At 46.7% G+C, this 64,532-nt stretch overlaps 9 protein-coding genes across 9 annotated transcripts; 4 read left to right on the top strand and 5 right to left on the bottom strand.

Moving 5' to 3' along the window:
* Positions 1-6,589: 6,589 nt before the first annotated feature.
* On the top strand, positions 6,590-8,033 carry PtA15_3A796 (uncharacterized protein; the record flags this gene model as incomplete). The annotated part of the gene is made up of 3 exons (XM_053167799.1): positions 6,590-6,644; positions 6,673-6,833; positions 7,815-8,033. The coding sequence occupies 3 exons, from the start codon at positions 6,590-6,592 to the stop codon at positions 8,031-8,033; spliced, it is 435 nt and encodes a 144-aa protein (XP_053018981.1).
* A 10,461-nt stretch (positions 8,034-18,494) lies between these two features.
* Positions 18,495-19,533, bottom strand: PtA15_3A795 (uncharacterized protein; the record flags this gene model as incomplete). Its single annotated transcript, XM_053167798.1, has 5 exons — positions 18,495-18,671; positions 18,736-18,849; positions 18,920-19,082; positions 19,212-19,447; positions 19,522-19,533. The coding sequence occupies 5 exons, from the start codon at positions 19,531-19,533 to the stop codon at positions 18,495-18,497; spliced, it is 702 nt and encodes a 233-aa protein (XP_053018980.1).
* Positions 19,534-21,158: 1,625 nt separating this feature from the next.
* PtA15_3A794 (uncharacterized protein) lies at positions 21,159-22,829 on the bottom strand (the record flags this gene model as incomplete). Its single annotated transcript, XM_053167797.1, has 1 exon — positions 21,159-22,829. The coding sequence occupies one exon, from the start codon at positions 22,827-22,829 to the stop codon at positions 21,159-21,161; it is 1,671 nt and encodes a 556-aa protein (XP_053018979.1).
* A 4,132-nt stretch (positions 22,830-26,961) lies between these two features.
* On the bottom strand, positions 26,962-28,953 carry PtA15_3A793 (uncharacterized protein; the record flags this gene model as incomplete). Its single annotated transcript, XM_053167796.1, has 3 exons — positions 26,962-27,603; positions 27,712-28,461; positions 28,531-28,953. 3 exons carry the CDS (start codon positions 28,951-28,953, stop codon positions 26,962-26,964), a joined length of 1,815 nt encoding a protein of 604 aa, XP_053018978.1.
* A 233-nt stretch (positions 28,954-29,186) lies between these two features.
* On the top strand, positions 29,187-30,294 carry PtA15_3A792 (uncharacterized protein; the record flags this gene model as incomplete). Its single annotated transcript, XM_053167795.1, has 5 exons — positions 29,187-29,471; positions 29,554-29,675; positions 29,761-29,785; positions 29,901-30,002; positions 30,169-30,294. The coding sequence occupies 5 exons, from the start codon at positions 29,187-29,189 to the stop codon at positions 30,292-30,294; spliced, it is 660 nt and encodes a 219-aa protein (XP_053018977.1).
* Positions 30,295-31,968: 1,674 nt separating this feature from the next.
* PtA15_3A791 (uncharacterized protein) lies at positions 31,969-33,429 on the top strand (the record flags this gene model as incomplete). The annotated part of the gene is made up of 1 exon (XM_053167794.1): positions 31,969-33,429. The coding sequence occupies one exon, from the start codon at positions 31,969-31,971 to the stop codon at positions 33,427-33,429; it is 1,461 nt and encodes a 486-aa protein (XP_053018976.1).
* A 7,422-nt stretch (positions 33,430-40,851) lies between these two features.
* Positions 40,852-42,707, bottom strand: PtA15_3A790 (uncharacterized protein; the record flags this gene model as incomplete). Its single annotated transcript, XM_053167793.1, has 3 exons — positions 40,852-41,173; positions 41,302-41,981; positions 42,072-42,707. The coding sequence occupies 3 exons, from the start codon at positions 42,705-42,707 to the stop codon at positions 40,852-40,854; spliced, it is 1,638 nt and encodes a 545-aa protein (XP_053018975.1).
* A 4,778-nt stretch (positions 42,708-47,485) lies between these two features.
* Positions 47,486-59,586, bottom strand: PtA15_3A789 (uncharacterized protein; the record flags this gene model as incomplete). The annotated part of the gene is made up of 37 exons (XM_053167791.1): positions 47,486-47,549; positions 47,620-47,936; positions 48,019-48,163; positions 48,231-48,304; positions 48,373-48,515; positions 48,593-48,671; positions 48,753-49,080; positions 49,139-49,282; positions 49,351-49,486; positions 49,549-50,029; positions 50,091-50,321; positions 50,400-50,595; positions 50,663-50,862; positions 50,943-51,050; positions 51,112-51,215; positions 51,279-51,362; positions 51,438-51,499; positions 51,570-51,887; positions 51,963-52,119; positions 52,187-52,258; positions 52,326-52,611; positions 52,672-52,980; positions 53,039-53,100; positions 53,168-53,204; positions 53,265-53,381; positions 53,444-54,640; positions 54,733-55,608; positions 55,692-55,745; positions 55,806-56,174; positions 56,244-56,747; positions 56,811-57,024; positions 57,093-58,018; positions 58,101-59,048; positions 59,116-59,131; positions 59,220-59,312; positions 59,395-59,483; positions 59,560-59,586. 37 exons carry the CDS (start codon positions 59,584-59,586, stop codon positions 47,486-47,488), a joined length of 9,567 nt encoding a protein of 3,188 aa, XP_053018974.1.
* Positions 59,587-60,548: 962 nt separating this feature from the next.
* PtA15_3A788 (uncharacterized protein) lies at positions 60,549-63,420 on the top strand (the record flags this gene model as incomplete). Its single annotated transcript, XM_053167790.1, has 8 exons — positions 60,549-60,897; positions 60,973-61,031; positions 61,094-61,151; positions 61,235-61,263; positions 61,339-61,570; positions 61,669-62,285; positions 62,371-62,911; positions 62,987-63,420. The coding sequence occupies 8 exons, from the start codon at positions 60,549-60,551 to the stop codon at positions 63,418-63,420; spliced, it is 2,319 nt and encodes a 772-aa protein (XP_053018973.1).
* Positions 63,421-64,532: the final 1,112 nt, after the last annotated feature.

Raw genomic sequence — 64,532 nt, 5'->3', positions numbered from 1 at the left:
CCAGTCCAGCGTCTCATTATCATAGTCCGACACCGGGCCCTTGATTCCTCCATCGTTGATAAAGATACCGGCGTGATCTGGGATCTCATCCTGGAGGATCCAAACCATTTGAGCTTGGTACACTGCGACCGAGTTGGTCGCGCCTTGAGGAAGTCGGGTGAGTTGGAATCGCCCCAGAGGAGTGTCGAACGTAGTGAGGGGCCAAGAAATAGGATGAAGGGCGCGCTTGTCATAGCCGCCCATGATGTCGCCGAGGCCGTAGCAGGCGCGGCCAGAGAAAGACTCTACAAATTCCTCCGTGGCTGGGGGCACGCCGGCGTCTCGGATAGTGACCTTATTCAGGGGTTGTAGATCGTGAACAATCCGCAGTTTGCCGTTGCTTTTGAGCACGCAAAACACCGGGCTTGTATAACTTGACGTCGACTGCTCGTAGAGTCCGTTGCGTACGCGCTTGCAAATAATCTTCACATATTCTTCCATCTTAGCCGCAGGAATAGGAATCTTGCGCTTCCGCCAAGGCTCGTGCTCTATCACGGGAATGATGTAGGGGAGCCCGTAGGTTTCCTTGAGCAACCCGCGCTGAGACTCGTTGAATGCTATCGACTGGCTGCGCTCCGCGAGGACGTTCTTGATCAGATCCAATTCTGCAGGATATAGCCACCCAGACGGCCCGAAGTTGACAACTTGTAGGCTCTCCTCTGTTACTCGCCCGCGTGGGATGAAGGGACCTGCCAGGGATCGTGAGAGGCCGCAATAAGGATCGCGCGACAACGGGGGACGCTGCAAGGGCGGGTTGAGACTCTGAGGCATAGGTTGATTAACCGGCTTGATCTTCCGCGCAACCGGTTTGTACTTTGCCGCAAACGAAAGAAAGGAGCCTTCTCGCCAGGAATCGGCCAGCGCCTTCTGAGTGCCAAGACTAAGCCCATGCTCGAGCAGGCGCCACGTCCTATGCTCTGATCCATCCTCGAACGCCGCTTTCTCTGAGAAAGAAAAACCAAACAAAGGGTTGCGGCTCACGTATGTGGCTAGAGTAGGGTTTTCGAGACGTGCAGAGAAACCCTCGGAGGTGCAACTATGGGAGGAACTTACTTTTGGTCCTCCTGACCCCCGCGCTACACCAAAATACACAAGTCCTCCTTCCGCCGCCATTCGATAAGTCTCTAGTTTCACCTCATCGCGGAGCATCTTTAGTTTTCCCTTGTTGCGGAGGCTCGGGAGTTTATGCTCATCGCGGAGTACAACTAGATTACCCTCATTGCGGAGGACGTCGGGAGACGTATCTAGTTTATTCTCATCTCGGAGACGGAGATGCGTATCTAGTTTATTCTCGTCGCGGAGACGGAGGTAGCCGTTTGAAGAACTCAAGGAAAAACTGGAAGAGGAACCAGAAGGTTGCGAGTGGCTCACGAGAGTGGCTGAAGTAGGGTTTTCGAAGATAACGGCAGCATCATGCCCGGAGGTGCAACTATGGAGAGAACTTACTTCTACGTCTCCATGCCTCCGTGGGGTACCTATTTCCTCCGCAAAACCCCTGGCCTTCATACTCAGGGGCTTCAGTCGCCGATAATCCTGGCCTTCGACTTGAAACGGAAGCAGTTGAAAGTGAAAAGAAGAGACTTGAGAGGCTATTTGTACACTATCTCTTGAAGAATCCCAAGCGCCTTGAGAGTCGAAATTTGGATTAACACAAATGTTTTTGGGGTTTACCGGGATTTTCAGGTGTTTTTTGATTTTATTGATTTTATCGAGCGTCGAGGAAAACAAGAATTGAGAAGAAGCTGAAAGAGCGCAACCGTGAGACTCTGAAAATGAAGTTGATCCTGCGGCCAGGCTGCGAGACTCTAAATTAAGCCCGTCGCTTTCCAGATCAACTTGTCCTACAAAAAATGACGACCTTCTATGGGGTCCTCGCGAGCCTTACCCTTACGGGTAAGAACCGCCTTGCGCCCATTTCCCGGAAAGTTGCGCTCCCAACGCCCGGAATCCACTGAGCAGAGTGAAAGCTCGATTCTTCGGCCTGCCGCGTCCGGAATAAGAATCTTCTCACCCGTCTGGCCGGAGAAATCCAACGTGACGTCGAAGTCCATCAGAAACGGCCTGCCCAAAATGATAGGCCCATCCATCCGAGTGATCCAAAAATGACACGTTCCCACTATGGACTTGCCGATCCGGATAGGAACGTCCTCCGCAACGCCAACAAGCTCGCAAGCCTGGTTGCCAATACCGTAGACCGCGGAACTGAAGTTGACTCGGGGGCTAAGATGAAGCTTTGTCGCCTGCACGTCCGAGATCAGATTCAGTTGAGACCCCGAGTCCACCAGGGGAGCGACGTTGCCCTCATTTTCGCCGAGAAGACAGGGGAGATAGCCCAACGGGCACGAGTAGAGTCGATTCTCCTCTTCCGAGGGCGACGACTCCTCCATCAGCGTTCCTGATGACACCTTGAGCTCTCCTGCGCCTACCTCCACGCGCCTTCGAGAGACCCACTTCTTCATCCCATCAGCGACAGCCGGAGAGATAGCGAACAGCTCCGCCACCGTCAGCGTGGGAACAGGGAGATCTCCAATCTTCTTAAGCACTCCGTCGACGGCGTTGGGGTGATCCTTTGTGATCCCTCGCTCGAAGCGGACTCTGGGGTTACCGGCCTCCGCTTTGTCCGCTGGAGTCGAGGGTGCGGAGTCCGCCATGACTGGGTCCTGTGGGGAAGAAGCCGGGCTCCGCTCGAAAAGCTCTGGCTCCTCATTCATCTCGTCCGGCTCTGATCCGGGGCTCTGGGAACGAGGCTTCCGAGCAGGCCTCTTCGCTGCCGATGGAGGAACGGCCGGTGCCTTGTAGGGATTGAGGCCCTCGTGTTTCTTGCGCGCTGGGTCCGACTGGTAGGTTCCTGAGAAAGACTGAGAAGAAAGCGCTGGCGGGTACCAAGGGTCCAAGGCGCCGCAAGTCGTCCGGAACTCGGTCTCTACTACGTTTGTCTTCGGCTGATAGGATGCGACCACGTGGCGAATCGGACGGGAAGAGTCGAACGGAATCAAGGCTCCGTTGGGGAGAAAGAAGTTTGTGCCCTTCTGCTCAACCAACTTGTCGTCCTTATCCTTCTTCAGCTCAAAACAACGAGCAGTTCCATGACCCTCGCGATGACAGTAGTAGCAAACCAAAGGACCGCGCGATCCGGAAGGGGTTGTGGGCCTCGGAGGGCCCGTCGAAAGCTCCTGTTTTAGCCGCTGCTCGAAAGACTGAAGCATCCTTGACAGGTCATCCACTGTAGCTGGCGCCGTTGGTTGGATGGGCGCTTCTTTAGGCCGCCTGTCTGCCTCCATCTTGAGCATGGTCTCGTTGGCCGCCTTGAAAGGACTTGGGACTGGAACCGCGGAGCGCGAATCTTCGAACGTTAAGGCCGTCTGAGTGACAATCACCTCAGTGACGGCAGCCTTGAGGACCTCGAAAGAAGGGAGCCGATAACGCTTGTCGAGGGTCACGATCATTGACTTCTCCTTGATGAGTTGGCTGCGAATCCTTTCCTGGAAGCCAGCCGAAAAAGCCTGGTAGTACTTCTTACGAAGCTCCTCCTCAGAGTCGATATGCTTCTTCGACACGAGGTATGATTGAATCGGCTCCCAGGACTTCCGAAAAGCCTGATACTCTGAGACGGAAGACACGCCGCCCTTGGCCACCCACGTTTCCACGAGCGCGTCCAGATCCCGCTCTGTGAAAAGGGCTGTATCCACCTCGCCCCAATACGCGATCATTGATTCCTTTAACTTGGGCCATTCGGGCGGTTTGAATCCGTCCAGCGTCTTGACGATTGAGAAAATTTCGCCAGCTTGAACGAAGCAGCCCAACTGCCGAGCCATGTCGTACTCAGACGCGCCGTCCAACTGAGCCGCCAGCTCATAGAAATCGAGAAACTCCTCGACATCGGTCCCATCGAAACACAGGTTTTTATTCTGTGGCTTGATCTTAACCATCATCCGATGGGCTGGTCCAGCAATTGGGTCGGCCATCTCGAACAAAATGTAAAGTGCGTCCAGGGCCTAGGAAAGGAGGTGGTTTGCGGCTCACGTATGTGGCGGACGTAATGCTTTGACGATAATAGTAGATACCCTCGGAGGTGCAACTATGGGAGGAACTTACTTTTGCCTCCTGTAGCCTCCACGAATAAAAAACGGTAGGTTCCTTCTTCCACGGTGGGGCGCCCAAAATCGGAAGAACTAGTGATTGGGGGATGAGAGAAACAAAGGAAGAGAATTCCGGGGGAGGAACCGGCAGAAAAAGTTGATAGGGATAGGGAATTCAAAAGAAAAGAGGGAGCGCCTCAAAACCGCCGGTCGTCTCGAAATCCCTAGAAGACGAGACTGTAAATCTTGAGGTCGCTGGTTCGATCCCGGCTCGGGGGACCAAATGTGGAACTCCGACCGGTGCTGGGCCGTCGGCAGTTGCTGGAAGGGAATGTTGCGCTGGTGCGCTGCCTTCACGGTGATCCGGGTGATGTGTGAGTCTGGGGAATCGAGGATAGCGGAAATGGAAGGGGATTTTGATTTGAGACGACGGGAGGTAGATTAATCCCGTCGGCGGTGGTTTGTTCGTTGGGAATCTGGGAAGAGAGCCGGCGAACTGGACCGGGGACCGTGATCTTAGAGGAAAAGAATCTGGAAGAGGATCGGCGCGGGGCTGAGAGGAGAAACTCAGAAGCTCCGCGAGTATATCGGTGAACAAAGGATCAATAAACTTTAGATTCCAGTTGATGAGATGATCTGACAAGGAAAATTTTGGTTCAGACGAAATCCCATGCCGCTCCAAAGCCTGAGTTCGAACTGAACTTAAACCTTGGAGTTGGTGACATGCTACGGACAGGTCATCATACACCGCGCGCATACGCGCGCAACAAAACAGAAAGAGAGGAAAAAAAAAGAAACAAAACAACAAAACAAAACAAACTGAGAAAAACAGGAACACGACCAACCCTCCACATAACCAAGCCTCTCCAACGCGCGCATATAGAAACAAAGAAAAGAATCAAAGAAAAATAGGAACAGAAAACAGGAAAAAAAAAGGACACAACAGCCAAAACAAACCAGCAGAGAGCAAAGAAGGGAACATGTGGGGTTCTTGATCCTGAAATGCCTTGAGGACTCATTGATCTTGACGACACGCGTGGGGTCTTGAAGTCTTGGTGAGCTTGAAGTCCCGCCGGATATCCTGCGCGCCTGCGGCGCCACGAGTATGGTCACCACAGCGTGTGTCCAATCACTGGTGTTGGGGAAGAGTTGAGTGTGTACCGGACCCAATGACCGGTGTTGACCAGCCATCAGATGGAGTTATGCATTCCAGGTGATGACTGGTATTGACCGGTCATCAGAAGGGGTGCCGTAAAATTTTGCTGGTCCCTGTTGGATGACCAGCAAACTTTTACCATTTCTGGTGGTAATTTTATGGCCCAAATTGTGCACCAGCAAGGAAGATTTTATGGGGTCACCAGGAGCCAAAAATCCAATCGTGAACCCCCCTATTGGATTGGTTGCACCTTTGATTATCATCATTATCCTAAAAAGCCTTTATAAATAAAACCCTTATTTAAATCCCTTCAAGAGTTTTGTTGAAAGTGAAGCTCACAATAATGGATGATTTACTAATGAAGGTAGGAATTGGAAATCATACTATCCAAGTATATTAAAGCCTCAGTTTTGTGGAAAAAAAATTCAAGGGTTTCCCCTACAAATGACCAAAATACAAAAAAAAAATCAAAGTTTTCCCCTTTTACAAAATAAAAAAAGAACTAGAATACAAAATCATAAAACTAGCCCACACCCTGCCACCTAACATCAGCAAGCTGATGAATCATGGCCCACCACCCATCCCTGTCTAGCAGGTTTAAAAAGTGGTGAGAGGAAGACCCCCAGCCCGTAAGCACAGGGGGTTCCACGAGTATCCCCCGCCGGACTGCGCAAATGCAACAGCGGACGGGGGTGAGGCGAACCCAGGCTGGAATTACAGCTTGAGGGCCGCCTGGGGAAATATGGATGCCAGTGTCCTCCTATTTATAGGAAATGGTCTGGTAAAGCTCCATCCCACCCATCACAACGGACTCACCACTCATCTTCAAACTGTTGCTTTGCCAATGCCGCCACGCAGTACAACCCACCCAGCTCCCTACCCACCGTTACACCTTGTTGCACCCTGGCCTTGACTCCAGGTGGACCAATTCCAACCCAACAGAAAGCGGCCCTCCAAGCAATCCTAGCCATGACAGAGACCAGCGTGTCCAAGCAGATGATCAAGTGGGCCATCGGCATCCCGCTCAATTTCATCGTCGTCGTCGAGGGCCACCTCCAGGCGCCCGTCGAGGACGTCAAGACCTGCTCGCAGTCCAAGCTCGAGGTCAAGCTCGAGCAGATCTTCCTGCTCGCCGAGACCCCCGGTAAGCTGTCCTTCCTGCTCAAAGACGCCAGCCGGCCCGTTGACCTGCTCCCCAAGGAGGGCAAACAGTTTGTGACCGTCGGCACCGATACCCGCTTGGATAACAGAGTCCTTGACCTCTGAGTAAGTTATAAGCCAAAAAAAAAAAAAAAACACGACTGAGCTGACCAAGATGGTCCCTGCCCCAGACACTGGTCAACCAAGCGATCTTCAGGGTGCAATCGCGCGTATGCAACCTGTTCTGCCGCTTCCTAGACAACAAGGGGTTCATCGAGATCCACACGCCCAAGATCCAGGGCGCGGCGACGGAGTCCGGCACAAGAGTCTTCAAGCTGGGCTACTTCGAGCAGACTGCCTTCCTGGCCCAGTCGCTCCAGCTGGCCAAGCAGATGGCCATCGCCGCCGACTTCGAGCGCGTCTACAAGATTGGCCCCGTCTTTTGGGCTGAGAACTCGACCACCTATTGTTGTGAGACTCCAAAAGCGGTTTGCACCTCTTATGGCTGAATTTAGAGAAGTATGTGTGGGGAAACCCCTGCTTCTCTGAAAGACAAAGACTGACAACACCCCCAGCTAGGCTGGAAGCAAGAAGACAGTGGTCTAGTGTAGTTGAATACTTTTCTCACAAGTGGCTCACAATGGACTGTGTATTTCAAAATATAAAGCTAGTATTTTATTATGTGGCGGAGAGTGTGAGGGTGATAATTTATTTGAATCTCGTGGGGGAAATGATCTCCTTGATTGGATGGGGGGAAAAGGGAGAGAGAGCCCCTCCTTATATAGGAAAATGTGAGGCATTTGTGCTGGTGGTCTATGTACATGAGGGGTTTTGGCTGGTGTGCCTTTACAAATGCTGTGCAAATACAGCTATGTACAGTGTGGCAGTGTATACATGAGCAAATTTAGCTGGTGATCTAGTTACAAGTGTGGCTTACACAGCCCTCTGGTTGCTATGGAGTCTTCTCAAGTGACCTGCACAGCTTTCTGTATTGCTGTGTAGTCTGCTTGAGTGACTTGCACAGCCCCATGGTTACTATGCCACTTTATTAATGTGGCTTGTGGTTGCTAGGTTACTGTAATAAGTGGCTTGTGGTTGCTACACAGCCACATCTGAGGCTGGCTGGTTGCTACGTAGCCACATATATACACACATATATGTGTAAAAGGGTAGTATGTAAGCTATATACATGCAGTTTTGTAAAACTGTGTATGTAAACTGAAGGGAGTGTGTGTATCAGTAGATGGTGTAATGTAACACTACATATGTAAACTAGAAATTTTTGAATTTTTCCATCCAGAACTAAAGCTTCTAACACATCGTCACATGAGTTGAGTCCCCCATCTGGCCCCTACACTCTGTGAGAGAGACTGATGGGTGTGTGTGTGTGTACAGCCGAGTTCATCGGGCTCGATCTTGAGATGGCCATCAACAAACACTACCATGAGGCCGTCGACCTGCTCAACAGACTCTTCCTGTCCATCTTCAGAGGTCTCCAGGCCTCCTCTGCCCCGGAGATCCAGACCATCAAGTCCCAGCACCCCCTCGATGACTTCACCTTCCTCGAACAGACCCTCTGCCAAGGAGGCCGTCCAGATCCTCATCGACAAAGGCATTGATATCCAGCTCGGTCAGGATATGGGCACCAAGCAGGAACGCATCCTTGGTAAACTCATCAAGGAAAAGGTCCTTCCTTGTATGTGTGTTGGGTGTGGACTGTGAGAGTTGTAAGAGAGTGTCAATGTTGAATGGAAGTTGGTGGTGCACCTGGTCTGTGACATGAATCTAGCTTTAATTATAAAGTAATTTCTTTTTCCTTTGCCTTTCAGTTTCATGATTTTTGTATGGTAGTATCTGTGAAACCTTTTTCTTGACACAACCATCCATAGAACCTCCTCCTTTGACCTCAAACTTGTTTTCTATGTATTATGATCCTTTTGCTTTGAAAGATAATTTATCAAAATTTTTAGGTTGTTTGCTATCACTGTGGAGCTGATCTTGATTGATAAATTAATTCTTGATGAAGTTTGAATTCTGAGGGAAAGTTGACTGTAACCATCACAAGACCCCCACATTTCAACTTTTGTAACCAAGCTCAAATCACATTTTAAATTTTGAATTGCAGTGTATGATGCAAGTACCTGTTTGCACAGAGTTGTGTCAAGTATTCAAGGGGTAATTGTGAAAAAGGGTTGGAATACATTAATCTTGGATCTGCAGCGGCAAAGCCGCCCTGGCCTCTAGTTTACTATATAATCTATGTACAAACATCTGTGACATGTGTTGTAGTCGAGATATAGGACTATGTCACAACAAGTTTATCTTTGTTCGAAGATAAAGACGGGAAGTCCTCCAATATTTGGCAATCTCAGATTTTCAATTCAATCTATCCATCAGCTTTTTTCATATAGAGTTTTGGAACCTTCATCGTTTATCAATCGTCTCAATTTTCAATCTTATATCGCTAATCAATCATACAGGCAATCCTCAACATCAACATCCTTTCAATCCGACATCAACATCACACTATTGATCAACTCGTTCAGTGATTTTATCTTCTCAACGGTTCCGACATCAAAGTTTTTTTTCTCTACTTCAATTATGTCCGACAATTCCTCTCCAATCCTTCCATTACGCGTGTTGCTTCCTACCTCTCCCAACACACAAAATTCATTTGCGGATTCTTCTTCCCCTCATCCAAATACATTTTTTCATCAGGGTACTCAACAGTAACTGTTTTCCCATGACCTCAGTCGCATCCGAGTCCGCTTTCTCTACAGGTGGGCGAGTTCTTGACAATTTCCGGATGCGCTTGAGCAAAGACACGGTTGAGGCATTGATTTGCACTCAAGATTGGATGAAGGCCAGCAAGCTAGCGGCCAAGAACTGAAAGGATTTACTTTAACTTTGATTTCTTTTGTTTATGACTGGCCACCCTCCATAATAGTGGAGGGAGTATTTCATAGGCTCAAAAAACTACATGCTATGCTTAATTATCCAAACAAACATTTTTTTCATTTTTTTTTCTGGAGCCTGTGGGCGGCGGGCCAGCAGATAAACGTGTTCAGGCCGGGCAACTATTTGAGCAAAATTTGCCTGGCCCGACCCGCCCAATAATATTGTGGCCCGCGGGCGGCCTGGGCTCGCCCAATAGCCATGCCTACAACAGTTTACACTTCAAGGATAATTAGATTTCCCAAAAAAATTACTCAAAGTTTGAGGTTGGGAAAATCATTGAAAAAAATCACTCTGTACTGAAAAAAAATGCAAACTGAGCGTGCTCAGCCAAAAAAATAAAAATGTGTCAGACTGAGTAAAAAACAATGGGGCACATTTTTGGGGTGATTTGTTGGACGGGCCTGCACAAGGCCCGCATGGGCCACTAACAGGCCCGTTGGGCCCATTGAAAAAGTAGTATTTGTTTGGAATTCCGATGCTCTGCTAAAATGTGAAATGGGTCAAACTGAATAAAAAACATGGGGGTACATTTTTGGGGAGATTTTTTGGACGGGCCTGAATGAGGCCCACATGGCCCCCACAAAGCCCACTGGGCCCATTGAAAGAGTCGCCTTGGTCAAGAATGCCTATGCTCAGCTAAGAAACAAAAATGTGTCAACCTGAGTAAAAAACATGGGGCCACACTTTTGGGGGGGGCTTATTGACAGACCTGCATCAGGCCCGTCAGGGCCCACCCAAAGCTGGTTTTGCCAACCCAGAAGTACTCTTGGTTAAGAATGCCCATATGATGTTTCAGAACAGCACCAATTGACCACTAATCAACAGAAGAAATTGAAGGGCTTCTGACATCTGTATGACATTTGTGCACTCACAGAAAGTATGTCCAGACCCTTTCCTTTTCCTTGGAACCCTGTTGGCCCGTACAGGCCTGATGCAGGCCCGTCCAAAAAGCCTCCCCAACAATGTGCCCCTAAGGTTTTTACTCAGTCTGACACATTTTATTTCTTAGATGAGCATATGCTTTCTTAACCAAGGCTACTCTTTCAATGGGCCCAGTGGGCTTTGTGGGGGCCATGTGGGCCTCATTCAGGCCCGTCCAGAAAATCTCCCCAAAAATGTACCCCCATGTTTTTTATTCAGTTTGACCCATTTCACATTTTAGCAGAGCATCGGAATTCCAAACAAATACTACTTTTTCAATGGGCCCAATGGGCCTTTTACGGGCCCATGCGGGCCTTGTGCAGTCCCGTCCAACAAATCACCCCAAAAATGTGCCCCATTGTTTTTTACTCAGTCTGACACATTTTTATTTTTTTGGCTGAGCACGCTCAGTTTGCATTTTTTTTCAGTACAGAGTGATTTTTTTCAATGATTTTCCCAACCTCAAAATTTGAGTATTTTTATTGGGAAATTTAATTATCCTTGAAGTGTTAGGGCCTGTACCATACGAAATCTGTTTTTAACGCGCAAGGAAAACAGTTTTCTTTTTTTCAATATTCAGTTTATCAAGAGGTAAAAACAGCCTCCCATAATCGTGTACCACAACTGCAGGCTTCCTGCACTTCTCTCCCGGCCCAAACTGTGTATGTACATACATAAATACATAACACATGGGTCCGGGGGGGGGGGGTGGAAGGTCCTCAACACTAGACCAATACATTCATTGTGTATTGGTCCAAGATGAGATCCCATCAGACCAATACAATGTATTGATCTGAGGGGAACACTCCCCTTCTTCCTCTTGGATCAATTGTATATCGGGCAGAGAGGAAGAAGGGGAGGATTCCTCTCAGACCAATCCAATAGAGCGGTCCGAGAGGAAGGGGGAGAGAGCTACTCAATACATAGTATTGGTGGCAGAACCCTCTCTCTTCCTCTCCAACCAATCTAGTTGTATCGGCTGGAGAGGAAGGAGAGAATTCCTCTCAGACTGATAATACATATCAGTCTGGGAGGATAGACGGACTGAGTTGTTGGCTTGGTCCAAGGTGATCATGGGTCGGTCCAAGGTGAGAGATACATATTTATGTTGCATTGGTCCGAGATGTGAGAGAGACCAATACACATGTTGCATTGGCCGAGAGAGGCCCCGGTGTCTTGGTTGCAGGGGGCTCAGCAGAAGGAAAACACACATGAGAAACAGGGTCAGACCTGTTCCTGGAAATTGATCGTTTTGAGCGAAAAACGAGTTCTGATTTCCCCCAGAAACAGGTGCTGTGGTACACGTTTTTGAGGGGAAACTGTTTTCCGTGAGGAAAGTCGTTTTCCGGCCAAAAAACAGCTTTTTGAGCCGCTATGGTACAGGCCCTTATTACTCCTTTCCAGAGCCCGTTACTGGATGTTATGGTTTCAGATACAGCTCAACGTTTGCTCCCGACTTTGGGCCCGGTCCTGGCTAATTTTGAGCCACAACCAATTGAATAACTTCCTATTTCCACTTCACCCACTCCTCATCACGCGGGTGATCAAACAATCACAGGGAGTGGATCTTTGCCAAGAGGACAAGAAGATGCGGTTTTGGGACTCATTGCGGGGTTGGATGTCAACAGTTTACTGGATAGAGATCAAACCATTTTGGTGAATTCTCAGGCCATTTCTTCTCTTCAACTTCAAGCAAGAAGACAGGAAGACACCATTTAACGCAATGATGTGACAATCAAGGAATTATCCCAGTTGTTGGTTTTTGCTAACAACTTCACTTGGATGAAATCTCATTACGTGCAAGAATTTCTTCAAGTTTGCAACACTATCAATACGGCCTCCAATTTGACTAATTCATGTTTAACCATTTTGGAAGAATTGACAACTCGGCAACAATTGGGTTTTCATCCTCAAACAACACCGCAAGAGCTACGCTTCGCTACAAAAAGTGGTGCTTTTGTGTAGCGAAGCGGGGGTACTGCTTTTTCAAATGATAATTAGCGATAGCGCGAGCGGAAGGCCGCTACTTAAAGCGGTAGCGAAGCGCCAGTACCACTACTTTAAATATGATTAGCGCGTAGCGCAGCGATTTTTATTTTTCGCTTTTGCTAAAGTTGAGCGTAGCGGCGAAATCGGCGCTTTTTGGCGCTATTAGCGCCTTGTAGCGCCAAAAGCGTAGCAAATGGGGCAGCTTTTCTTGAAAAAGCGTAGCAGGCCAGTACGCCTTTCTGTGGAAACTGCCCTAGATGAAAATTAATCATCAATCCTCCATCAATTATGATGCTGGGGATTGATATTGGAATGTTGCTACAGTAGCGCAGCAAAATTGCTAGAGTAGCGTTTTTTCCGCTACTGTAGCAATAAGCGTAGCAGAATTCTGCTATTCACCGCTGAAAATAGCTCGCTATTTTTGCGGATCTTTTCTGCTTGAAAAAAAAGCAAAAAGCGTAGCACCCAGTCCGCTACTAAAAGCGCAGCGAAGTGGGACCCAAATCGCTACGCTTTTGCTACGCTTACCGCTTTGCGTAGTGTAGCTCTTGCGGTGTTGCCTCAACCTCCTCATTTTTCCCATATCTACTTTTTGGGAAACATACATGAAACTTACCAATTTTGCTCCAAGATGAGGGACACTTTTGCGCAGTTCCATGATCACTTCTTGTCGGAAAGACAGAAGATTCTGTGGATTGCTTTGTATTTTCACACTCCATGGGGAAATTTGGGATACAATTGTCCTTCTTACAACTGGTGGCACGGTCTTTTGAAGAAGAATGCAGAGGCATTGGGGACACTGACGACTAGAGCTTCTTCCTTGGCCGGCTTTGTTATCAAGGATCTTAATACTGCGGAATCGTTTCTTCAATGTTTGGAAAGTGTCTTTTCAAATCACAAGGAGAAAGAGGAAGCTCAAGAAAAGCTTGCAGCTCTTCGCCAAGGATCTAAGTCGATTACCAATTTCAATATTGAGTTTAATTCTTATTTATATCTGGTTGATTATTCTGACTCAACCTTAGTAGCTTTTTATCAAGCTGCTGTTAATCCAAAGATTCATGAGTGCGGAATTATTCATTGGAATTGGTTGTCCATTAAGGGTCTAGAAGAAAAGCAAGAACGTGCAGTGGAATTGGCGCCAGATGCGGGGGAAGTAGCATCTTTGAGTCACCAACAATCAGCCCCATCTCCCCGAATTGAATACAGGTTTGCAGTTCCGCCAGCAGCATCTGTTGCAGTGGTTCCTCCACCCAAGAATAATCAGCAAGTTCCAATGGATATCAACATCATGTTGGCAGAAGCTGGTTTTACTTATCCTCTTTGGAGGGAAGAAGCTTTTAGGCGTGGGATTTGTATTTGCTGCGCAAACAATTTGATGAAGATCATTACAAGAAGAGAGGATGTCCAATTCCAGAAGAAAATTGGCTGAAAAGGATGCTATTTTGGCAATTTGGAAGAGTTGGGGAGGCTCTTTGCGTGAAGATAGGAATTGTTCAGACTTGAGCAAACCCCGTTACTCCGCCAGATGGAAGAGACAAGAATCACATTTAGAAGTAATTGATGAGCCGGTGTAAAGCTCAAAAGTGTTCCTGAGAACCTTTTGCTGAGTGTGGAAAGGGATGAATGAGGTTACCTCTGCCTTTCTTGGGTCACTAGACACTAAAAAAAGCCCCCCAATCTACCATTGGAAGGTTTATGTAGTGATAGTGGAGGTGTATCAAAAGATAGCCTACTTTGAGCAGGTGGCTTGAGGGTTATAGTGATGTAGCTGATGTGTAAGTGTTGTAATGAGGTTGTAATTTGTATGTAAGGGTGTAAAACCACAATATAGAGTGGGCTAATACTGTAGAGTGAGCAAGTATTGTACTGTTATGGGGTAAGCTGAGTGCAAGTAGTTTGCTGAGAGAAATAACAAGTGGGGGGAGGAGAGCCTCCTTAAAAAGAAAAGAGTGAGGGATTTTAGCTCCAGGGGAACAAGAGAATGAGGGGTTTTAGCTGCCCTGAAAGCTACAATGAGGTGATTGGTTGCACTCTCTAGAGAGTGCCAGACCGTAATTTCTCCCTGGAAGTCTGCCAGATTTGAACCATTCCCTCATGTGTAACTTTATTGTGGTTCAGCTGTATGTTTATACTGAACTCATACTGAGTTGTTCCATATCCAATCTTGTGTGTTCCAGTGAGTTAAACTCAAATATTGGTTTTCTCAAATCAATTGCTCATGCTGGCACCCACAGGGATCCTCCACTGGCCAGTGTGTACTGGAAATCAAGTGGATACACCCTCCAATTGAGTACCAGTATGGACATGCATTGAGTGGCAAAAGCCTCCGCTCAATGGTGGTTTGGAAGGCCATCAAGTTGAGACATACTCCAATCAATGAGCCTGGTTACTGGCAATGGATTGGAGAGCTTCACTTGATGGCCATGTATATTACTAGCCATTGATTTGAGACGTCCTCTGCTCAATGACCAGTTTTTAAGGCCATCACATGAAGGTTTTCTCCTCTCAATGACCAGTGTGCATTGGCCATCAAGTGGAGACACCATCCAATTGATTACAGGGTAATAGGCTGTGAAAATCTCAGCTCAATGACCAGCAAATAATGGTTGTTGAGCGGAGCCTTTCTCAGCCTGGTGAACCGGCATGCACCCCACATCGCGCTGGGAAAATCCCAGCTCAACAGTCAGCATGTACTGTTCATTCAGCTGGGCTTTTAAGAGCTTGGTGGACAGTATGTACTGCCTACTGAGCTTGTAAAATCCCAGATAGATGACCAGCATGTGCTGGTCATCGCGCAAGGGCTTCCCTGGCTTGATGACCTATGTACTCCGGGTTTGAGCTCGGAGAGCCAGGGGTCTGATGACAAGTGCATGCTGGTCACCAAGCGCGGCCTCTGCCAGTTTGATGATCAGTTTGTGCTTGTTGTTGAGCCGGAGAAGCCCTAGCCCAATGACCAGCACATGCTGGTCATTGATCTGGGCCTATCTGAGCTTGGTAGGCAGTTTATACTCCCTACAAGGCTGGGATACGCCCAGCTTGATTGCCAGCATGTACTGGGAGTCAGCTGGGCTTTCCCAGTGCGATGAACAGTACACACTGTTCATCAACTTGCAGTACATGTGCCAGCAACTTGCCAATGTCCACCCTCACGTTTGCCCAAACCTGAGGGTGGACGTTACATAAGAAAATAACACTCCCCGGAGGACACAGGGGGATACAAAACCAATCCAAGTTTCCCCGCGCGCCCACCTTCAAACCACCAGAAAAAAAATCAGCTCTTTTCCTCACATGTGCGTGCCACTCCTGCTGTTCCAAGGCCAATAATTTTCAGTGGTCTGGATACAGCAGGTCTGCAGTACCAAAGGCTTATCTAGCAGCCTGTGCTACTTAAGTGGCATGTGATAAGAGCAATCAACACCACATTTTTGCACCATGCACATGGAAACAAAGTTACCTGTGATTAATGAATCCTACGTTGTGGAACTTCTACGCAAGGCGTGATCTGAGCTTGGAAGGGAAATAGCAAAAACTAGGTAAGTTTAGGCTACAGGTGCTTGAAGGGCTGCCTTCCTTGAATAAGCTCTGGGAGAATGTACACTAGAATTTATAGTGTGGCGCAATCTGCTGAAGTATTCTATTATCTAGCTTTTTCAGAACCTAAGAACCAGGTTTTGTGCGCATAAAGAGATGTTATAAATGACGTGATTGGGTTTGTTATCAAGGGCAAGTTATAATTATCAATTTCTAAATTTATGATCTAACTCTTAACTATGATGATCTAATTATAATAAAGTGATGAATGCAGAAGTAATCTCTTAATATTACTATCTAGTGCAAGCATGGGGAAAAAGGAAACAGGAAGGGGCAAGGAAGGCCTCCTTTTATAGATAAAAACTCGTCTGAGAGTGGTTTTTGTGATGTACAATAAGGTATGTAGTGTGAAATAGGAATTCAGTGTGTGAAAAAGAAATTAATATAGTGTGAAAAGAAATTAATATAGTGTGAAAAGAAATTAATATAGTGTGAAAAGAAATGACTACTTTGGGAAAGATGATCACGTCTAAGATGAGATTTATCAACATGTGAATGCAAATCTTTGAGGGGAAGTATGTGGGAAAACAAAAACAGCCTGAAGTGGCTGTGCGCCTAGTATGAGCTTGAATCTACGTGTGAAAATAATGATTAACTGTACTAATTTGTGGCGTGATTGATTGATGCTGAGTGGAGTATCACAAGTTTTCTGGGTGATAAAAAAGATGTGAAATCTGAGTAAAAAGATTTATTGTAAAGAGTTTGTACTAAAGTTATTTATTATGTAATTTATAATGTACTTTATTATATAAAATTGTACCATTTTGACGTTGTTGAGAGTTGATTGGTCTCACCACAACATGCAGGAGAAAATTCATGGAAAATATGTATGGAAAATATGTGAAGACAATCAATCTAAAAGACAAAAGGCATACATAACTCAAACCAAGATGTGTGTGAGCATTTAAGAATTGACTGTTTGCCTTGGAGGTCTCAGGCAAACTGTCAAATTATTTCTCCAGCTGTTTTCAGAAGCAAGGGGATATTGAAGTTCCCGTTAGCATCCACCAATCTAGCCCCCTTTTGCGTTGAACAATTTTATTTGTGGCTCTGAACCCTGCATTTTTCAGTAAGTTTTAATTAAAGGTATGAAAACTGTACAATGTGTAGTCCTGTACACAAGGTGTGTATTCCGAAATGATAATAAGCTATTCACACTTTAGAATCTAAAATTCTTGAATGTTCCATCACTTAGTAGAAACTAGAGGCCAAGGCGGCTTTGCCGCTGCAAATCCAAGGTCCAATTGCACAACCACCTGCACAGCATCAAAAATTTAAATCCATTCTGACAGCTCTGTTTATGAAGCTTAGGGCTAAAAACCCTTCAAAATAAGGGTTTTGGGCCCTAGCACTATAACTGTGCTGATGTAAACACTGGTAATATAAATTACTAAGCTTCTTACATGGCAAGTATGGCTGTACAAGGGTTTAAACACTCTGTAACAGAGGAAGGATTAATTATGTAGTTAATAATATGTCATTATTAATTACAGGGAATTAATTTGGCGTAAAAAGTAGGTGGTAAGTGCTTAAACTGATTGGCTGCTTGACAGAGGCGGAGGTCTTATGGCAACTACTTATCAGGATAAAGCTTTAAATATGCTGATAAGGGATTTTTTGATGATTTAAAGGGTTTAATCCAGTGGATTTTGTGTGCAAAGGGTGGTTTTAAAGGAAAAGAGGCTACAGTAGTAGCAGGGGAGAATATTCAAGGCAAACTTACAGTTTCTGGGTGGTGAATGGTCTGGGGGATCTTTTCCTGAGGGCCAAATAGGCCTCTATTTACAGAGGGGACTTCAGTGGGCGCAACCACTAAGTTCTTTTCTCCCTATTGTAGTATCCTGAGGTGAATGTGTGAATAAATCTTGGCTGTGGGCATTTTATTTGTATTACAATAGTCTAATTTCCCTGACTCAGTAGCTTTATTTTGTGTTGTATGGCTTTCATTATTATTTCACATATTATTCTTTCAGTGCCAATCAGGACCTTTCTAAGGCGGCTGCGCCGCTGCAGGTCCCAAAACCCTGTGTCAACTTCCTAAGGGTGCACCCACCATTTCTCCCTTGGCATAGTCATTCCCTTCCAGGCGCCTCCAAATTATGCTTGAGATTATCTCATACACATTCATAAATTTTGATTGGAGGACTTCTGGTTGGCTAAAATTCTTAATATATAGGGAATAGCTAAATCTGACTGGCTTGTTGAAATTTATCAAGATCAAGTTTTCACCAGCAGACAAGTTTTATTGCCTTCCTCTCATGATATCCATTAGGCAATGTTAAGTCTGAAAAGAAATGAGTTCGGTAAATAAATGGCTCAAGCTTTTGATTCAATCTTAGAAGCTCACAAAGCCACTTGGGTCTAGGATCACTCGGACTTCACCAGGACAAAAGAATTGGCGACTGGTTGCTTGGAAATAATACCGTGGGGCTCTGAGGTAAAATGGTGAGTTGATGACAAGGCCTGCAAACAACTTGTAACATTAAGTCCTTTTGGGTGTCAATATTGATTGAATTACTGTGGGGTAACACCAGCAGCGGTAAAATAAGTTAAGGAAGCAAAAAAACAAACAGATACAAAAAAACAACTCCAATCCCTCGGTGAAATCACATCTCATCAATTCAAAACAAGTGTTCAACGCCCTTGAAACCCCATTGTTTTCCAAGCTTACAGAGGTCCCGGGCGCGGCCATGCGCTGCGTTTAGGTAGCGGCCTTTGTCACCAAGCTCCTTGGGAACAATACCGTTAAGGAGAAAATTTTGGCTGTCCATAAAGCCAGGCGTGCCCAATGAGGCACTCTGGCCATCGAGATAAATGATACGCAGAGAACGGTTAGCTGCATATTTTGGTAGGTCAATGCACTGTGTTGGTTGCTGTTGGTATGGTCGAGGGCGAGCAGCTGATGATGCAATTGAAGAGGTCAGCTTCGAGCATGAGGCTGGGCTCGGGTTGAAGGCGGCGGGCTTGAGGCCAAGCCTCGGGTAATCTGAATTAACTTTGTTTGTCACAGCTTTTGTATAATGATAAAAAAAATATAGCTTTCGACGTCTGCGGAGAGGCTGGAGTTGTCTTTATCTCTGAGCGAGAGCCGGTCGACGAGGGAGGCGAGGGAGACGGAGGATTTCTGGGACATGGAGCGGATCTTGCGGAGGAGCTGTGCGGAGGGGAAGATAGGGTTGGCGGGGAGAAAGGACGCGGGCTGGGCGGCACTGGTCGGCACCGGCAGTACCTCGCAAGCTTTGCTGCTGCTGATGCTGCTACTTATGCAGGGCGCTGCTGCTTCGTCCTCGTCGTGGGCCGTGCTCCGGGGCGCCTCGTCCGATGCGTCCACAGGGTACTTCTTCTTCCAAGCCGCGCTGATGTCAAGCAGCATCTGCATCTGGGTCTCCATGAGCTTCTTCAGGGCTATTGAGGTGGCCCGGGAGCGCAACGGGCTCAGGACCGAGTCCGGCGATGAGTCGTACGAGGTGTAGGGGTGGTCAAAGTAGTGCGGCTCGTCGCACTCCTGGTCTGGCGTCGAGACTGAAGAGCGCTCGAAGTACCGCGTGAATCGGCTGTCCTGGGGATCAATCAGCTGGACAGAAAAACCACAACACAAATCGATCAGCAGTCTGTTCTATTGTGCATCCTGTGGGCGCAGTGGCTTACAAAGTTTGGCATGGGGATCAACGGCTTGAGTGCGTTTCAAGTGTGTTCAGGCTGGAAAAGTGGACCCAGGGGGCCAATTCAGGTGGCATGGCGGGCGTGGGTGGTGCAGGGGCCACGTCGTGGTTGTAGCCGGGGTTACGACGGGTGGATTATTATTGGTTGGTTGGGCAACGGTCTTCGGAGGACGCCCGTGGCGAGACTTTTGGTGGTGTATGGTTGTGGCTTGAGGTCAGCATTGTTGGTGGGGGGATGTTTGAATGGCAACGAGGCGAGGACAAGGAATTATAAAAGGAGGGGTGGGTTTGGTGTGATTTTCCTCAGGCGACCTACAAGCTGTAATTCAGCCAGGGGTCGTCTCACCCCCGTCCGCTGTTGCATTTGCGCAGTCCGGCGGGGAATATTCGGGGGCCCCCCTGTGCTTTCGGGCTGGGGGTCCTCTTCCCAACGCTTTTTAACCCTGCTAGACAGGGATGGGCGTTGGGCCACGGTGTGTCAGCTTGCTGCGCTGGGTGGTTGGGTGCGGGACTTTTTTTGTATGATTTTTTTTTTGTGTGTTGCTTCAATTGTCACCTGAATTTCATTCTGTGATTGCTTGATTTGTAAAAGGGGAAACCTTTGATTTCTTTTTTGTAATTTGCTCAAATGTAGGGGAAACCCTTGAATTTTTTTTCTGTGAACCTGAAGCTTTAATATACTTGGATTTTAGGGAAAACTAAATCCAGTAGTTTCACATTTTGTATTTCTGGGAGTCAAATTGCATGTTACACAGGTTTTCCTACCTTTTTCCCTGTTCTTGAAGAATATAAATTTGATACCAACCACTCTCCCCAAATAATATCATGGCTGAAATATTTCCCTCACTAGGATTCATCCACCATTTGGCTGATCCTCTGAATTTGCTATACTTGACAAGTATTTTTCATAATGTGGTGTTGTTTGGTTTTTGAATTAAAACAATTCCACAATGAAAAATATTGCCTGTCACTTGACTAAAGCTATATTTTAGCATAAGGATAGGTACATTCTTGGCAACACTTTTGTGCATTGAAGCTTGTGTTCAAAATTGTGATCATGATGAACCAAACACAAAAATTCAACAGGGCAATAAGGATGTGCTGACATTGAGCAACAGATCATTTCACAACAACTTCACCTACAGTTACCCTTCTATTGGGGAGGAAGTTTAACAAAGTTTCAGATGACATTGAACTCACATCATACCAAGCAACTGACAAAATTACGGTCTGGCACTCTCTAGAGAGTGCAACAAATCCCTCCCTGGTGAATTATTGAGCTTATGAGTACACCTTGTGGAGTCTGGAAAACATTTTGGAGTGATGACACACCATCTGATGAACACATGACATTGTGGGCTGTGGTAGACAATTTACATGCAATTTAAGTTCTTCATATCAAACCAATTCTTACACATCTACTTTTTTTAGCAAACATGGAATGCAACTCCCATCAATGCAGAACTCAACCCAATTCCATTTTGATGATTTTGAGAAACCATCTAGATTCTGTAAAACCCAATTCCCCATTTTGTGATTCTTATAATGACCAAATACACATGAAAAACTAGTGAGATAAAAAGAATCTGTGACACCTTTTTTTCTTTGAAAAAATTCAAAAACTCATTGTTTTCCTTTCAATCTATTGCATAACTGGTCAATAGAGTGGTTGAAAATGGTACTGAAGAACTTTTTTGTATTATGAAGAGTCTTTTCACGCTCTATTGTAATCTTGTGATGGAGGTTTTTCCTGCATGATTTCATCCACGCCTCCAACAAAGTCCAAAGACCAGAGTAACGAGCAAGGGATCGTGAATTGGAAGCCTTTTCTTTTATCCTCTTTTGATTTTCAAGGTCTTCGTTGGCCACGATTTTTTTATCTGCAGAGGCGCCTGTGAGCAAGTAATTTTTGAAGAAAGCTACTGCTTCTTTTAGTTTTCCTCCTACTTCTTCTTGCAGCTTTGGGCCACTAGGTATGATTGTATTCATCATCTCAACATAAAATAGGAATATTATGAGAAGATTCCGCAATCTAAAAGATTCACTAGTTTCTGTCTTTTTAGCAAAAGAAGTGATGTCGCTGCCTGTTATCTTGTTCCAATGTGTAAGCCAAACCTGCTGGTTTTCCAAGAGTGTTTTGAATGATTCATGGAGGCTTTTTCGTCTATGATTTGTAAGATCTTTTGTTCTATCAGACGCAATCTCTTTGTCATATTCCGCGGAGTTTGTTGTTTTTCTGTTTCTGCTGAAATATCCCTGATAGTGTTCAGCAAACATAAACTCTGACATCTCCAGTTTTTCAACTTGTAGTGTGTCAATCAGTTTGGAGATCAGTTGTAAAATTTCTGTGTCTCTGTTCAAACACACCTGGAAGATGTTTGCGGTCGAATAGCCGAAGACCGTTTTATCAAAGACTAGTAAATGTCCTATTTGGTCTTCCTCATGGCCAGGAATCTGTCCTTTGCTACCGGAATTCGTAACTATTCTCGAATGTGTCGACGCGAGGCCTTGATTGTTGATAGGAATATGATGGGGATTGTTCATTGTAAACTGATGCGGAGTGCTTGGAGGAAGCCGGTGGGTGGTACTCGAATCACTTATACCTTCTCTCGCCAAAATCCATTCTTGATTAGTAGCTGTATTAAGGAGTTTACTTGACGTTGACATTAAGGTAGGACTGGAGCTGAAATTCGGGGGCAATCGACGGATGATACAATTGTTATCGCCTGTGGAAGAAGAACCCGGTTCATGTTCTTCCGGCTCGATCAAAGCGCCCCTTAACTTGCTAAAATTCCGAGATCTCTGCACCGATGGCGAGTCATTATTGTCGGGAGGATCCGAGTTTTTTCGTTTCATCTTATCCTGCGGAGATAATATCCTGCTTGATTTTGAAGCCAAGTCTTGATATTCGATTGGCCGACTGAGAACCAAAGGACATTCTCTTAGCCTAAACGACACACCCTCCTCCTCTGAATTTCCATTTGGACCTATATCCGGTCTATAGTACTTGACGGAATCGTCCACGCGAGCGGGACGGAGAGCTTCTAGATCCATCTGACAAGGTCGAGGGGACAGATAAATCGATGGATTCACTTGAAATGCTTGTCTATTGGGCTCCCATCCATTGAGATTGTTGCTTGGGTGTTCTTGCAGAAGCCTAGGAGAAGTCGAAGGAGCCCTTTCTCTCGTAAACGTCGGTGGTCCCGTATTTCGGAAAGCAGCCGGATTCATCCGAGGTTCATCCATCGCGTAGCAATTGATGGTCCATAATAAAACAATAATAAATTGATTCATGCTTGCTGTTTGTTGATCCGCTATTAGTAATAGATATATCAAGCGGTGAGGATCGGAATGGAGGTCGACAGCTTGATGATTCAAAATTGCAAGAACACCGTTCGGGGAGGAAGTAGAAATTCTTCTAGCAGGTGGTCGATTCAGAAATCTGGTCTTACTGTTGATTAGAGAAGCACAGTGGATTGGCTGTAAAACGCGAAAATGCTCGAGCACTTCAACTTGCAAGTTCCCGGCCTGTTCCTCGTCGTCTTGAAACTTAACGCGCCAGACATTAAATGCAGTCTTCTAGACCCCACCGATTCAATTTTTCTCACAGCGACTGGAGTGACTTGGTCGTGGGCACATGGGCCATTCATTTTTCATCTGGCCTCTTCGAAAAGTGCTTTTTGCTTGCACCGCGCGTCTCTACTACTGTAGGCGCTATTCATATTGACTTTACTCGTTTCAAGGAAAGTCGACACCACCCAAGCTTCCAAAGTGTGAGGGCACACCTGTTTCTCCTCCTTGTTGAAGGACAAGTGCATATGACAAATGTAAGAGTAATCCCACCGCGGACTCTACACTGGGCAGGCATGGGTGATTTACGGACCCGCACGAAATTCCTGATCCACCACAGTTTCTGGCTAGAGTGAGGTACACAGGCGCCCCTCCATCAAACTCGGTTATCGGCGGCCCTACATCACAGCCATGTCCACGCAATCCTGAAGGATATTGCACTGCATAAATTCTCCATGTCCGGATTTTCGGAGGATTTGCCAGCCTGAAAATCCTATCTTGAGTGAACTTAGGCCAACCTTCATCGTTTCAGGGGCCGGGGAACCGGTAGGGTTCCGATCCGGACCCCGAAGATCCTGCGCTACCCGACCGGATACCGGGTCGGGTCGGGTCACGGGATGGGTCCAGAGATACCCGGTATCCGGTCGGGTATCTCTGTTGAGGAGAGGGGCAGAGGAGATGAAATGTGGCAGAGAAACATTTTTATTGGTTATGTAAGAGGGGACTGAAACAACAACAAGAAATGATAAAAACTATGATGTCGGTAATTTGATGTTATCGACATCAATGATGGCCTCAGCGAGCCAGTTTTTGAGGCAGATGAGGGACTCCAGGGTTTCAACTTTCATTCGATTTCGCGTGTAGTCCTGGATGTATCGACCGACCAAGAAAGCCCTTTCTGTTGGGGCACTGGATGCCGGTACTGCGAGGTAAGTTCGAGCCATTGTTGCGAGTGTTGGAAACTCCTCGGAATGTGTCTTCCAGAAGATTAGAGGATCACAAGACTCTTCTTCGCATTCGGAGCTCAAGTAGCAATCAATCTCTTCATCAAGCGAAGACACCTTCTGCTTCTTCTTTTTGAAAAGGCTGGACTTGATCGTGTTTTTGGGGACCACTGCAGAGGGTTCGTCAGTTGTGTGGTTGTTGTAGCGGTTATTCACAAATCTCTCGGCTTCACGCCGAAACTCGTCAAGAATAGATTGCCTGCTGCAAGTCATTATCTCAAGGACCTCAGCAGTGAAGATGTTGGTTTTGATGCGTGGGTCGAGCAGTGTAGAACATAGATAAACGGGTTTATCAATTGCAGAATCGAAATATCCCTTCAGCTTGTTGAGCATAGCATCCGCGGCAGGAATCAGTTGCCTAGCACCATACTTCTTGGAAGCCTATCAAATTGGAAATGTTTGATCAGTATGTTATCGTATCTGATACACACTGAAATGAGATTGAAAAGAGGCGGACCTCTGTAAGTTTATCCATTAAGCAAATGTATACCGGTGCTGCAAGGACCAAAGTTGGAGTTTTTTCGGGCGAGATCGTGTCTGTTGCTTCTTCAAGAGGCTCCAAAAGTTACAGAGCAGTTTAACTTTATCCCATTTGTCTGGAGTAACGTTGTACTTCTCACCCAAGTTGTGGGTTTCACAGAATTCCGCAATACAAGTTCGAAGGGTGTGTGCCCTCCTGAGCATGTAGAAAGTGGAATTCCAACGGGTTGCAACATCATCGATCATTGATAACTTTTTTCCAATCAAGCGGATGGTGATATCTGAAAAAGACGCTGCTTTTTGAGTGGAGCGCTTCAAGAAGGTCGTGAGGCCGCTTATCCGAGAGACAACAGTTTTCACTTCTATCTCTTTTTTTTCATCGTGTAGGATGTTTGATAGTCCCGCGGGAATTGCTGCTGGTGCCGGTGGTGGTTGAGAGAGTGATTTGATTGCAGCTTGCGCTGCAAGATTGATCACGTGTGCCATACAACCAAGCAGGCGAGTTTGATCGTCGAATGGAATACAACTGGATAGATAGGAGCCCATTGTACCATTGTTTGCCGCATTGTCGGCCGTGATGCAGAATATCTTGTTTGTAATTCCAAAAGACTGAAGTACCTCGACTAAGTGCTTTCCTAGATTGATTCCAGCGTGACTTCCCTCAACAATACGAGCAGCTAACACTATTGAACAAAGAGAGAACTTCTTATCAATCCAGTGGGCTGTCACTCCTAGTATTGATTGGTTACTAGGGGAAGTCCAAGTGTCGCAGGTTAGGCTGATCTGGGACTGGATTCCACGGAGCTGTTCACGGAGGACTTGTTTTCCCTGTTGAAATGTGTCACAAATGAAAGAGGCTAAGGTGTCAGCTGAACAAAGTAGATTTTTCGTATCCGGGTTGCAGAGTCGAAGGAGCTCGTGAAATTCTTCATTCTCAACAACAATGTAAGAGATATTACAGTTGATGAAAAAGCGGGCAATGGTGGCGGTCAAGGAGGCACGGTCGAGTTTCTTGGGCAACTTTCCTTTAGTTAAGAATTTGGTGATTGCACCTGTATTTGATTTGCCCTCGGTTATTCTGTGGCAGCGGTCCAAGTGGTTGATCATACTTTTGGTTGATCCCTTCGCGTCAACGGCAAGCCTTGTGAGGCATAAGGCTTTTCCTCCTGGAGTTTTGTTGACCTGGCAAACATTGAAAGACACGTTGTTGGAGGTCGTTGGCTTGAAATATTGCCAAACCCAACTTTTCTTGCTAGAAGTTTTGGATTCAGCGTTGACCTGTGGCGTCAAGTGTTTGTTTTCGGAGTCTGAATCGATGTCGATCGGTTCAGGGTCTTGTGCAGCGCGTTTAGGGACCATTTTCGGATGGTGGTGGTGATCAAAAACGGCACAGATTCCCACTATCACACGTCAGAGCCTCAGTAGCTCAATTTTGGGCGATATCCGCCGGGTACCCGGCGTTGGGGCCGGATACACCGGGTACGGATCTCGGGCAGGCAATACCCGAACCCAGGGCACCGGATCGGAACCCTAGGAACCGGGGCGGCGCGGGCGCGGCGCGAAACAGACTGTTTGATAATGGAGGACTTCCTGCCGATTTAGAAAGGTGGCTTTTCAGTTTTTTCTATTTCTATTTTTTATTTTTCAGCAGAGAAACTGCTTGAGAATAGAAAATAGAAATGGAAAATCACATTTTGCCGGTCTTCTAAAACCGACGGGAAGTCCTCCAATAGTGTTATTGATTTCACATAAATATCACACTGTATATCCTATGCTTTAGAGTAACTATAAGGAATCCTGTATCTTGATGCGGGACTTTGTTGTCCTATTGGGGGTACAGCAGTTCTTTATAAGGTTGGGAAACTCCCGAGCCGGAGCCAAATAGGCCATGACAATAATAGGGGGATTCAAAGTTGGCCATGCACATGCACTTTTGCGAGTTGGTGTTCAAGGCTTTTATTGAACACCAAATTCCAAAAAAACATTCAAACAGGCTTAGGGGGTGTAGTACAGTGTGGCCTGCAGGCACTTTTGCAACTCAGTGTTCAAGAATGAACTTGAACACGGACTTGCAAAAGGGAATGCAAGTCACATCTGGTCAACTTTGAAACCCCCTAATATGTGACGTCGCAACAGAGACGCCTGCAGCAGACCGGGGTGTTTCACTCGCCTCGCTCTTAAAACAGGGGCTGGTGTTAGCTTGTGTTAAGCTAGAGAGATCTTGGGGCTTATGAATGCGATACCCAAAAACTGGTACAACCAACTATAGTATACAACCATAAATACAGCCAACTACAAAGCTCTATATACACATGTAACAATATTCTTTTTTCTACATGATATAAATATTGGAATGTGAATGAACGGCCAGTTTAGAAGTGATGATTGAGAGATTGTTCGATCTGATTAGAGACCAGCAGGCAAGGATGGAAGAAGGACAAGAAATCCTCGAACCGGTCCAGACACGCGTCGTCTTGCTGTCCGGGGCTGCTGGGGGGGAGGCTGAGCTTGGAGGCAAGAAAGGAGTCTCTGAGGAGGTGGACGAGATGGTCTGAGAAGTGGTGGTCTAGATGGAAGAGAGAAGAGGTGTAGAAGGAGGGCTCGATGGGATGGTCGAGGACCAAGTGGCCGTTGATCCAGAGCTTGAACCGCCTCCGAGATCTGGAGAGTTTCAGCTTGAGGCTGAGCCAGCCCGGGGGGCCCGGATCGCGGGGGGAGTGAGGCCGGCGGAGGAGCCAATCGAAGTGGAGGTCGGGGAGGGGCAGGTTCATCATGACTGCGCACCGGACGGGCTGGTGGAAGCGCGGGGTGTGCAGCTGGAAGACCGCGCGCGGGATGCCGGCGAAGATGATCATGAGGAACTTGTGCAGATAGCTGTAGATCTTCCGCAGCTCGATCGGCAGCGCCTCCAGGGAATAAAACGACACCCTTCGCGCCGCGCTCTCGTACGAGCGTCCCAGCTCTTCCTCGCCAGCCTCGCCGTCCACCTGTCTCTCCGTCTCCAAAAGCTCAATCTGTTTATATATCACACACACACACACACACACACACGGGGACCATCAAGCACGGTTAGTGAGCGACAAACTAGGGCGTCTCCCAGCGGGTGGGTCTGGCCACTCAACTTGGCTGCCATCCGGGGAAATGACGATGAGATCGGCGGGGATGGGGTCGAGCAAGGCCGGGTCGCGGAGCCATAGACGAAGCTGGAGCCGGTCGACGAGCTGGTGCTGCGGAAGGGTGGAGGATTTGAGGGGCGAGTTGTTGGACGAGAGCTGCAGGATGCCATACTTGATCGGGCGGATGAAGGCCGACAAGCCTTGGGTGTCGATCCGGTCCACTGGGGGGAGCCCGCCCGATTCGCGCAAGCAAGGACCGCGGGGCTTGGAGGATTTCTTCTCCGATCTGGGGGCTTCGGCCTGTCGTGGTGGGTCTGTTTCTTCTGGATACGGAGCGGACGTAGGTCTGCCCATTTGGGGTGAGAGTGCTCGGTGGTGAGGGGCGGCTCTGGAGGAGAAGGGGCTCAGGGGAGGGTTTTTCCTGGCTGCGCCGGGCAGGAAGTCGGGGGTTGCGCTTGTGGGATTTGGCCTCGGACTATCTGGGAGGAGGACTGGGGCACGGCGTCTACGATTGGGTGATGAGGGGGTGATGGGCTGCGCGTTGGAGGTGGAGGGGTGTGGCTGTTGGGTTTGGTGGGGATGATCGGAGAGCAGCTTGTGGCTCTGCTGTAGTCGGCGGGGATGGGAGTCAGTGGAGAGTTTTAGCGGGCGCTCGTCATGGAGACTGGTGGGCGGTGGCGAGGTACTCCCAGAAGAGATGGATGATAGGGAAGAGTAAGAGGTCGAGGAATAGTTTCGGGGTCGATATCCCGAGGACTGGCTCATCGAGTCCTCCTCCTCCTGCTCGTCGTCCTCGCTGAGACATTCGGAGTCAGAGAGCTGGACGGAGAAGCGCGTCTTGAGGCCGTCGATGGTGACGATCGGGTTCCTGGGGGTGGACTGATGCCGGATATGCCACGGGGAGTGCCGCCGGGTGGGGTGCTCGTGCGTCGTGTGGCGGGCGTGGCCGGGGGGGAGTGGCTCGGGTGCGGAGACGACCCGGCGGGGGGCGGCGAGCCTGAAGGAGGGCGAGGGCCGGAGGAGATGGTCGAGCTTGATGAGCGCCTTGAGCCGGGGCTGCGGGCGGGGGAGGTCTCGTGCAGGGTCGGCCTGCTGGATGCGCCGGCCCATGAGTCCGAGGCTGAGTGGGCTGGGGGCTGAGGCGGTGAGGGGCGATGGCGGGAGGGGCAGGCTGGCGTGGCGGTCGAGGACATCCTGGAGGATGCTCGGGTCGGTCGAGTTCAGGGGGATCCTCGCTCGGCGGAGCATCCTGGGCGGTCCTTTGTTGGCCTCAAACTCAAAGGCGCGCCCCCCCACTCTTTAGACAGACGCACACACTCCGCCCGCTGCCCTGTGTTCCTGGCGCAAAGCTAGTCCGATTCCTGATCGACACGCCGGCTCGGCGGCCGGGCAGTGTCGCGGGCCGGCGCCGGCAGCTCCGATCTCGGCTGCGGCAGGGTCGGCCCGTGATCCCCCCCGGCCGGCGTGCTGGCCAAGGGGGGATGGTTCTCTCCCGAACCCACTACATTCTCATTATGGACCACGCTGAGCCGGACACCCAGACCACCGCCGAAGAACACGGCCAGCAGCTCTCCACCCTCCTCAGCGCACTCGCACCCATCCCATCCCACCAGCACCCCCACAAACGACCGAAGCTAACCAGCCAGCACAACTCAGCCCCCAGCCAACCACCAACCGAAGCAGCAGCCCAGCCCACCTTCGCTCAAGCCCTACCCGCGCTCCAGAAAATCATCCAACGCCCCGGCTTGCTCGATAAAATCCAGCAGGTTCGGCTCCACTCCAACCCCCCTCAGAATCTTCCTGCTAACTACTCACCTCGCCCGCCCATACATCTGAAACCTCCGATAGATCAAGGAGGATCAGGACCAGTTCGAGCTGCGGGCAATCGATCAACGCAACCAAATCCAAGCCGAACTCGACCGGACGATCAAGAAATTAAGCAAAACATCGCCTGCAGACTCATCCAATAGGTAATCACACAACTATCATCATCTACCACATATTCCCAAGAATCACTCATCTTCTTTTTTTACTGGCTTGGCTGTTGATGATCAGGGTCAAGCACGAAGCTCAAATCGAGGTATGTAAGCTATCTCATGTGGCTGTCGCTGTCTCCTTATCTTCTTCCACCCCAGCGCGTGCATCAGACCGTCAAGAACTAATGCGACTCCACTTCCATCGACTAATGACTTTAGAAGCTGAAGGCCGAAACCAAATCTAAACTGGGCGTATTGGATCGATCACTCTTGTCACGATGGGATCAACTGAAACTCTCTCAACTGCTTGCACTCAAAAACGTACCCTTGAATATCTTCTCTCTCTCTCTATAATCCATCAGAAATGTCTGGATGCTGATTGTCGGTTTTTATTCACGCTTGGAATCTGCAAAAACCTCGGGAACAAATTAAACCCTTCTCACTTTTCATTCGATACTAACCCACATACAAAACATCCCTGGTGTAGTTGAACGTTCCCACGTTTGATGATCAATCTGAGAATCAATTGGCCCCAGATCATCATAACATCCATCAGCAACAGCTAGTCATCGATTTCCTGATCAAAGCTGTCAACGACCGCCCATCAGAATAGTCGAAGATGGCTCTTATGATGATGATTATCTGTAACAGTATGTATTTGTGATGAGTAGGATTTCTTTTGTCTTAGCTTTCTTGTATCGTTCGCTTCTTTTAAATTCAAGAATAATCATCTAGAGTAGACCAAAGGTGCATCTTACCACCTCAACATCAGGGGTTCCTATCCTTGACACCCTTGCACCGGCTGTACATATCCTCCCCTTTCCTGCATCTCCATCCGATTCCCTTCCACACAAGACACAGGGCGTGCCTCCCCCTTCCTACAAACGCAGCATGGCGCCAGATACAAACGCAGCATGACACCTAAAACAGCTGTTTTCCTGATTCTCGTCAAGTAGGCCTCCCGCGGCGGTAATTCGTTGATGCTACATATTTTCCACAAACATTTCCACGACGCCGGAACCCTTCACTTACGAGCAATCATAGCGCCGGTGCTATGGGTTGCAATAGAGAATCGTCCCGAAGTTGCTGCAACGGTGCCTCATCTCCCATCCCTTCTAGCACCCCGGAGCTTGTGTGGACAAAAAGCGGCGTCAACTCGAAACCTGAGAGGTCAAACTTTGTTTCACTTCAAATGTATATTCACATTGTATCAGCCAACTAGCGTGCAAGGCTAACTTAACACAAGTCCCCCACATCGGAGGGCCCTGGTACAGCCTGGGCTGGCGCGAGGCGCGATCTCCGAAGAGAGTCCCTTCGGGACGCGGGGGTGCCCCCCCTCCGTTCGTGAGGCTAGCGTGCAAGGCGGACCTGAGGTGGCTGATCTGGGCAAGCATGTTCGGGTCCATCTGAGTGAGTGGCATCTTAACTACAAAGTCCCTCATCAAAACGGAAGGAGGACTCAGTCAGCTAGGGATTGACAAATACCAACCGCGAAGGATGTGCCAGCCTCGGACGTGAGACATGCTTCATTAATGTGGTTGGTACATTTCCCCCGTGCTCTTCGATATATTCTTGAGTAGTGCAAGAAGTAGGTCGAGTCGATGGGCCCTCACATTTTGGAAACTTGGTTGGTTTTGATTTCTTGAAACGAGTGATTGTACCAATAATAGTAGAAACGCGTGTTGCATGCTGCACGCGAATTTTCGAAGACGCTGGATGATAAGCAGACGATGGCATTAGGGGGGTTCACGTAAGGCTGATTTCGAAAATCAGCAACCAAAACCAGCAGATGCAGCTTTTGAAAATCGTGAGAAAGCGAAAAGGTTTGGCTGGGCAGCTCCCCTTTGGAAGCAATCTGCAAGGCATAAACCTTACTCACAGGTGCATGAGCAGACGAAATCAGCATTGCTTTTTTTGCAACGTGAACCCCCCTATTAAAGTCGCTGTGGAGAAACACTCCATGGGGTCCATAAGATCTTAAATTCTGACATCTCAACTTTCGAACCCACGAGGGACAAGATAACTTGAAGTGCCAAGTACAAGCCTGTTTGCATTTCGCATCCAAATCGCTCTGTTTCTCTCATCAAATTATAGAATTTCTGAAGAGGCCTAGGAGAATCACTCCGGCATCACCGAACGCAGATCTCCCAGATCCAAATAATCAAACTGCCGACCTTCCTTTTGTTCCTTATCGCGTATTATCTACCCACCATAACAAACGGGTCAAGAAACCCCAATCATGAATCGATTGGTTTTCGTGTTGTTATGGACCATCAATTGCCACGCGATGGATGAACCGAATCCCCTCTATAACTTTGCTACTTTCCGGACTGCGGGACAACCGACGTTCACGCGAGATTGGCCTCCTTCGACTACGTCTAATTGGGGGTCCAACAGACAAGAGTCTCAAGTGAATATTCCTTCAAAATTTTTATCTCACCAGCCTTGTGAGCAGGATAGAGGAGCTATCCTCCGTCCCACTCGCGTTGGCGATTTTGTTCAGCAGGACAACATGAGACGGACAAACTCGAACCCTATAGGCTTTCGCCCTTATATTAACCCACAATCGATACCGAGACCTCGGAAATTAATCAAGCTAGCGGGAGGTATCACCGAGCATGAAGAACAACCGAGTTCTTCTTTCGAAACCGACCATACTAATATCATCAATCAAATGCCCCCGAATTTGAACTCCAGTCCTTCCCCCATGTTGGCGCCAAGTAGATTCATTAATGCAGCTAATAATCAAGATATGATGTCGGTGGGCGAGGGGAGAAGTGAGAGGAGTACTGCCTGCCGGTTTTCTGCAAGCATTCCGCATCAGTTTACAAATGACAATCCTCATCATCTTCCTATCAACGATCAAGGGCTCGCGGTGACACATCCGAGAAAAGTTACGAATTATGAGACTCGTCGTGACGCTAGGGAAGAAGAGGTTCCTAACTATGCGGAAGACAAATCAGCAGATTTATTAGAATTTGATAAAACGGTTTTTGCCTGTTCGGAGGCAAACTTCAAAGACGAAACAAACCTTCTTAGCATCTCCGACATGTTTGGCGTGCTAAACGCCAACAAACTGGTGATGTCCGAACAACAATTTATTACTCACTTTCATAGATATTTCAACAAAAACTGTTCTACAGGAAAACCACCACCGAAGAATTTTAATTTGGATTTGAACGCTAAACCGGAAAGTGTCAGTGCCCATAGGAGAAGAGACCAAATCAAGGCTTTATCCATCATCTTGCAAGACCGGGAGTGGTGGTATAGACATTGGGAGAAGAAAACAGGCATCAAGATCAAATCTTTGGCTAACGATATGAACAACAGTCCATCTCCACAAATGCTGGCAATTCTGACAACATACTTATTTTATGTTGAGATGATCAGTACACTTGTCCCTCGTGAGCAGGATGTGGGAGACACAACAGGAAGTCAATTAAAAGAAGCAGTGAATTTCTTTAAGGCTCTCTTCCTCCCTGAAAGTACCTCCGTAGCAACACAAATCAGGGCCAGAACAGCTCTTGATCCACAAGAGATCAAAGAAAGGGCCCCGTCAACCAAACGCTCCACCAACTTTTATGCTGGCCTTTGGATGTTGTTGGCGGAGTGGATGAGATTATATAGAACAGAACTCTTTAATGCGCTTAAGGAAGATGGAAAAACTATTCGCACTACTCAGAATTTCTTCAACACTGTTTTTCGCTACACTGTCGAGAATCTTGGCAATAGATTGAAGGGAAAATGATTTTTCTTCTTGTTTTCAAGAAACCAATTGCAATACCAGAAGAAAGAAAGCTTATTTTTGACCGACTAATGCTTTATGTCTATTATTGATTCCTGATATTGAGAAAGGAATGGTCCTTTCTATTGATTTTTCAGCAGAATCAAAATGTGATGAGGTTGAATTTTCCATTAAAAATGGGAGCTCCATCCCATGTAGAGAATTTCAATTGGTGCCCATTACCCCACACCACTGTCCACCACCGGGCACCCGTGCTGCATTGCTGGGTTGAGTGCAGTGCAAGGTACCAGTTTTAAGCCAAAAAGCGGTGTGGTAACCAAACCTAACAAATAAAAAATCCCCAAAATTTTGAGACAGTTTGGCCATGTAACATTAAAAAAGCTACACAGGCAGCAGGTATCTTCCTACTAAGCCCGCCGTGAACCCCATATATGTCATGTTATGATGCAACAATATTGCTAGATGGTTAATGGGAAGCATATTCAATTATCTGTGCTCTCAAATCTTTGTGCTTCTGGGACATGTAACAAAAAGTTATTCTCTCAGTATGTACTGCTGGATGTCAAAATAAAATACATCAAGAATAGATTTTTTGAGGGTTTGAATATTAAAATAAAATTCTGGGCATTTTTCATGCAGGAACCCATCCTCAAAAGTCCAAGTAACCACAAAGAACAGCCCCCACTGACTTAATCAGAAAACCAAGTGAGCTCAAAATTCAGATTTTAAACAGCTTTTTATGACAAGTTTGATATTCTGAATTTTGATATTATTTTTGTTGTGTATAAATGAGTAGAAAAACATGGAAAAGGGGGTATGCAAAAACCAGGTATGAATGCAGAAAAACTGGGCATGTTTAGTAACCCCCTATTTGGGGTGTTTTTTCTGCTCCACATGTTTGACCTCTTTCAGATATAGGAAAATTTAGGGACTTGTGACTGGTCCCTGGTCCTCACCCCACCCCCCAAACAAAAGATGATTGGGATCCAAGACCTCCATTTTGGGCTAACCCCCTCCAATTCTAGAGTCCTCAGATGGAATCCCACTTATTTGTGCTTGCAGGAAACCTCTGTTCCACTTGACATTTATGGTGTTCAAAGTTGGTTTGCATAAATTTATGCATGTATAAATCATAAAATCATAATTTTTTTTTTTGCAGGGGATATGACTGTCTGATTATTAATACAAAATTTCCTCATCAAAATATTTTTATGATTTTATGATTTATGCATGCATAAAATTACGGGTTTACTTTGCACACGGAGGGAAACTCGTTGCGCACGGGAATTTCCGTTGACTCGACGTCAGGTGACGTTGGGCCCCCCTCCGTGCGCGCCACCAGCTCCCCTCAAAAAACTATCCGCACACGGGGGTGCCGTGCGGTGACAGGTGGCTGGGTTGAGACACTCCGGCCATCTGGAGGAAACAAAACCCTTGGTGACCGGCACAGACCGGTCATCAAGAGGGTATATCACATCTCTCTTGATGACCGGCATTCAGGTCATCGGGAGGCTGCATCCCTCTTGATGACCGGTCTATTCCGGTCATCGGGAGGCTGCATCCCTCTCAATGACCGGTACAGGCCGGTCATCGGGAGGCTACATCCCTCTTGATGACTGGAATAGACCGGTCATCGGGAGGTTACATCCCTCCCGATGACCGGAGTAGACCGGTCACCAAGAGGATACATCTCTCTCAATGACCGGCATTCCGGTCATTGAGAGAACACATCCCTCTCGATGACTGGCATAGACCGGTCATCAAGAGGGATGTGTCCCCTTGATGACCAGTACAGACCGGTTATTGAGGGGGATGTATCCTCTTGGTGACAGGTCTACTCCAGTCATCGGGAGGGATGTAACCTCCCAATGACCGGTCTATTCCGGTCATCAAGAGGGATGTAGCCTCTCGATGACCAGTCTATTCCGGTCATCCATTGGGAGGGATGTAACCTCCTGATGACCGGTCTATTCCGGTCATCAAGAGGGATGCAGCCTCCCGATGACCGGCCTGTATCGGTCATCGAGGGGGATGTGTCCTCTCAATGACCGGAATGCCGGTCATCAAGAGAGATGTGATATACTCTCTTGATTACCGGTCTGTGCCGGTCATTGAGGGGATTGTTTCCTGCGGATGGCCGGAGTGCTTCACCCCGGCCACCTGTCACCGCACGGCACCCCCGTGTGCGGATAGTTTTTTGAGGGCAGCTGGTGGCGCGTACGGAGGGGGGCCCGACGTCACCTGACGTCGAGTCAACGGAAATTCCCGTGCGCAACGAGTTTCCCTCCGTGCGCAAAGTAAACCCGTAAAATTATGCATACCAGCTTTGAACACCATAATTGGAAAGCAAATTTGCCATGAGGTGTGAGCCATCAAAAGCTGATAACCAATGAAGGGGACAAAGATGGTGTAAGGGCTGTGCCCTTCACAACTCTGATACCAGATGAGACCGGTTCGTGAGGGTTTCTAATGTAAATGCGTGGTATTATTTCAATCTAGTCCAGCATGAGAAAGGGGTTATTCTCACCTAGTCCAGCATGAGAGAGTGGTTAGTTTGATTTCTCTGCTGTACTAAGAAAAGGGGGATCAGGATGTGAAACCTACTAAGCAGGGGTTTTACATATGGTGCACTCCAGAAAAATTGTTTGGGGTTTTTCTTGTGCGGAGGTGGCTATATTTCTAGTGAATAATTAAGCAATATGTATGTGTTGGATTTCTGTCTTTCCACTCATCCCTAAAACCCCTTTACTTTCCCTTCTCCCTCCATTCCAACTACTTTATCCTCCTCTATGGACTTGTTTTCAGATCAAAGCTATCCAACACTTATGTTGCCCCCTTTCTATGTGGTCTGTCTTTTATTCATGGTCATGCTTCTTTCTTACTGATCTTGTAGACTTTGATCCTTGCTCAGATTAGACTGTCAGCTTTCCTTGTTTACTGCTTATCCTCTAAATTGCGCGCATCTCTGATGGGGATATCAATGTACCTTTTGACATGTTACACTGAGTTGAGAAGTTTCAAATTCATTATTATTTTATTCATTATTATTCTCAAACCACAAGTTGATGCCATGTACATAGTCTATTTAACCATAGCCTAGTCCGAAGCAATCAACCCATTGGTTCTCTCCCTTTTTTTCCGCCATTGAGCCGATCCAGTGAGAAAACCTCCTCTCACTGTCCAGCATATCCTTACCGCATCTCCGCCTCCCTTTTTTTTGGGTTCTCCGGTTGAAAACTTATCAGTATGGTCTGAAGTTGGCCAAATTGCCAATTGAAGTGCCTGGTGTTGAAATAAAAGTGTATCACCTGATAAAATAAGGTGCTCCTCCTCTTTTCTAGATAACTTTGGGTTTGAATGGTTACCGGCTCTGGGCTTCTGCAACATACATATCTCTTCAGAACTCTGTGAAGAGCCTGATATGATCTGCCTATTCTACGTAAGGTGCAACCTCTCCGCTGTCACACAGTAAACTCTGCAAGCAAGTAAGAATTTGGGTGGGAAAACCTCTCCGCAATGTAGTAACAAAGAAAAGTTGAGTAAGAATAGCCATAACTACAGTAATACCATAAAATTGAGTAATATGTAGAATTCATAGAATCCCCCAATGAGTGAGAGAAAAGCTTCCCCAAATTCCTTCTTCCTCCACCTGTATAACTCCTCTCCCAGCCAATTTTGCCCGCGCACTTCCTTTCCTGCACTTGCCATAAATCCGCGTACCTTGCTTCCAGCCTAGTACCTCTCCAACGCCTGCTCTCCCTCACCCTCTGACTAGTCTCCAACCCCAGTCTCTGCCTGGCGTCTCCAACCCCAGTCTCTGCCTGGCGTCTCCAACCCCAGTCTCTGCCTGGCACTTCCTCCCCAACGTCATCTGCGCAATGCCATCCGCTTCTGCTGCCCCAGTTCACCTGGTGCCAGTCCACACTAATCAGTCCGTCCAGATGTCCTGCCGTAGTCCTACTCCAACCAATCCGCTAAGTCCGAGCATTGGGAGTGTGGCTTGAACCCTGGTTCTCTTGTACCTGTGTTGAGTTCCCAGTCCCACATCTTGCCCTGTTTTGCCCACACTCTCCGCGTGATTTTGTAAGTGATGCATTCAAGGTTTCCCTCAGTCTACATATGGGAGGCATAAGCATGCATGCTTATCATCTGTTTGGATATGTAGACTGAGCATTTGCTCAGCTGCCCCACTGCATTTCTGCCTGTGCTGCAGTGAGTGGACATTCTACACCGTGGTGGTAAATCCGGGTGGTCACTTTGGTACCCCGCGCCAAACTTAACCACCACAATGTGTGGCAAAGTTGACGGAAGATATGTGTGAGAGTGGAATGGACAGATGACATGTGTGGGAGTGGGAGTGGGGCTTGGCGGATGGTGGGCGGAGGATAATGGTTTTTCTTTCTCTCATGTTGTTTTTCCTTTTCTGCAGGGGGGGGGGAGGGAGTTTTCCCCCCATCATCTGATCATCTTATCATTTAGGACTTTTTACGGATTTTGCTTCATTCTTGCGATTACTCTGGTACGGATTCCTTACGGCAGAGTTTTTACTTACATGGGCGGAGTTTCTCTTTTTTGTACTTCTGGCAGATTTTACTGTATTACTGTGGCTTTCTACATGCTTTGTGGTTATTCTATACATTAGGGGGTTTCAAAGTTGGCCAGATGTGACTTGCATGCACTTTTGCAAGTCGGTGTTCAAGTTCATTCTTGAACACCGAGTTGTAAAAGTGCATGCAAGCCACACTGTACTACACCCCCTAAGCCTGCTTGAATTTATTTTTGAAATTTGGTGTTCAATAAAAGCCTTGAACACCAACTTGCAAAAGTGCATGCAAGTCGTGCATGGCCAACTTTGAATCCCCCTGTTACTTTTTACCTGCGTTTACAATTATTTTGCCTCATACTTACTTGCGGAGCGGAGCAGAGTTCTCCAGATCACCCAACTTTACCCGGGAATCACCTTGGAGCGGCGGGGTCCTGCCATTTCTATGCAGGGAACACTTTTGTTCACCACACCGCTTGGCTATATAAATCACCACACAGGTTGGGATTCTTGGGTATTATTTGATTGCTGGGAAACAGAAGTGAGGGGATTTTGAAGCGTGTTTTTGGTTGCATTCTGCCTTTTTTAATGGATAAGAACAAAATAAGAATGGGGAGGGTGAGGGGAACTGTAAGGACAGGGAAAAACTCATGTTTTTGGATTTTTTTGCTTGCTGGAAGGTGGATGGGATGTCTTATGGGGGCAGTTCTGGTGCAAGGCAGGGGGATTGGAGGAATGTGGATGGAGGATGGAAAGTGGCAACACTGAAACCTTTCCAATACATAGATTTCATTGGTGATACTGTCAGAGGTGGATCCCACACTGCCAATACAGGGCCAAAAAAAGAAGTCAAAGGCGGGTTTGATCAACTCCTGCTAAATTCAGCAGCTCTCTCAGCAGTCCCCTGGAGGCCAAAAACACCTTTTGGGCTACCAAAGTTGGACTCAGGCCATGCAAAAGCAGCTCTATTGGAGATGCTCTAAACATACTGATACACCAAAATGTTTTGCTCAAAAGTTGCACAACAGAGGTGTTGAACTTGAATGGATGGATTGCATTTATTGAATCCAGATCCCCTTCCAAAATTTCTAATCCTTCTTTTCATTGACACCATCATAAAAAATGGTACAATACTCAAAAATCTGCAGATCAATGAAAACCAAAGCATCCAATGTCAGCCAAGTGCAACTAGATTAGTATTCAGATAAGCTGGTAGTAAGTTTCTTTTATCATTCATATCAAAATTGGCTTATATATAGTCTATGATAGTACTGACACAGCTGGTAAAATTCATTGAATCTAAGCTAAATTTACCTTGGTGCTCAGTGCCTGGTCACAGATTTTTATCCGTGACTTATGTTTCCTCAGCCTGTGTCCCCCTCAACAGCTGGGTTGAGACTGGTTTCTTCAATGAATTCATTGGAATGGGGTTATCAGAAAATTGTGAGTACAATGATAGTATTATTGCACTTTTGATCAATGTGCCCAGTTTTGTGGCCGCTTCACCAGGCTCAAATCACCACTCCACCTTGACCTAGGGATGGCAGCACCACCCCTGAGGTGCGCCAATGTGCAGTCCATGGTTTGGAAATCCTTTAATGCAAGCAAGGACATTGAGATTGAGGCTGATGAAAATGAGGGCCAAGTAAATAACTAGGTAAATACAAGCTCAACTGTTTTCCTAAAAATATATATGAAATTGTACCCTGGCGCGCCACCCCTGGGCCTGGGCCAGCCAAAGGCATGCACCGGCTGCAAGGAATCAAGGAGAGTCCTTCAATGGGGGTCAAGGATAGTGGCACAAAGGGGAAAGGGCACAGTCACAAAGACCAAATCTAGTTCACAGGCTATAATTCTTGACCAAAGAGAGAAACAGGCTATCTGGGAGAGATGTGGAAGCAGATCTCTCTTGTGAGTACAACTGGAAATAAGGATGAAGGAAAACAGAGAGATGGAGAGAAAAGGAGGAAAGTCTTATCTAGCCAGGAAACATGTGGAAGCAGATCTCTACTGACTAGGCTGAGGGCAAGAGGCAAGGACTATGCTCTTGATATATCACAAGGTATGTTTTACTTGTGAAACTCCACGAGCTGCGGGGGCTTCACACCTGCTAGCAGGTTTGTTAGAGGTGTCCATTGGCGTGCACTTTTTTCAAATGCGGCACCATCAACCTTCACAACTGGAGGACTTCCTGTCAATCTGGGAACTCAGATTTTTCCAGATTTTGCAGGGAAATCTGGGCTCAATCATCCAAAATCCCAGATCTGCCTAGATTTCCCTGCAAAATCTGGGTTTTCAGATCAACAGAAAGTCCTCCACTTTCTTTTTATCTATCACAAAGATAAAAGTAAAAGCCCTAAAATGAGTTTTGACCATCCCCTGTTCATTCCAAGAAGGACTGTTTAGGCAGCTTTAACCACCAACATGGTTCACACTGGTAATGAGGAATGGGATGATAAGGTTTAATCAGAGCTCATGAGGGCAGAAACTTAAGAATCCCTTTCCACCACAGATGAAGTGTCATCAAGAGACACAAGGTTATAACTCCAGCTTCTGATTGGATAGAGTGACAAATGGGTTGACGGGTGAGATACATAGAAAATAAAATTGTAAGCGTGTATGCGTGCGTGGCAAGTCAAGGTAAGAAAAATAGAATCGAAAAGGCTAGTCATCGATTATAGTAACAAATATACTTGTGTAACAGGGTCATCAATCTAGATAGAGAATACAAGATAGTTTTTGTTGGATCATCCGTGTGTGTGTAAAGATCCAATAGCGTGTTCACTCAAACAACAAACCACCATTAAGTACAAGAATTTCCAAGTAACGTTACGTGTATATGTTGGTAGGGCATGGAAACAAAATGAGAAAAGAAAATGTTATCAAGACTTATGGTCTTTTCGATCAGTGTGATTTGGAGTAGGGTTTTTGAGGTCAGGGTTGGGGGAATGGGGATGGGGTTGATTGTCGACGACGGACCAATGGTCGACATTCTCGTCGGATCCGAGGATGACTTCTCTGCCGTCGTTCATCCGGCCTCGGACCGCCGCTTTCCCGACCGACTTGAGGATCGCGCGGCGCGTGACCCCGCGGGCGTCGATGTAGACCAGGCCGACGTTCCGGACCGCGTGGTTGGCGCGGTGGGCGATCTGGCCCGCTTCGGCTCCGTACGCATGCGTCACTACCTCGGTGGTCGTGTCACCCCTATTCCGTTGTTCCATCACATATTATTATCGTGCAAAGATTTCAGACGATCAGGATCAGTGGCCGTCATATGGATTTTCTGACCACCGCCGAAAATTGTTTCGCGATTTCAGAACCAGATTGCTTACGCAGTTGCCAATACTTTCTTGCCCCCGGTCTCGAGCGAATCCATGACAGTGTTGAAAGCGACCAAGCCCTTGTGGACGTATCCGCGGGCGCCGGAGGGAGGTGCGCCAGAGGGGGAGCGTTGGATGCCGGTGGACTTTCCGATGGTATCGCCGACCTTGCCGAAGACGGATCCGACGAGGGAGGCGGCTTTACCGGAGACCTTAGTAGCTGAGCGGGTAAAGCCGAGGACCTTGTCTGCATTGGCATGGGTGGTGGAGGAGAAGGTGATCGGCGCGGCGGCCGGCTTGGCGCTGGCAAGGTACGAGCTGCCGCTTTTCTTGATCATCGAGCTGATCACCTCCGAGCCCGCAAGGATCCCCCGGGAGACCCACTCTGCCCCGCTGAGGATCTGCGAGCCCCCGCCGGCTGGCATGGCGCTCACCTGGGCCGTCGAGTGCCCCGGCCCCTGTGCCGACGGGCTCAGGGATACCATTACAGGCTGTGGCGCCGCTAGCAATAGGTGAGGGGCTCCTGATGGGCCTCCGCCCATAGGGCCTTGGTGCGAAGGTCCCGCTGGATAGGGCGGGGCGTGCGCTGCGATGGCCGGGCCTTGGAATTTGACATATGAAGTTAGTTCCCCACAGATCTCTCCAGTTGATTCATCCATCAGAGCCAAGCGTCCCTCAGATGGAAAGGGTGACTGGGAATAAACAGGAAAAATTCAATCACTGTTATAGAAATGCCTACAAAGCATATATATAGAAAAAGGGCAAGTTGATACAAAACATACCTTGGAAGCCCCATTGGATGTAGATTGGTTTGAAGCAGGTTTTTCTTTCGGGAATGAGGATGAAGCTGAAGGATGTGAGGGGGGAGGTGGAGAGACGGATTTGGAGGGGATCTGGTTGACAGAGAGTAAGGGCTGGCTGGCACTCTGACGGCCGGGGTATTGGGTCCAGCCGGCGAGGATGCTGTCGAGGGTGTCGATGGTATCATCGGGCACATGACTGGCAATGTCGATCCTGACGAGAGCCTGGTGTGCAGCCTTGTTGTCGAGCTCGGCTGGGCCGGCATCCCCTGGGAGGATCGGGACGAGGTAGGAGCGGGGCTGCTGGAAGGAGATCTGGGATGACTGTGAGAGTGGGATGTCGATGAGGCCATCAGCCAGGGAGAGGACCAGCCAGGTCTCGACGGTGGGTTGGCTGGGATGGTTCTGCGCATTAGATTTCTCCAGGTTGCTGTACGGCGGTGGTTCTGAGACCGAGGGGATTGACTTGAGGGCGGTTGAAGGGATGTCGACGAGCTGGAGGTTGAGGACGGTTGCGGCGAAGAGCGTTGAGTCGATCGGCGGGCTGGAGGTGGTTGAGGGGCTGAGCTGGTGTACGGTGACATCGGCTATCGAGAGCAGCAGTGTTCCCTGGGCCATCCTTTGCGCTGGTTGCTGGTGGGCGACTGAAGTGAGCCGAAGTGGTTGCGAATGGCCAACCTCGAGGGGATGCACTGCCTGCCAGCCCCCGTGCGACTGCCAACGGGGCTGCGGCACTTGTACCGAACCCAACACCCGTGTCCCGGAGGCGGGCACGGGCCGTCTCCGTCTCCGGCGGAAACGCCTCCCGCCTCCTCGGCGAGACTCTAGTCAAGCGCGCACTCATACAAACCCTGCAAACTGGTTTCTAGATTTATGGGATCAGACTGAAGCCTGGTCTCCATCTCCTATGATAGTCAGGCCGTCTCAACTGGAGTCCGCGTCACAGAAGACATGCCCCAACTCGTCCAGCGGGGGGACCGGGGACTAGTCCATACATATTCTTGACGGAACATGGCTTGTGTTTTTTGCCAGCCCACATTCGTACCGACTGCCTTGAACATGCCCTCAGGAGCAGTAAGTCCACATCACCACCATACCGGTTGACACCTGTCTCTCTGCAGTGAAAATACGTGTCAGGTCTGTGCCACTGTCAGCATTTCAGGCCACAGTGACTAAAGAGTGTGAAAATTTTGGTGTCTTCTCGTCCAAGTGTTTCTTGAGGGCCACTTCGCTCCCATTCTCGCAATGTTAGAAATGAAGGGCTTCCTGAAATTAGTTTTGATAATCTTTTCTGAACAAGTTCACTCACTCTCAGCAACCTCGACATGGAACCTCGAATGGGTTAGAGATACAGCCAGCAAGGAACTAACAGACCAACGAGATGTCCAAGCGAACATCCAGACTGACCACTCATCTCACCTATTGACATTATTTCCCGCTGCGTGGGATTGTCAGCAATCAAATACCATTAGTAAGTCAAAGCTTAGGGCCTGTACCATAGAGCATGAAAATTGAAATTTCCCAAATTTAGGCCCCGTTTGGCACCAATATAATTATAGGTGATATAATTGCTGATCAATTCAATAAAAAATAGAAAATTCAACATAAAGCCTCCAATTTTTTTTGTAGGCAACCTACAGTGCTGGTCTCTTCAACTGTGAACCCAGAATCAACTTATCCAGCCATCTTCAGCACCATAATACCATTATATCACTTCATATCGGTCAAAAGTGATATAATGGTATTATGGTGCTGAAGATGGCTGAATCAGTTGAATCTGATTTCACAGTTGAAGAGACCAGCACTGTAGGTTGCCTCCAAAAAAAATTGGAGGCTTTATGTTGAATTTTCTATTTTTTATTGAATTAATCAGTGATTATATCACCTATAATTATATTGGTGCCAAACGGGGCCTTATTTGCCACAAACTTTCTTGGGACAAAAACTGAGCCTGGCTAAAATGTAGGCTTGAGCCCAAATGTGAAGAATTTCGACATTTGAACCCTCTGCTAGTTTTCAATTTTTGTGTACAGGGCAAAAAAAGTTGAAATTTTTCACAATTGAGGCCCATGGTACAGGCCCTTATACATAGCTGCCTGAAGTTGAGGCAAATGCTTGCTTGGTGAACAATCTATGCAGTGAGGTTGACAATTGACTCAAACAGACCTTCTTTTTGGGGGGAAGGGTATTCAGAGAATGCCGCAGGTGGTGGACCTGACATTAATAAAACCTCAGATAGTTATGTTGTCAGAGAGGAAAATGAAAAGGATCAACCATATCCAAAAAGGAAAAAGGTAGACCTGGAGCTCCGCCTAGGTCATGTCGAATCAACATGTTGGGTCAACCAACAGCCTGATTCAGGCCCATCACTGCCAGGTTCTAAATCCTTCCCAACCTGGCTTCAACTTCAAGAAAAGATCCAGGATGCCCAAACAGTATCTGACATACTTCCCTGGAAAATTTTGCCACTTATGAACCAATATCTTGGTAAAAATACCCCTCCGGAAGTGCTTAAATTTGGCGGACCAGGGACCACAGGAGATATTCCCAATTCCACCAACACAGAAATCAAAGCAAGGCTTACTGAATCCTCAAGACTTATTGAAGGGTATGTCCCCAAAATCTACCAACTAGGTCAAGACTCAAGGAATACTATTGGATATACATCCAAAGGAAAAGAGAGCTTAAGCCAGCTTCAAAGTGGAGAAGATTTGACAAAATCTCAAGGAAAATCATGTGCTTTGTTGGATCATCCCAGAGTTTTGATTAATCAACCCAATTGGGAAGTTGCCAATCATACAGAACAGGAAAAAACAACCAGAGAATTTCAATTGGAGGGTGTAAATAGCAAGATTTGGGCATGGATTTCTGTTGTCTGGGGCCGGGTTCAAAAATTAATAGAAAATGAGTTAACTGCCCATGTGGACCCAATAATACCTACTTTGGCCCAGGCCTGTCTTTCCAATTGTGAAAGAAATTCAGGTTTGGTCTCTGAAAAAGGAGGAACCTTGGTTGGGGCACAGGCTTTCCATGAAAGCATAAAAGAGACATGTTATGAATTGTGCGCAGTCAATTTCAGAGTCCTACAACTCTTGGGAGCTAGCTACTTCAAAATTTCTTATCTTGAAGAACAGAAAAAATTCATACAACGGCTTTTAGCCAGCATGGAGAAGAGCTTGTTGGGCTGGTCAAATCACTGGATTCACAATGACATGCAATCTGCTCTCAATTTGGATAAAGGTCTTTTTCAGAAAATATTAAAAGTCTTCAGCTCAATGGATCAAGAACATCTGGCCTACAAAATACATCCATTTTCAGGATCAACCTTGCGGAGAACCAAATACTGCTCAGATAAGAAAGTTTTGATGATGGAATCTGTTGTGGGTATTTTGGGCTATTACTACAAAAACACAAACTACAAGAAATGGGTTCATGCTTTTGAAGAAGATATCTATTTTGTGATTGAAGCTTCTGGTTTTGGGTTTGGATGGTTAACCAGAGGATACAAAGAATCCCGCAGCAGGTTGACAAGTGAAAATAAAGAAAAATTACTCCCTTGGGATGCACCCTTCTCCCCTGAATCAATTTCAGAATATACACACAGAAGACATTCACATCTGATCTTCACATATGAAAAACTGGTTGAACCAATTCTTGATGTGAAAATACAAAAGCAGACAAAAGCAAATTTTGTTTACTCCCAATCATCCTCTTTACAGAATCATGAAGATCCAACAACTTGGTGGATAGCAAGGATGAAAGTGCACAGGATAACTGAAGTTCCTCCAGAATCAAACCAAGCCTGGAATTGAAAACAAAAATAATAAAAAACTATATCAAAGCTGCACTGGAAAAGAGATTAAGGAGCCAATATTTACCAAATCTTGAGGTCCCTGATTACCAATGCTTTGTTTTTGATCAAGTTGATAAGATATATGATTTTCTTTGGTCAATTCATACACATTTTCTCACACATTTGGGCTGTGAACAATGGGAGGGAGCTTTCTACAACCAACAAAAATCAGTTTACTCATACCATGAATCATTTTTTGTTTGGGACAAGAGAGATCCACCAATCAATTCCAAAAGAATTGAAGGAACTGAAATTCCTACTCATGCATTTCCAGGAAAAATAGTTGAGAATTTGATGATCAGGCTGTTTTTCTTGAACAGGAACATTAAGCAGAATTCATATAAATCCAAAACAACTAATGATAGCCACATGTATTATGTAGAAATCACAGAGGAAGGCTAAACTTGTTGATCAGAATCAGCACCTGGAGATATCAGCCCACCTGGTATACATATCAAAAAGAAGACAAACTTCAAGATTTTAAGCTCTTGAGACTGTTTCCATGGAGCTCTCCATTGCCAAAATCAATCAGGAAGCTTCCTGCAAATCTTGAACTTGAATTTCAACCTCCTCACAAAGATAAAATAAAAGAATGGGTAAAAGGAATTGGATTGAAAATACAAAACATACTTGTGGTCCTCAACCAACTTAACAAAGCCCCTCAAACAGATTTTCTGGGGAGTTCCGTGGAGGATCTCTCCATAGAAGGAGCTTCCTCACTATCACTCAACTGTAGGGGGAATAGGTGTAATTTCCACTGCAAAGAAACTCAAAAACAGCCTTTATAAGTTGAATAGAATCCATTGAAAAACTGCATCAAAAGTCCTTCAGCCTTGTCTTCTGCTCAGATTTTGGTGCCTTTGGCTTTCCCTTGGTCAACTAAACTATAAAGTAAAAGGCTCCCAGCCAACTGGTAGTTTATGCTATATCCTGCCCCATGCGGTATGTTATAATACACATGCGAGGGGTGGCCTCGGAGCCTGTCAGTGCTACATAGATTGCGCCTTCCACCAGGGGTACCGGTGTTAACTTCATTAAGTAAGGGTGTTCAACGCTCAATATATTTAATTTCATAAATTGCGGTTGGCAGGAATTACATGAACAGTCCTTTGCAAAAAGTGATTTGCGAGTTTATTTTTACGCATCCAGATGTCTAATTGAAATGATTTGAGAGGCACAATTTGAGAAACATGCAAGCCTACCTTGCAATGTCTTGATTTTTTTTTTCCATTTGAGAGAGTCTGTGCAGCTACACTTGATGTCCAACTTCGTGCCAGTTGATTTGGATGTTGACGTGCTCCTGTGGAGCGATTTACAAATATATCAAGTGAGATCATGGATTTCATGACATTGGTAACAACAATAACTGAAAATGTTCAGAATGCTACAGCAACAAAAATGGACGACAAGGGCGTAAAAATGTGGGAAAAGTATTGCTTGTTTGCTCCGTGAGAAAATGAAGATCGCGTCTGACTTGTCTTTATCCGGCGTTCCCTATTGTTGTGAGTAGATATTTGTTCGTTGCCATTCCGTCAGATTCGACTTAGGACCCATGTCTACTACCACCTGCGGCCCGTTTCTTCTTGTCGTTGTAATCTTTGAAAAGTCTATGAAAATACTCCAGCAGATCATAAGTATACTCGACAAAGCTTAGAAGCAAGGGGAATATATGCATACTTGAAGACATGTTGACCGAACCATGATCGAGTGCTACTATCAATCAACGCTATAAGAGGCTTGGTATAATCGTCTTTGAGCAGAAGCCTGAGGCCGCTTGGTTCAGACCGGACCTCTTTTAGCTCGGACAAGAGTACTTGCCAGATGATGGTCAGTTTGTTGATCTGAAGCATCACAATCCGATCCGTCGTCAAAATACAAACTGAATCTTGATCGTTTGGAAGTTCGACGTGGGCCACGTATTTGCAAGAATAAAGTTTGCCATTGTCGGCCGATCTCAACCAGTCCTGTCCCTGGGCTTCACGGAGGCTGTAAGGCTGGGCAGATACATGGAATCAGATTGTCAAGTCGAATCCGATAGGGCCAGAGGTAATCATGAGAAGGCCGAAAGGAACCTACTCGGAGGATTCCATCGTACGATATGTGACGTGGTAATCGACACCGGCCGCCCCGGCTCGGATCGAAAGCTGTTGTAGCGTTTCTGAGACCACCAGAAACATTACTCAAAAAATCAAAAGTTCCCACGGCCGGCTTTGCCACAACTCTGCAAAGGACACACAAATCTATCAGGGCGATACAGATACACGTGAGCGTGATTTGATTTCTCTTACCCTACTAATCCTTTACCCACACCCTTGAAGAACCCAACAGCGCCTCCATTTTCGGCACCTTGAATTGGTTTCATCTACTCCCCATGACAAACAGATCAACACACAACAATCTGGAGCAATGGTGAAGGACATATGAGCTTACAGCCACGCCCTGGATCCCACTGGCCAACGAGTTCAAGAATGCGCTTGTTCCAGTGGCCAAGCCGTTGATCTTATTGCGGTTGCGGAATTGCCGGCGCTGCCTCTCGCGAGCCCAATCCGAGTCCAAGGCAGCGGCAGAGAGTCCTTTGAGTGTTCATGTGGAATAAAAGCAATGTAAGTTGGTCGCTAAAGTAAAAGGACCATGTAATATATCAACTGACCCTTGCTGACAGACCCGGTGATCTTGGACACACTGTCTGTGACCCCGAAGGCACTTTTCTTTACAAGGCTGGTAGCTCCCTATTGCACGTTGCACAAATTTTATTGGGTGGGTCAATAAGAAATAGTGGTAAAAGGCATGGCTGAGAGATAGTGACTTACTCGGGCAATCCCAACACCCAGTTCACTACCGCCGTGTAACACGACGCCATTGAAAGGTTCGTAAAACAGATCTTGGACACCTGAACTAACATTGCTGAAGAGGCCGGCGGGGTTACCGAGAAAATCAGCAGATGCAAGGACCCGATACAATTGCGACAGTCCTTCATTCTGGTAATGCTGGATTAGCCGCGCCATGAGTTGGTTTTGCGACATCCTGGCATTCTCTATTTTTAGTTGATTCAACATCAAGGGTGCGCCGCTGATTGTACCGATCGCCATGGTTACTGCGTTAAGCAAAAAATACAATGGGTTTCGAGAATCGAACGTCCTGCGAAAGTCAAACATTTCAGGATACAAGTAGTTGATCAATCTCAAAGCGAACTAACCTCTCAGTGGCATCTATGCTTTCCTGCCTCTCAAACGAAATCACAATCGCAAACGGCTGCAAATGCAAAAGTTCAAAGTATAAATCCAGTCCTCCCCCTTCCGACGCCGGCTCGGGTATTCCGACAGGATCTGCGATAAGTTGGCTGATAAGGTTTCCCAGAAAGGTCAGTTTTCGTGCTGATAAAGGACCACGAAAGAGAGACCGAAGTACTTGACATGTTCGCGATTCCACGATGCCCCAGAAAATTTCGTAAAGCCCATGAGCGCGATTACAAAGGACTCATCCATCTCAAGAGACATTTTTTGCAACAGCACTGTGGCATACTTGATGTAAACAACACCATGTTCTGGGGATTGGAAAAATCATCAGATTGGAAGTGTTCTATTACCACTTTGAAATCGCACTGACTGTCATCCTTAACGACGTTCGCTTTGATCTGCAAGTTAGGACGGGTCTCTACCGCCTTGGGATCCGCGGAAAGGTCGGTAGGGCGGAACAAGACAGGAAAGAGCGCGCCGTTCAATTGATTGTCCAATTGGATCCAGCATATCACGACTCCGTAGGCTTGCTGGAGCTGGCTTTCTTCGTAAGTGATGTCGATTCCTCGGAAAGAGCCGTAAACCAGTTCTCGCATTCTCTTATCTATGATAGAGATTCCTATTCCTTCCAAGCTGATGGAAGCAGTGACCAAAGTGATGGGCTCCACGGTGGTGGCCTCGAATACAGCATCACCTATGCTGCTGAAGCTGTCGGAACGCTGGATTGGAGCCCCTTGGCCACTCTTCCTGGCTACCTTCCAAACATTAGTGGCTTCATTATAGTCAGAAACAACTAGCACCTGTGCCTGCCCTTCGACTACTACATCAAAGGCAAGCTTTTGCCCCGATTTCTAAACATTTAAGGAAGTAAGTATTGGCATGTTTCCTTATTCAAGCTGGTACACTACTCACGTGCGTCCGAACTGGCTCCAACTGTCCAACTTCCAGCACGTGCACATCTCTCAGAACAATAGGTGGCAATGGCTTGGAAGACGATCCTTCTGCTTGTCGGAACAAAACTACACGAATCAAGCTTTGTAAGCCAGCGGCAGGATCGTCCCATGCATAGGGGATTGCAGTATCAGGCCGAGATTCGTAAAACTTCGTGACTCCCAAGTTTTCTTTGTTAGTACCATTGATGACCTGTTGTATGATTGAACCAAGTTAGCAAGGTAGATAGATATATTTTGTGCTCAATTCAAGCGTGAGTTGAAGGCGTACTGTCTGCCCAAAGTGCAACACAGAGCTACTGTTGTTGCGGAACAAAATGGGCCACTGAGTACGATTGACGTTGAGTTTGATGAAGATGGATGGGCCTTGAAGCAGGATTTCGACATGAACCAGTGTTTCTTCATTCTGTGGATCGGGCACTCGTATGTAGACTTTCCCCACATTTTGTATTCGAAAGGGTTTGGACCTGTAGCGGCCAGAATGTGAATTTGTTTGGAGTAGATACTCAAGTGGGGAATGGCTAAAAGACTGACCACCGTTTACCCATAGGGGATTCAAAAGCCACGACTAACTGCGGATCGGAGCTCCTCATGAAAAGACTTAATAGGGCACGTTTTCCAGGTTTGACAATTGACATCTGATCCGAAACATCTTCTCGAAGGCATATTGGTAGGTCCGCCTCGTTCTTTATGATGAAACGAGGGTAGATTACTACCACCTTAGTGAGTTTGTACTGGAAAAAAGAGAAACCAAAAACGTCAACTCAGTTCAAGCATTCAACATTGATGTCATGATAGATCGCGTGTCTCGCACCTTTCCAAGTCCCTCAGAAACTGTCAATCCAACCCGGTACTCTGAAGTTTTTGTTGAAGTTTGCATAGTTACTTGCTGATTAGCTCCAACGACGTCAAAATTTATGCCCTGATTTTGGGTAGCATTGTCAGTATTTGTAAGCTCAGTTGGGAATAAAACTCTCAACAACCTTGGACCAATTCGAATCCCCGACTCGTATAATCGCACGGTTTCGTTTGTCATCGCCAAGGTGCGAGAACAACAACGGGCGAGGTTCCTTGCGACGACTAGCATCTAACATGCCCCAACAAATATCAAGATCAAATTCCGGGTAAGATCAACCCTGCGAAGACTTACTTCCGCACAAATTCTGCCCGGCAACCTTTTTAGCTTTACCAATGAACGGTTTGGAATTTATCGAAAAGTCGAGCCCGGTCTTGTCTACAAAAAAGATAGGACGGATAAGATACGGTGTAATTTTCCCTCCGAATCAAATAAAAAAAGGGGAGGGCGTACTGATTACCACGTAAGGACTGTAAATTTGAACTTTGAATGCTCCACCTGACAAAGGGTACCGCCTGGATGTTTGTTTCGGATAATTAGTTCAGGATAGCGGTAAATTGTTCTTGTTCTAAGGAAGGAACCAACATATAATGAAGCCCGAGATTGAGGGCCAGGCCGTCTTCGTCCATGACGGACATCCGATTTTCTAGAGGCACATCTTCAGGATTATTCGTGTTCACTACGGCATATTGACTTTTCATGCCGACCATTCCCTCGTCCTTGAATTCTATTCCTAGCAACATCAAGTCCATCATGTTGACGATGTGCACAGGAAACAGCTCGCCTTTTTTCAAAAATGTCGAGTAATTTTTGTCCAAATGTATGGTACAGTTGATGTCGAATGGAAGTAGATTTTCTATTTCAATCGGCGCGCGCAAGCACAACGTGATTTTGGGATAATACCTGAACAGTTTTTTGAGTTTAGTTAACATGTGGATTTTGAAAACCCGTGCCATGGTATGAGAAAAAGATACTAACCGGACTGTGCTATCCTCTTGGTCATAGATTGTGGTGGCATTGAAGCGATGTGATGGTTCCTGTCGATCAGTGGCCGCACAGGTTATAGTTCGCACGGGTTGCTTCACCAGATCTGTCCATCCGAGCGCCTTTTCTGACCACGCAAAATGATTTCTCGCTGAGACACGTGTATTTTTTAGCCAACACAATTCAACAAACGGACTGATAGGCAATTGCGGGCTTACAACTGGCCGGACGTATTTTGATTTTTTGGTGGTAAGCTGCCTGTATTGGAACTGAGCAGGATTGTTTCGGTGCTGGTATCCGAGATTGCCGAGTCAGCCAAGTTGACAAACACGAGAAGAAGCAAATACATGAACTCGCCAATTCTGTAAGGTTCACGAATCAGCGTGTCACTCATGTTGAAGATGCCCATCTCGATGGGAAACAGTGTATCATTTCGAACTTGGAAGGTTGAACGGAAGGTTACGACCTTGACGTTGTCTATGATTTCGACATGACATAGCAACCGATGAGTGACTTTGTCGATGGATGGTCGTAACGGGTAAACTTCATCGCCTTCCCTAACTACTGATATTCCGCCAACTGAAGTCCATCCAGCGTCTTGAAGTACCAGCCCCAACGTATGTTGGGTGGAAGGAGAAACATTCTGAGCAAAACCAAGTCAGCATGGGTGGATGCGGATAGGTAAAATTACAAAGAAACTCACTTCACGGGTCGATTTCCAATCTTCAAAACGCCAAGATAGTTCTTTACCATCCTCAACCACATGATCTTCACCACTGTGAGAACCATCGTCCAACTCGGCCCATAATTTGAGAGAATATCCGGTGAAATTTTTTATTGCGTAGGGCGCAGTCACACCGCGTTTACGATGTAACAAGTTCTCGCCTTCCCGGCCCCAAATTTCAGCCCCAGTCATGACAATATCCATAAAGGTAGCCGTCAAATTTATTTCTAAGCGTTCCTTGGAATCCAGAGACAGTCCGGTCTGCGCGGGAGATCCGGAGCGAGTCATCTAAAGTAACGGAATAGTTCAGTAGCAGTTTTAGACTGAACTAGGGTGCGGTACCGACTTGAAATGACATAGGCCATGGTTCCATGAGCGGTTCCCAATGAGAATTGGCCAAGTTGTAATCTTTATAGCAAAAAGAAAACAACTTTTAGCCCAGTCACGAGATCGAATGATGAGAAACAAGACATACAGTTGATCGCAAACGTAATTGAAGTCTCAAGCGAAAGCTAACATGACAAATTGTTATTAGCGCCGGCCGAGATGCCATTCTAACCTGAACGTCTTACCTCGTGGGACCAATTGCTGGCACTTAATTCGAAGTCCCTGGTGTGAAAATCCAAAAGAGGTTGCTCGTGAAGGTCACCGATCAGCACAACTTGAAGCTTATCTATCAGGACCGAGAGCTGGGAGAAAAAAAAACTATTAGCCATCCGGACAATTTATGAAAGTAAACGGTAAAAGCAACCTTTTCTGGAGTGTGAGTGGGAGTTGTGGGGCTTGTTGAGAGGACAGAGGGAGACCGCGGTACAACAGTTTGATTCTCAGAACCAGCGTCGTGAGCTACCTCTCCAGCTGCGGGGGCAACTTGAGAGAAATCGAGCGCTTTGCAATACACCGAATATACTAATAAGAAGTCTCTATACGACAGCCTGAGAATAAGCGGTGTAGTATGGGCGTGCATAGAAACCTGTTTATGCCCATCTTGCGGTACATCAGCCAACGAAAAGCTCATTGTACATGCGTCCAAGAATTTAACGCCGTTCTGGAGATCATTCATTGTTCCCAACGACATAGACATGTCTATTACCATGACAGTTAAGACCTGCTGTTGGTTTATTGAAAACTTGTCGATAATCAGATGTACCGAATCGCTATCACTTTTTTCGGGATCTGAAATGATGGTCAGCTTTGGTTTGATCACATTAACAGAATAATGGAAAGTCGAAGTGAGCTGAGTTTCTGAGGGTATCGATTTAGACAGATCTTGCGGTGACTCGGCGGCTGTCGTATTTGCTTGTGATCCGGAATCCGTAAGAAATGCTTGAATGGCAAAGAGAAAATCCAAGGAAAGGATGAGATTCGGAGAATCGAGTTCCAAGTTAACACTGCTGCATGCTTCTGTCTGTTTATAGCTGAGCGCCAGTTGATCGCCATCATGATCGGCGACGGGGACAATCTCACGAAACTTGGTAGCCTTCCAAGCGCGTGTGTCAATCGTCCGTAGAGCTTTCAAAAGCGTTTCCGCCTTCATCGATCCGTCGGATTTGGTGTTACAAAACGTTCGAATGCCAGTTAATGAAAACTTAGCTAAACTGTTGTCTCGGACGGTTTCAGTAGGCGTAATTGTGGCATCAAACAACTCCAATGTTACATTGGTTACTGTGAAAGCCAGTTCCATCGTGATCCAAACATCTACAGCGTGCGAGTTCGAATTGGAAGACACTTGCGAGTTTTGTTGTAGCAAGCGAGGCTTGGAGACCTGGGACTTAGAGGTTGGGTGCGAAAGGTGCGAATCGCGGTGTGACACAGATTTGGGACGTGTTGACTCTTCATTCAATTCGCTCAAATCAAGTATTTTGGGGATCGAGGACGCAAGGGCCAACAAAGCAACGTACTGTGGCTGTGTTAAATTGATCTTCACGTCTGACATGTGGGCCACGATCTGCATCAATCAGGAATCATTTAAGCATATCAACATTAGCCGCAGTGCACAACTTTTTCAGTGAATGGGTTAGGAATAAATATCTGACTGACATCACTATCAGGTGATTGCCCACTGCCACGAAATCGCTCGACTGAGTTGAAGGCAGCCATGATGAGATCGATGTTAACATCACCCAATATTTCCAAAGTGTCCGGTTTTCCTTGGGTAGACAGCTCAGAAGTAAGACGAATGTTATGAAGCCCCGCCTTGGTTGTGGTCAACAGTTCATCCCCGCTTCCTGAAAAGGAATTGGATGCGTTGATTTCACCCAAGTATGCAATCAATGAGTCTGTCGAGCTGCTGTCGAGAGGGAAGATGATGATAGGTGTTCGGATCAAAATGTCGTAGTGCATCTTTGTGGTCGTCTGGGATAAGTCGTTGGCTTGTTGGCGCGCAGCTGCACTAGCAGCATCCATAACAGCTTTCATTTGAGCGAATTTGGAGAAGAATAAAAGCAGGCGGTGCCAAATGTTTTCAACGATGGTGAATTGAATCGATCCAGACCTCAGATAGACCATCGAATCGTGCCCGCTGTCTCCTTTCAAAAACGTCTCATACTGGAAATTAGCCAAATCATCGCCCTGGATCTCGACGAGGCGCCTGAACTTCGTGTTCTTTGATTCAACTGTATCGTCCTCTACCGTCAGATTGCCTAAGCGAGCATTGACACGCATTGTCGGTCCATTCAACAAAACCGAAAAATCCGCCGAAGATAATGCTAGAGTCGCAAGTCTACATCCATCATCATTGAATAGAAACGCGATGGTTCGCATCCTGAGCTTGACCCTTATTTTGTCAAGTGTCGAATCAGATGCGGACTGATCGAGGGCTAGAGGTGGGCGATCAGAATTTGGTGCGTCATCGGATGCGTTAGGGCTAGGATCTGCATCGGTAAATGTATTCATAATCCAATCAAAGAGCTCGAGCTGAGTAGTACAGGATAGAAAAAAAATGAGTTCACGCGCAAAATCTTAAGGATTGGCAGCCGGATAAGGGAACTAGAGCTCACAATCGTGGGCCGAGTGACAACGATGTTGATAGTAGACAAATCTGCATCAACGGACTGTACATAGAGCATCAGTGCGTATTAGTTCACCCGCAGAGTTTATTATTTTCCGCTTACTTTACCAATACCCTCGTATAGCGTCATGAATTCGGGATGGTCGGTTTGGACTTGGGTGTACTTAAATTTGACAAGGTCTTTCTTCTCAGCTTGCGGATCTTCAAGAACTTCAGAAGTGACAAGGTTCTTGAAAGCGGGGTACATGTGACTTGTTTTTGGCGCTACTTGATCGGCAATGTACATCGACGACAGAGTGATCTCAACAACCAAATCGAAATTCCGCAGGCTCAAACCGAAGTAGAAACCTTCCAAAACGGAATCGACAAGCCTTTGCTCTTCGCCACTTTTCGGGTCAGTCTTCGATATCGCGACAATGAGTTTTCCGACAGTAAACAGGAGTTGGAAGTTATTTTGCCTAAAATTAACAGACTTTCATAACAAGGGATAAAATTCAGCTGACCGGTGGTTGCGATGAAGCTTGTATGATATCAACCATACCTGTTCAGCCTGGGATAAATCAGGCGCTTCAAAAAACTCGTCATCTTCACCAGGATTAGTCACTTCGCGGACATGGCTTGGCGGACGTTCATCGTCACTAAGATCATAAGTTAAACTAGCCTCATTTGAGAAGAACGCCGGCATTCGAAACGACTGTTTTTTCTGCTTTCGTGACGACTTGTTTTGATTATGGGGCGGTTTGAGAGTAGTCTCTTTTTGCTTCTCATCCTCAGAAGCTTTCTTAGTCTCCGATTCATCGGAGAAGTTCGGTAAAGCAACGTCGATCATGGACATGACAATGTTGTATTTTCGATCGGAGAAGTTTACGCGGAGTTCAGGTAAGTCGCCTTGCACTTTGAAGCGGGTGAGGTTGGGGGCATTGTCGACCATGCAGTTAAACACGTTAAAACTCATCGAGATTCGCTCTATGAGGTGTGCCTCTTCGTGTCCCCTTGGTTCATCCAAAGCTACGAGGCATTTCTCAAAGGATTTGTCCAATAGGAGCTGTTGATTGATTAAAATAAGATCAGGGTTCACAGTACCAGAAAGTTCGGAGAATGAGCTCACTTGAGTGTCCGTCAATTCGACGTGAAACTGGTCATACATCATCGACTCCAATTGGGCGTAGTCATCGTTTGTATATTGTCGATTTTGTTTCGCCTTGATCGTCTCGAGGCGGTCTTGCGACATCAGTTTGCTAGATACGGCGATGTGACCAACATCAAGTATTATGTGATGGCAGTCGTGCCTAGTAACATCCTGTGGAATAATGATAATTGGACTGAATTGAGGGTATTATGCGGTTAGCTGTTGGATGAGATGTACAGATGCATTTCATCAAACACTGACGCATTCATGTCAACCTTGATATCGACGGTTTTATGGGTCTGTAAAGCAAATTCAAGCCCTGCCCTCGTGTCTTGACGAATGCCTTCGAGTGTTGAGCTGGCAACATCGATAAGTGCCCCCACGGACTCAAGTTGGCTAGCTGGTGGACGGAAGAATTTAGTTGCGTCCTCCAAGTAATTGGGGTGATAAACAATTTCCATGTGCCTCATATTGAGTGTGATCGCATTGTCGGCTCGGTCATCAAGAGGCTTATGCTCAAACTTCAAGAAAAAGAACGGATCCGGCTCCATCGGCTTGCTTGCTAGATCGCCGTCAGCACTAGGGGTGAGTCGTTGCAAATTCGGACTTTCACCGGGTCTTCTGGATCGCATTTCCTTGACTCTGACGATCTGAGGATGTTTACTATTCTTGACAGTTCCATCATAGACTCGCAGACCAGCCAAGCTAAGACTTAGCTCCATATTCTCAGTCCTTTGTAGAGTATCAGCTGAAAAGCCATCGAACACGAGAGATATGATGTTGTGTCCAGAGCCACCTTGCGCTGAACCTCCTGGTGATTTTCCTGAACGAAGAGTGAACGATCCAGTCCTTAGCTCGGTACGAATGTTCATGAGTATGGCATCTCGGGGCAGATCTATAGCGGAAGACGCGGCATCTCGCTCGTCCCATTCAATCGCATCATATAGCTGTTTCTTCTCTTCTTCACTCAAGACGCCATCGGTTTGTCCCGAGTCGTGTCCGCGTTCTGCGTCAGCTTGACCGCCACCCCAAATCCATCCCATCCAACCAGTTTTCGCGGCTGCGTTCGTATTAATTTCTCCTTTTTGAGCTGTTATCCTCTCCTTACGCATCTCGGATCTCGCCAGAGACCTGTAAAATCTGATGTCTTGATAATCGAGCCTCTGTTCCAGTTCCATCAACTCGGGCTTTGATTCAAAATGTCACATCAAAATGTGAATCAAAAAAACATCCCTGGAGGTCAAGTTAAGAAAACGAAATCAGACCGACAGTGTCTTCTGGAAGAGCGCCTTGTTGAACTGCTTTGAACAACCCGATGTAAATTTTACGATCATCCCTCCTTTGACGCAAATAATCCCAGCTCAATTTGTAAGCCCTTTGATGGACTTCGTGCTTCGTGACTGCGAGGGCGAAAGACCATAGTGCTTTGGCCTTGCTTTCGACCATATCATGCTCACTCGGCCGAAATCGCAAGTACTCGCGATGTCTGGTGTAGAAATGGAATAAATCTAGACATGAAAGCGCGTCTCGATATTGGTCTGCGTCAATCAAAAATGCCAATTCCTCAAAAGTTAGCTCGCAATTGATTTTGGCCAGTTCTTTCGTTGGATGCTTTCGGAGTATCAGCTTTCCTTCGCCGCTGACGGGTTTCAAGGCATATTGATGATCAGGCAGAGTATTGGGATTTGCGTCGGAGTCCGATGTTTCAGTTCTGGCGATCATGTTTGTAAATCGCTCTTGAAATTCTTCCGGGCTGTCAAGATTAGCCAGTGAGATTGAATCGGTGTTGAAGTAGATTGCTAAGGAATCAAGCTTTGTAAGCTTGTGGACACCAGTCTTGGAGCCTACGATAAAGCTTTCTTGCCAATTCTCGTCGGTCGATACGGCCGAGAGTTCGGCCAAAGTAAACCCAATTGAAAACGGATGACCGGGAACTGAAAGTTTGTCTTCGTATCGAATGTGAACGTTTTTTATTCTGAGTTGTAGATTGTCCAGGATCTTGTTTGTCATTGCAGCAACGAAGGACTCGTTTTTATTTGCTTCTTCGCTATTATCCGTGGTGGCGGCGGTGGGCGACAGCAATAACTCCGAATTCTTCAGTTTTTCCATCTTCGATGCCTGTTTTCTTTTCTCGTCTTCTTCAGAATCGAAATTATTTTCACTTCGGGGTACAGCCAAAAGGTAGATATTTTCGATGACCGCCTTGACGGGACGGCTCTACGTGAAATGTATCAACAAGGTCTTGAATTAGCAAAGCTCCAGGGTGATCGTACACATGACTTACCCCTAGGGCCGTCCATCTGAATGATGCGATGCGTAAAGAAGCGAAAAAAGAACCTGATTAGTGATTAAAAATAAAAAATAGAAAATAAAAACGGGTTTACTGACGGTACTGTTAAAATCAAACTACTGATTGATCCATCGAGCACATCCACAGGTAACCTGAACTTGTCCAACGCGCCTTTCTTAAGCTTTAAATCCCTAATAATTATAATAACGATATAGGTGAGAATCAAGCAGGAGGGTGGAACGTGACGAGAAGGAAGCATGTGGTCAAACTAACTTGAGTTTGATATCACCACCCCATATTCCAACGTTAAGCTGCTTAGGATTGAAGTTTTCGACATAGGCTGATAAAACTTGGTTTAGCACCTACAAGGGAGCACATCAGTTTTCTTTTTCATTCAGAAGGCTGGTAAAATTTCTTAGGCTCAGCAAGTCAACTTACAGAGGAGACCACACTTTCAAGCACCATGTCTGTTCAGCAACCGAGTGGAGCTGGTAATACGGAAGCTCAAGTGCTCGAGTTGACAACCAAGGTTAGCTTATAGACACGGGTGATTGGGTCCTTTAGAATTTGTGGTTAAGCTGATGTCGATGTGCTGATTTTCATAACCTTCCCGTCCGCATATCGAATCGGCGAATATCTGTTCAAGTTGTATCGAGCAGTCGGTTATGGCCTGTTTATGGCACTGTAGAGAGTTTAGGGGAACGCCGAACGACTGATCACCTTGAATTGACGTCATGTCAGTGTATCACATGACATGTCACAGCCTCCACTCCCGCCAGCCATGCGCGGTGCGCGACGAACAGCATGTATTAGGGGGGTTCACGTTGCAAAAAAAGCAATGCTGATTTCGCCTGCTCATGCAGCTGTGAGTAAGGTTTATGCCTTGCAGATTGCTTCCAAAGGGGAGCTGCCCAGCCAAACCTTTTTGTTTTCTCACGATTTTCAAAAGCTGCATCTGCTGGTTTTGGTTGCTGATTTTCGAAATCAGCCTTACGTGAACCCCCCTATTTTGAATCTCTGCCGCCTTGGAGAGAGTGTTTCACGGAGCCTGATCATCAACGTCAGATGCTTCAGCCTGTTGAGACTCCTACAGTAAGATTGAAATCCTTCAGGTGCATCGGGCAGAGTTTGAGCGATGTCGGAAGTCGATTTGAGGCTAACCTTAGGAGAACAGCCCCCATACATATGAATCTTTTCGTATTCCATGAGGCATGTATGAGATGGAAGAAACCGGGTTGGATCGATCCCACATTTCGCAGTGTTTGGCCCGTCAGGCCAAAGCCGGAGGTCAATCACGTTAATTTTCGTGCACCCATGATTGCGACAAACCTGACCGAGACTTTACAATTGATGCTTATATATTTAATCAAGTCCTCCTTCCTGTGCAGGCGCAGCTAGTTGACATTAAAATATTTTGCATTACTACTATGGACAGCCATCATCCATCTCTCTCCAGACGAGTGACTAGCCTAGTTGTATTTCTCACCGGGATTGGACTCGCTAGGTGCCTTTCAGGAGGCAGTTCTAATCAGCGGCTCTGGTTTAATCAAAATGCGATCGACAGTTTTAGTGCGCACAAGATCACACCTCTTCTGTCATCGTACAATGCTTTCCACAACTTGTTGAACAATGGCACGATATGTCGCATGGACCGATCGCGGCCACCTGATCTTGAAGAGCTTGTCGGTTGTCGAAATTCATCGATGTTCCACGTGTGGAGGCCTAAAGCTCGCGTCATTGCTCCCAGAGGCTGGATGAATGACCCGATGGGAATGTGTGAGTCTAAAAACCATTTGTTGCAGAGAATATTGAAACTTGAACCAAATCTGCTTCTTTTGCACGCTTCACAAGTCGAAACAAGAAATGGGAACTTTCACGTTGGCTATCAATGTAGCCCCCAACACCTGGGCGTAAGTACTTTGGTTGATTCGATATAAGCTTCCGCTCACGACTGAAAAGAATATTATCCCAGTGGGCCAACATTTCACAATGCTCAGCTTCGACAAGTGATTTCGTGGAATTCAATGATTGTGAGCTTGATCTTTGCTTTGTCGAGCATTTTATCACATATGTTGAAACATCGTATTCGCCGTCACATTTGAAAACAATAAAGATCGAAGTTGGGAAGACCCCGTAACTATTGTAAGACAACTCGAATTTTCTTTCTGATGCAGACCGTCCGGATGATTTGGAACTAAACATAGCTTCGCACGCCAGAGCCCATCCCAGATATATGACATTCGAGGTGTGTTTGACGGCGTTGTAATAAAGGACGGGTGGAATGGCCATCCGACTCTCCTATATACCTCCGCCTACGTTGGCGAGTTTGCCCCTCAATGTGAGCCACCTGAAGTCGAAGGTGTCGAGACTCAGAGTATTGCTTATACGGAAGACGATGGTAATAGCTGGACTAAGTTGAATTTCGGAGCGAATGGTAACCCGGTAATTTGTTAGTGATCCTCGCTGCGCCACGGCCTTCTGAAATAAATTTGAATGACTGTTAATCTCGTGAATTTGCGTCCTCTCTTTCCTTCACTTGCATATCAGACTACTGGCCCGAGAAAAACCTATCTGGCTTTAGGGATCCATTTGTGTTTGAATCACAGGCGTTCTCGAATTTCTACGATAAACATTCAAATACTTATCAACTTGATCAAGGTTCTAACGACAGGAAACCAAAAGGGAACAAGTATTTGCTTCTCAGTGGAGGCATTCGCGTAAAAGCAGATGCAATCAACGGGGGACCTAGGGTATTCCTTTACAGGCAAACCAAAGAAAACGACCTTCGTGACTGGACTTACCTGGGCCCCATCCTATCTTTCGCGGCCGAATATAATCAGACTAGTGAATGGACCGGCGGGAATGGTATTAACTTCGAGGCGACTGGATTCAGTACAATTGATGAAAACGGTTTAGCTTCGGATCCCGGCTCATCGAGCTCCACAAACCAGTTAAACATCTTCACAGCTGGAACCGAGGGCGCACGCAATCTTACACACATGGATTACTGGCCGGTTTGGCATGCGGTTGGCTGGACTTATAGTGTCACTGACGGCCAGGTGAGAGGGAAGGTCAATTTTTCGGGAGTTGTTGATTGGGGGCGAGCATATGCATTTGCCCAGTTTCCTGCAGGGAATCGTCAATTAATCGTGGGATGGGTATACGTAAGTAACTGGCCGACCATTTCGTGGACTCTACACTTGCTACCTGTACCACCTCTCAAGCAAGTGATTCTGAAATTCATTACAGGAAGACGACGAGTTTAATGTGTTGACTCACCAAAGAGGGGCCCAAGGAGCTTTTACATTGTTCAGGGAGATCTTTGTGAAAGTTGTTCACAACATCCATCCCGGTGCGCTGAAAGATCCCGAGCGCGCCCCCAGCTGGACTACAAAAACAGAAGAAGACGGTAGTCACTCCCTTATCACCCTTGGTCAAAGGATATTGCCTGCAATCAAGGCTGCATTCCATGACCGCTCGGAGGTCACGAGGCTAAAAGATCGCAGCTTGAATATCACTTCTACTACTAGCGCCCAAAGCCAAGAGGGACTCCTCACCAACCTCGTGGCATTTGAAAAGCAACCCAAAGACCGGTACTATGTCGTCAGCGCTCAGCTCAATTTTTTCCCCGAGCAGATTATCCCGGTGGATAAGCCTTTCAAACAACCCTCGGCCTTGCGCGGGGGATTCAGGATATTATCTAGCAAGTTTGAATGGACAGATGTTTACTATGATCCTAACCAAGAGTACTTGGTCATTGACCGATCTCATAGCTCATCAATCCCATCTTGTGAGCTGTTCTTTCTTTCAAATCCCACATCTTGCGGTTTTGGAATCATTGATGCCTAAGTCTACTCCTGTTTAGATGGAAACTCGACCGAGCAAGCCAAACATCGGCTTTGGCCTATCATGGACCCTATCACCAAAAAAAACAACTACGAATCCTTAAACCTAACTATTGTGGTGGACAATAGCGTTCTAGAGGTTCATGCAAATGAACGCACAATTGTCACAACCCGGGTGTACCCTTGGTGCAAAGATTCAGTGAATGTTGAATTTTTTGTCCAAGGCTCAGTGGAAGCTGCAAAGCGCGTGACTCCGGATTCAGATTCTCACCATTTGGATCCTGCGCTCGAGGCAGAGTTTGAATCCCATTCCAAATCAGTGCAATTCTCCCAAGTTGAATTGTGGGATGGCTTAGTAAACGCCTGGCCCAATCGCCCTCATGACACTAGCCTTCCCGGTGTTTACAGTCACAACATTACCAGTACAATTTACGGGTTATGGCCCGATCTTTGAGCAAAATAAGATTGGGTAATAAACATCCCATGGTAAATTCCTAGCTCTGTCAAGTGCACAATGCAAAATTCCATCTGCGCCACTATCAAAAGAAAGGCTTGACATTTTAAGTAGGCCCACAATCCATGGGACCCTATCTGAGTGCTTGTACATACATCTGCTCCTCAAAGTTTTGCTCTCTTCACCAGCCGTCTTGTATATATACTTCAAGGGTTTTTTAGTTTACTTGGCTTGGTTCACCTCTTTTTAAAAAATTCCATTACACACGTCAAATAAAAAAGAAAGAAAATGTTTGAACATTTCATCCTGATCAAAAATACCAACTATGTGCAGCGGCCCTTTTTGGCCATGTCATTTCTTGGATAACCTTGACAAGTCAACCCTTAGTTTTTGTTGACTGAGCTTCAACCCGCAAAGGGTGAGAAACCAGAACAGCGTGCCGTGAGCTAAGGAGGCCGTGATGGGAGGCCGACAACGAACGGGAGAGAGAAGGGAAATGAACTAAGCACCTGAGAAACCAGAACAGCGTGCCGTGAGCTAAGGAGGCCGTGATGGGAGGCCAACGACGAACGGGAGAGAGAAGGGAAATGAACTAAGCACCTGTTGGTGCAAGGGGAATGACTCGGAGAAAGATGAGTGATCACATTGCATAGGGAGCAAGACAAGAGAGAAAGGAACAGAGAGAGGGAAAAGACAAGCAAACCTGAGAAACCAGAACAGCGTGCTGTGAGCTAAGGAGGCCGTGATGGGAGGCCAACGACGAACGGGAGAGAGAAGGGAAATGAACTAAGCACCTGTTGGTGCAAGGGGAATGACTCGGAGAAAGATGAGTGAAGAAAAGAAAAGGAGGCTTGGTACAAGATACTAAAGTCTAAGTACAAGCTTCTAAACCTAAAGCTATGATAGAAAAGGTTGTACCGGGCCCGCTCCACCTGACTGCTTCGCCGCAGTCATCCACCTGTACTCCTCTCTGTCCTGTATCGCAACAGCCCCCCCTGCTCCCTAGGCAGTGGGAGCATCCCTAGCTTTGATGTTCTTCAGGATCACTTGAGAGAGAGCCGCTCGTGTCTTCTTTGGACTCAGCGGCTTCGTGAGAAAATCAGCTGGGTTGT

Source organism: Puccinia triticina, chromosome 3A, assembly GCF_026914185.1.
Source record: "Puccinia triticina chromosome 3A, complete sequence".
Taxonomy (NCBI): domain Eukaryota; kingdom Fungi; phylum Basidiomycota; class Pucciniomycetes; order Pucciniales; family Pucciniaceae; genus Puccinia; species Puccinia triticina.
The sequence above is the reverse complement of the archived record's forward strand: the minus strand, read 5'-3'. Positions and strand labels throughout refer to the sequence as shown.